Raw genomic sequence first — 70982 nt, forward strand, 5'->3', positions numbered from 1 at the left:
GCACAGGAACCGGATGATGTCATCCACAGCTGATACTACACTTCTGTGATGCTAACACTCGAGCCAACAGCTTAGCCCACAAGGAAGAAGATTATGTGAATAACCAGCGTGCGATCAATTGATGCCTATTTCTTTATCGCTAAACTGGGTGTTTCAGCAGGAGAAACACCCCTGACTTCAAGAAACGTACATTGTAGGTGCAGAAAACAAGCCAAAACACAAAGGAGATAGCAAATAGTAACAAGGGGTTAATAATAGAGGGCTTGATTTCCTTAGGGTCTTTGCCTTGGAATCGGAAGGAGTGTGTTTGCACCACAACTAAGATCCAGGTCAAACAGCCTTGGGAAATCAGAATGTACAAGGCATAAAGCACCAGAATGCTTAAAACTGGGAAAACCCCAAAGAGCAGAGCAGCCCTTGCCCAGCCCAACAGTGTCCTGTGGCCACACTGGTGCTTCGTCCCCAGTCTCCACTGCTGAGCTCTTTCACCCCACGGTGGTCACTTCCTTCACTTCTCTTGCTTTGGACACTGAAGCTTGTTAAAGTCCTGTAGAAGGTATAGGTCCTGGAAAGAACCAGATGCAACCCCATATCAGGCTGTTTCCATCAACACGTTGGCCATGACCAAATCAATCAGGGAAGCAGCTCAACAAGCCAGTCCCACAAGACACGAGCTCAGGATGTGGTATGCAAGGCTGCTTTTAAAAAAGTCACCAACGTATAAACATGAACACAATTCTTGTAAAGTGTACCTTCCAGTTAAAACTAGTAATGGCAATGAGAGAATATTAAACCTAAATCATCATAACAATCAAAGAAATACTGTCTTTTGTCTTCTAGGCACATTTGTTAGAGCATAAAAGGGCCCCTCTAAGGCATACTGTGAATTCTGCTTAAATAGCAAACCACAGAATAAAATTAACCACTGAGCATGAAACAGCCAGAAAATGTGGTATGGTGTCTTAACTCCGAACATATGTTTTCCATTAAATCCTGCAATAACCGAAACACTGAATGCTTCTCTTCCCTGAAAAATTTAAAAAACAACCTGCTCATCCAGCCTGGATTGTTAAGCAAAAGCTGGTCCAGTGCAGTTGCCAGTCCCTAGAGCCACCACAGCCACATCCAGTCTCCTGGCTTTGGACCCTGACAATCAGCAAGCTGTCGTAACAACCAGTGCTGTCCTCAGGTCAAGGAAAAGGCTGGAGCTGCTCCAAAACTCACCTGGAGTTTGCTTGGCCTGAACTCAGACCCTGCGATTACACACAAAGATTGCTGGTGGAGACAGACAAGGCCAAGGTACAGGTACCTAGGGACTGAGCCACGACAGAGTGTGTTGCCAGAACACATTCAATTTTTTTATATTGGAACCTCCCAACCATTTCAGATCGTGAAATAAAATGCAAAGGACAGCACATTCGGACATTAGTACTGCCACTGAAACTACTTGAAAACCACAGCAGGAGACTATATTGCTTTGGAAATTCCAAAGCTCAGCTACATGCTTGTTTCTAAAGCAGAAGGCGGCTTCTTCTGAGCGTGAATTCGTTCAGCAGAGGGAAGAGCCACTGCCCACATGCATACAGCTTTCACCACCACCCCACCCCACTTCCCATTGAGTGTCCTCCCTGAGACGAGGGACAAGAAGCAAGATTGGTAATGGGCAACACGGAGAAAACAAGGGAAAGACTTGAGGCTCTCAGGGAAATGGCCTAAACTTGCCTAATGACTTCATGCAATTAAATGGTGTTCAAACAAGAGGAGACAAAGATATGAATACAAACATTACCCAAGCAACCACACCGAGTCACAGAAGGCTACAAGGAACATAACCCATTTTAAAATGGCCAGTGATTCAAACATAACACTTGGATAGTAGGAAAAATTTAAAGATTTCTTTAATCTTACTTATTTTACCAAGGGAAAAGGAGACACCGAGTGAGCAAAATATTCCAAACACTGGTTCACACCCCTTCATGTCTACAATAGCCAGAATTGGGCCAGACTAATGGCAGGAGCCAGGATCTCCATTCAAGTCTCCCATATGGGTGGCAGGTGTCCAAGCACTTAGGGCATCATCTGCTGCCTCCCTGGACACTTAGCTGGAAGCATAAATTCAAAGCATAGGCAGGACTCCATCCCAAGCACTCCATGGTGGGTTGCAGGCCTCCCCAAAAGTAACTTCATCCACTGCAGCACAATGCCTACCCCAGCCCAAATGCTCATCAACAAAGAAATTATTGAATAAGCTATGTGCATCCAGACAGTGAGAGACAATGTGGCTATGAAAAAAAGAGACACATTAAATCTTTGTGCATTCATCCATCTGTGCTGTTTTGTTCAGTAAAAACAGCTAAACCCTGAGTCAGTGCATCTACTAAGCTTGTATCAACAATAAAACACCAGGAGAGAAGAGAAACTTTACATGCTTGTCTGCATTTATATGAGCATAGAAAAATGTACCCATCTTAAAAGGCTAGCAGTGGCTGCCTGGCAGGCCAAGTGAGGAACACATGAGAAAGGGAACAGCCTCTTGACTTTGTCCCTAATACATCTGCAATGGATTGGCTTGGTCTAGGGAGTGGACGTTGCCTTTATTATTTAAAAATGAAAAAAAAAGTGCAGCTTTGTGCAGATCCACTTGTCACAAAAAGCATCACAGTAAGTCAAATGTCCATACCTCACCAAACTAGATATTTGTATAATAAGTTAATAATTATTGAACAAACAAAAGGAAGAGGAGGAGGAGGAGAAAAGTTAGGAGGAGAGGAACTATTTTTCTCTGGAAACCCTTACTATGTGTCTAAGTACCGTGTGTCTCTGTACTTTATTTCGCTTGGCCCACAAATCCTAGGATGTAGGAATTGCTCTTCCTACTTCACTCATAGGAAAAATGAACTCAAACCATTTATTCAAAGTCAGATAGCAGGCAAGGGAAAGACGTAGAAGCGCAAGCACATTCTCCCCAGTTCTACAGTCCTTTCCACTTTGCCAAGCCAAGCTCCACATCTTCGCCCTGCCAGCTCCTGGAGGAGTCTTCCCTCTGTTGGCAGAAGGTCGGGGCCAACCAGATTTCCCCTTCGTCAGAGGTCAGGACGCAAAGCGGGGCACCCCTAGTCCCTGGCAGGCCTGTGCGAATGAAGCCAGATACTGAGTCAAGGACAAGGACGACAGTGACCCCCAGCATCCTCGATGGGATGGGGGCTGGGTCCTGACAGAGTGAAGCACCTTGAAGCAAGGAGGTCAATATTTCCCTGAAAACAACATCCTAATGTGCAGGAAGTACCCCGATATGCAGTGTCAGCAAGAGCTGCCCCACAATGTTAGCCCAATAAGGTGGTGAGATATTCTACAAAGGATATTGTGAAAGTACCTGTTGTTTGAGAAGCGTAATTACAGTTCCCAGGCATCCTCTCTAAACCTTGGAAAATCTCTAGCTCCTGACCCAGATGATTAACGCCCAGAGTTTGCTGAGCTGTGGAAGCTTTTTCTTAGCCATTACAAGCCCTGTCGACGAATGCCAACACCTTTAGGAACACACTACGTTGGGCTCTCCTCATTGCTTGCAGTTCTCTCTCTCTTCTCTCTCTCATTCTCTCACTGCATAAAATTACTTCACGTGAGGTTTTTTTTTTTTTTTTTAAAGATTTCCTACAACCAAAAACCAGATTGTGAAATCCCCCTGACAAGTTTTATGTAAATGAGGACTTTGTTGTGCCTTTCCAAGGTGAGGTAATCCTGCTCCCTCCACTGGGTGTTCCACACCCAAGTTTCCATGAAGCTCCAATGCCAGGGATGATGCTTTCTTCCATAGCCCCAGCGCCGTAATTCATGCCAGGGGTTCAAGAATGGGTGGTGGACTTCACTCCAACTGCTCGCTCCAAAGACAAATTCCTTCTGAAAGATTGTTCTGGACCTCCTGATCCAGGAGTTTGCAAAGCCAGGGTAAGAGCAGGTGTTAGATTCACAATGTTTTCTTTCCCTGGAGCCAAGTTTGTCTCCCTGCGCAACTCCCAGTTCTTTGATCCTGCTTCAGGCCTTTGGAGCTACTTAAAAGGGTTCTGTGTCTTCTCTTTTGTAGGTGAAAAGTCTAACTTCTCTAGCCACACCTTATCTGACAATGTCCATATCCTTCACTATCTGGCCCCATGTTCAGAGAGATGAGCGTCAGCAATTTAATGTCCCCCCAAAATACAGCACCCAGAATCAGACACTAGGATTGACAGCAGCAGGAGGACACCCTCCAGCTTTGCAAATCTTTGAAGAGTCCATCAACCAGCAGCCATGTCACACGCCTCACTCTGTTGACTAAGAAACCCTACCTTTCCTTTGATGTGGGGTTTTGTTTGTGAACTCACAAAAATTTCATTTTTAAATGCTGCTTGTTTTGCAAATTGTTACTTGTGCGGCTCGTCATTTCACTCTGAAAGACCTTTAAAGTATTTTGAATTCTCTCCCTCGATTCATGAAATCTATCTTGTGCTACTAAAAAAGGGTGGGAACCAACAATAACTAAAATATTTGTGGCATCACCCCAGCAGCCAAACACCTGCCAAGAATACCAAGATTGGCTTGGCAATGTCTCCTTAATATCATTTGCTTATCTTACTCTAAGAATGTGTTTAGTTGACTCACTTTTAGCAAAAAGTTTTAAGACATGCTTGTTTAAGGAAGAGGACACTTGAAAACAGAGAAGTAAATTCAGTTTAAAATAAAACAAAACCAAGACCATACAGAGAAGGATAACAAGAGCTGACACCAAGTTTATTTACCAGAAAACGTTCTCTTTCTGTGTGACATCTTTTGTTAAAGAGAAAAAGATGATAGGTAGATAGATAGATAATAGAAAAGAGATAAAGATGGAGTCAGACTTTTCAGATCCCGTGTTCCAAATGAGAGCCTGTGGCAGCCCTGATATGCAAAAATCTCTCCCAGGGAGCCCAGCACCATAGCCTAGTGGCTAAATCTTTGCCTTGCATCTGCTGGTACTCCACGTGGGTGCTCGTTCATGTCCTGGCTGCTCCACTGCCCATTCAGCTTCCTGCTTGTTGCCTGGGAAATCCATAGAGGATGACCCAAAGCCTTGGGACCATGTACTCATGTGGGAGACTTGGAAGAAGCTCCTGGTTCCTGGCTTCAGATCAGCTCAGCTCCGGCCACTGCAGCCACTTGGGGAGTGAACCAGCAGATGAAAAATCTTTTTCTCTGTCCCTCCTTCTCTCTGTAAATCTGCCTTTCAATATAAATAAATAAATCTTTTTAAAAATCCCTTCCAAAGTGAGTACATCATAACCAATTGTGCAGTTTTATGATTTCCCATGAATTCTCAGCAACCTTTCTCCAAAATACTGTATTCCCTAATAAAGCTTATTTTCTAAGGCTCTTAAGAAAAATCCAAGATCTTAGGCTTCTTCGATTAGTAACCAGGACAGGAAATGGTCCGTGAAATTCATGAAAAGCATCTGAAAGCAAAATTATTAATAGCACATATCAGGCCCTGTTTTGCAAAACACCATAGCTGCGAATTAAGCATGTGGCGAATGCCAGCCTGGGATCGCTGTTAGAGAGAGGTTGGCTCCTGTTCAGGATGAGCTCACTCCCTCTATCTTCAGGTAGCTGGTAAGACAGGGCTCTTGTCTAGGTCAGCTAGAATCCCTTGAAACGTCTAGATGCAAATATGTCCTTAGATTTTATTTACTTGAGAAGCAGAGAGCAAGAGAGCGAACTGCTGTCTGCCTGTTTGCCGCTCCCCCGACCTCCCCCCCAACTCCCGCTGTCACCAAATATTCCCAGTGGTGACCAGACCACAGCCAGGAGCCAGAACCTCTGTCTCTGTCTCCGCATGGGGCTGGCAGGGACTCAAGAATGTGAATCACCGTGGCGGCTTCCTCCCAGGCTCAGCACGTGTATGCTCCTCTTTAATCAGGAAGACTTACTGCACTTGAACAACAATGTTTCTCTGTTAAAATCACTATTGCCCCCTGAGAAGCACTGGGCTCAGTGCTTCGGAACGGTGAGGTGGGAACCATGAGAGCAGCAGGACCTTTGTCTTCTGTGGGCTCCACGCCAACCACTGGGAAACTGTTAGCAAACCAACTCTGGCGCAGCAAACTGCTCTGTCTGCATTCATCCGGTAGGGCCGAGCTTTGGTCTTAGGCTGTCTTTAAATCCACTCTGCAACCTTTGATATGTTACTCTTCTAAAAGTATCCACCTCTAGGCCTCTCATTTTCATTAACAATGAGCAAAAGAGTTGGTGATTTCTAATGTGCCTTGGAGTTCTAGAATCTCTGACTGTGCAATTAATTTTTTTTTTTTTTAAATCAAGAAAGCATCAGGCGAATTCAATACCTGGTTCTGGTTTCCGACTCCAACATCCTGCTACTGCAAGCCCTGGGAAGCAGTCATGAAAGTTCAAGAAACTGGGGCCCTTTCACCTATTGTAGAGGGGCACCTGCATTGAGTTCCTGGCTCCTGGCTTTGGCTCAGACCAGTCTCCAGCTGTTGGGGACGTTTAAGAATGAACTAACAGGTGGGAGCAGTCTCTCCCTGTAACAAATAAAATAGTAAATAAAGCTTAAAAAAGAAAACATGATATACTTCAACAAGATTAAGCCTTTAACAAACAAAATGTGTAGGGAGTGTTTTTACGCCAGCAGAGAGTCATACAAACACCCCCATTTGCATTTGGGAGCTTTTTAATTTTTGTGAATTTATCGATATTTATTTCTAGTTCATGAGAAATAACCTTGACATCTCCAGTGCAGACAGTAGACAATCCGTGGGAAGCACTCCCTTCCGGGAGTTGGAACCCAGCTGGAGACTCACGGCACAGTTCAGTGGCACCAAAACGTCACGGAGCACCAAAGCTGGCAGCACAGAGAAGCACCAGGGAAACACACAGCTGAGAGCTCTGCACAGGACAGGAGGCCAGTGAAAAACAAGAATACAGACTTTAAAGCTACGGGAACACAGCACTTCCCACGCACCAGCCAGCAAAGATCGAAAAGGCAACATCCGGGACTGATCAGGATGTAAAGCTACTGGCGCTCACGTCCAGGCATGATGGGAGTGCCAACCAGCACAGCTGTTCTAACACCACCTCCTGCAGAAAGGAAGAGCGCCACCCAGCAAGGCCGCCGAGAAATTCCTTCATTCAATCCATACTCATTGAATACACAGTGTATGCTCTGCACTGCTTTCTTTCTTTCATCTTTCATAAAGACATTTCTCCCTTAAAAGAATGCAACTTGGGATTCACCGAAACCCTGGTGAATTCAAGCTGAATTTATGCAGGTGCAGGAAAATATTTGTGGTCAGCATAACAAGGATTTCCAGGCGGCACCGAAAAAGCTGTCAAGTAGGGCACTTTGTTGTGGGCTAAGGAATTGGTTAGCACTCGCTAAGCTGAGCACTACAGGCAATGGGCTTGGGGCTGAAAGCACCTGGTCTAATGGAACTCAGCTGTATCCAATATTGAGAGTGTGGGCTAAAGCGTAAACAAGAACTAGGAGAGAGGTCAAGAGTGGAGGCAATAAAAGCAGGCCTCGAGAGAGGCTGGAGAGAGAGACATTTCCACCATCTCTGATATCCCTGTCGGTGTCTCATCCCCAGATCCTTCTTCGTGCCGTGTCACCAGCCTAGCCGGCCACAACAGCTCTTCAGTGTGAAGTCGTCAGTAGTAGTATTTATTTATTCTGAAGGTAATTCAACTATAGAATAAAGCCACTTTAGCATTGTCAAATTCAGTGTTTTGAGATCTTTCTCAGCAATTCTCCCTATTGCAACTCTTTAAAAAAAAAATTGCGTATTTGTACTGGAAAGGCAGATTTACAGAGAGAAGGAGAGACAGAGAGAAAGATCTTCTATCCGCCGACTCACTTCCCTAGCAGCGGTAATGGCCAGAGCTGAGCTGATCTGAAGCCAGGAACCAGGAGCTTCCACTGGGCCCCCCACGTGGGCACAGGGTCCCAAGGCTCCTGACCATTCTTTGCTGCTCTCCCAGGCCACAAGCAGAGAGCTGGAAGGGAAGTGGAACAGCTGGGACATGAACATGTGTCCACATGGGATCCCAGCACTGCAAGGTGAGGATTTAGCACTGCACCATCGCACTGGGCCCCGATTACAATTTTCACAATCTAGAGGTGATTCTCTTTTCTCAATTTTATTTGTATTTGAAAGGCAACGGTCGGAGCTGAGTTGATCTGAAGTCAAGAGCCAAGAGCTTCTGCCAGGTCTCCCCTGTGTATGTGGGGGCGCACAGACTTGGGCTGTGCTGCTCTATTGTTCAGACCATCAGCAAGGCAGCTGGGCTGTAAGTGGAGCAGCTGGGACACGAACCGGCTCCCATATAGGACGCCAGCGCTGCAGCCGGAGGATCTGGCCTCTGCAAGCAACTCTGTCACATGAAGCTCTTCATGCACTCATGTGCTCAGCTGTAAAGGTCGCAAAGAAGTAGCAGCTATGACCGTAATCCTCTTGTAATCTCAAATTAACAGGGGTTTTGTCTTCTGCACAGAGAGCTATGAGGTCTCAGGGAGTAACTAGCTGGTCGTATGTTCTCTCTGATCTATGACGGCTATACACAGGGCACAAAAAGACGCAAGCTCTAAAAAGTGACAGTAGCATCCTAGGAATTAACGGCAAGCATCTATACTCCTGAGCAATGATAGGATTTTCATTTCTATTTTAGTTTCCTTTGATTATATGTCATTTTTCCTCTGCTTGCTGTCATAGTATCTTTAAATATCAGAAAGTTAAGCTTCTTATTGTGAGGCAAATGAATATGCTATTACAACAACTTGGCAAAAAACAGTAAGGGGAGAGGAGATAGGAAGGATGGGGAGGAGTGAGCAAGGAACCTCTATGCTTCTAAATCCATATCATGAAAAAGGTGAAGTCTATTCATTTTATTTAATAAATTTTTAAAAATAGTAAACAAAAAGGGCCCAGCACAATGGCTCAATGGCTAAATCCTGATCTTGCAAGCACCAGGATCCCACATGGGCACCAGTTCATGTCCCAGCTGCTCCACTTTCCTTCTAGCTCCCTGCTTGTGGCCTTGGAAAGCAGCAGAGGATGGCCCAGGATCTTGGGACCCTGCACCCACGTGGGAGACCTGGAAGAGGTTCCTGGTTCCCGGCTTCGGATCGGCACAGCACTGGCCATTGTGGCTCACTTGGGGAGTGAATCATCGGATGGAAGATCTTCCTCTCTGTCTCTCCTCCTCTCTGTATATCTGACTTTGTAATAAAAAAAAAATAAATAAATCTTTAAAAAAATTAAAATGCATCACAAGAGTGGTGAAAACAGGAATGAAAAACCTTCTTGTATGAATAGATGCTAGTGCGTGACTCTTGTGGCACTAAAGGAATTACAATTAAAAACTAGAATTTCATTACTCATGATAGGTAGCAAAACAGTGTTGAAATGGACATTTACAATCTGAAGTGTTTAAAGCAATCCATCTCTTATGGATGATTAATTTAAACACAAGAACTTATTTGGAGAGACTCAAATAACTAGGAAGTGTGAAAACACAAGATTTACAGCAAAAATAATTAGATTTGACACTAAAAAACTGCAGATTGAAACAAGAAAGAGCCATTCCTAAGAAGGCGAGCAAAACAATCCCTAGCCATATTAGTAAATAAGCAAACCAGAAATACAAAATTCAGTGATAGAAATAAAGGATTTGGGATAGAGGCACACAGCCAACTCAATGATTCTGGTAATGATGTTTGATTCCAAAAGTGGAAATTTGCTATATTGTTTTTCTTAATATCTGTTACATATTTATATCCTTTTGCATCTACTCAGTAACACTTTTAAGTTCAATAATGTGACAAAGCTTGAATCATGAAGGTGAGGTTTGACTAGGCATAAAAAGAAACTGATATGAATGAAAGAAATATGAGAATTAATCATAATAACAAGGATCTGTTACGCCATATCTGGCAAAGCAAAGAATTCACACTGGAGAGTGACAGGTATGTGACTAGAGACCAAATACACAACCACATCTTGTAGAATCGGGAGAGCTTTTCTAATGAGATCAGTTAAAATCAAGAACTGCAGGGAGTTCTTGATGTCTTGGGCTATGAAGTAATCCATCCAGGGTTGCATAAGGAAACTGATACACACATGTAGGCAAGGTGCATTGGAGTACTGTGAATAGAAGCTGGAGAGAAAGCATGTAGGTTACTGCAGACTTTGAAGGATACATTATGTTTCTAGACTGAGATAATCCTTGAAAAAGTGGAAAGTCGAGAGATAGGACAAGTACAAAGCTACTCCTTGGGATACTCACAAGTTCAAGCCCCAACTCTGATTCCTATTCCGATTCCCTGTTCGTGCACACCCCAACAGTCAGCAAGTGGCAGCTAAAGTACTTGGGCTCCTGACACCTGTGTGGGAGACCCATACTGAGTTTCCTGTCCTGGCTTCAAACCTTCCCCAGCCCTGCAGTTGGGGTAAGTGACAGGGTGAAGCAGGGTGAACTCTTGGCTAGTAGCTTCCCGTCAATCACTATGTCTTTGGAGAAGCAGAAAGGGAAGGGGAATGGGAGGGAAAAGAAGAAGAAGAAAAAGAGAAAGAAGAAGGAGGAGGAGAAGGAGGAGGGGGAGAGGAAGGAAAGAAAGGAGAGGAAGAAGAGGAAGAAGAACAAGAACAAGAATCTGGGAGGCAAGATTTGGTTCATTATTAGACTTTAAAAGCTAAGACAGAGGCATGTGTGGTGGGGTATCAAGCTAGTATTCTGCCTGTAGCACCGGCAACCCATGTAAGTGCCAGTTCTAGTCTCAGTTGCTCCACTTTCTTTCCCAAAGATTTCTTTATTTTTTATTGGAAAGTCAGATTTTACAGCGAGAAGGAGAGACGGAGAGAAAAATCTTCCATCTGCTGGTTCACTCCCCAAGTAGCCACAATGGCCAGAGCTGAGCCCATCCAAAGCCAGGAGCCAGGAGCCCCTTCTAGGTCTCCCACACAGATTTAGGGTCCCAAGGCTTTTGGGCAATTCTCTACTACTTTCCCAGGACACAAGCAAGAAGCTGGAAAAGAAATCAGGCAGCCAGAACATAAACCAGCGCCCATATGGGATTCCAGTGCATGCAAGGCTCCAGCTGCTCCAGTTCTGATCCAGTTCTCTGCTAATGGCCTGGGAAAACTGCAGAGGATGGCGCAAGGCCTTGGGCTCCTATACCCACATGGGAGACCTGAAAGAAGCTCCTGGCTTTGAATCAGCCCATTTTTCACCATTGTGGCCATTTGAGAAGTGATCCATAGACGAAAGATCTCTCTTTCTCTCTTTCTCTCTCTCTCTCTCTCTCTCTCTCTCTCTCTCTGAAACTCTCTCAAGTACAATATATAAATCTTTAAATAAAAAGGGCTAAGACAGGGTAAAAAAACAATTCTAAAACTTCAACATAGAATAAAAATCAGAAAATTGGCGAAGAAAGCATTAGAAGGAAAGAACATATGGTGAGTTGTAAGCATACTGGGTTTGATGCAACAACAAATTTCAACTGGAAATATCCAGCAGAAAGCCAGAAACACAAAGGACAACTACCTGCAAACTACACTAAGATATATGTGCATAGCCTGAGAAACATATCTTGTATCTTTGAAAATATATACTACATGGCAAAATTCCTAACTGACAAAAATTCAAAATTTCAAAGGAAATCGTAAGTACTAGAAATTCAGAAGTAGATATGGTATGTTGAGACACAATTATCTTAACCCAAGAACCACAACACAGAGGGCATTTCCAGAAGTAAATCATATATACATACACACACCAGAATATCCACATGCCACGTTCACAAAAAAAAATTTGGTGCACACAGGTTGGTCTTACAAATGCTCTGCCTCTTTCAATACTCATCTCACTGCTTACAATAGATAAGTCAGACAAATATACTCTAGGAGAGGAAGGTGGAGCTGTGGCAGGTATTGTGCAGAGTCACACAAAGTTGAGGCTGGGTGGATTCTGTTTAGCGTGGTCTCTAAATCAACACTGGGGATCTCTCATGGAGAACAGAGCAGGTTTCCCTAATTCGAAAACAGTGCTGACTTCAATGACTGTATCTTTCAAGCTGTGAGTCACTAGTTTTGTGGGCACTTGCAGAAGTTTCAAACATGATTTTTGAGGGTAACCAAGCTTGTGGTTCCTGTATGTCAGCATACCCTCACATTTCATTTCTGGAGTCAGCAGTGATGGATGGCACCAAGCCGCCGATGAGTCGAGATATTTGCAAAAACAATTAAGAAGGAGCCAAAGCTGATGGATTAGTGTAATGAGTTCTTCTGAAGAGAACAGTGTGAAAAATATTTGTACAAGGTGCGGCCAAATGTAGAATCATTCATCAGCTCTTCTTGACCTGCCAAGAGTTTTGCTTTTTTGTTTTGTTTTGTTTTGCTTTGTTTTTTTCCTTAATCTAGGTTGGACTAAATTTCAGAAAGTTTATTAATTTCCAAATGAAATTGGTTGTACTTTTAAGCCAAAATCCACCCTAAAATCAACAAATTTTTAAAAAGTAGATGGAATGATGGTGATGATGGTGTAAGAAGCCAAAAAGAAACAAAAGTCAAACTGAAGTGCCAGAAACATTACAAGAAAATTTAAGAATTCAATAAATTTCAAAATTTCAGATTACATTTTGTAATTCTTTGTATCACCAGAGAGCACAATATTACAGACTGTAGTGCATAAGAAATCAGGAACTGTGTGAAATCCTAGGCCAGAAGATGAATTATGCACAGTTATATCTTGCTACCAGATTACTTTTCAGAGTTAGTTCAAAACTCAGTAATTGCAAACTATCCCAAGGTACCATCCAAAGGTAATATGGCTCAACTATCAAAGGAACCATATCAAGTCATGCAAATGAAAAATGGAAGGATAGACTGTCCCACTCACTCTCAAAAACTAAGACTGGGGATGTAGTGTTGGCTTCAGTGACCATCTTACAGCATGTGCCTCTAGTCCTGTGACACCTCAGCAAGGCTTCCAAGAAGATGATGATCTTTTAAAGTAAGAACTACAGACCTCAGTGTCTTTCCTAAGTATTCAGAGTAATTCAGTAGACAAAAAAAGACTATCTCCATGCAAAAAAGATATACAGTCGAGCTGTAATTAAGTTGCCTTAAACCAAATCATTGCCGGCATACCATAAGAACATCTTCAAGCAAACCCAGGCCCACACCCGAGAGGAAAGGCAATGGTTCCACCCTACCTGTGCAGCGTAATCCCAAGGAGAGCAACTCCTCTGCTAATTACGTCTCCACAAGATCAAAGCAAACTTGAACCTTGCAGTAGACATTTCCAGTGTTCAAAACCGATTTTAAAGAGACATTGAACCATATTCAATTTCATTTTAAGATGGACATAAAGTGAATTAAAGATTGTCTACTTTGACACTCATTTATTTGTTCAAAAGCCTTAGTGAGGCATAAGAAGTTGATAGAAAGATGACTTAAAAGCAGTGTCTAAAGAAATAGAACCTGTGCATTCTTTGTGGTGTAGCAAGTTAAGTCACAACTTGAAGTTCTAGCCATCCATATTGGCACCAGTTCAAGTCCCGGTTGCTCCACTGCCAATTCAGCTCTGTATTAAGGCCCTGATAAAGCAATGGAAGATGACCCAGGCACTTGAGCTATTGCCTTCCATGAGGGAAGCCCAGAAGCAGATTCTGGATTCAGATTGGCCCAGTGTTGAGAGGTGGGCATTTGGAAGGTAGCCCAGTGTTGGGAGGTGTGTGTGTGTGTGTGTGTGTGTGTGTGTCCCTGTCTCTCTATAACACTGAATTTCAAATAAGTAAACTAAATAATTTTTAAAGTGTACAGGGGCTGGCACGATAGCTCAAATAGCTAATCCTCAGTCTACAAGTGCACTGTTCCATCTAAGCACCAGTTCATGTCTTGGCTGCTCCACTTCCCGTCCAGCTCCCTGCTTCTCACTTTATCTCCCTTCTTACCCCAGATTTAAAAAAAAAAAATGAGAAAACAATGGTATTACCCACTTTCCTTAGCCCTTGATCCTTTGTGCCCTAATCAATTATGTAAAGATTATCAAAATTTAAGAAAAATAAAAAAGGATGGCCCAAAGCCTTGGGACCTTTTATTTTATTAATAAAAAATAAATAAATCTGTAAAGAAGGAGGAGGGAAGATGAAGAGACAAAGTAGTTTATAAATTAGGCACCATGCTTGGAGCAGAGATTAAAACATTACTTGGTTTGCCCATTTCTGATCCTGGACGGTGTGTGTTTTAATCCCAGCTCTGCTTCCAATCCAGCTTCCACCTAATGCACCCCAGGGGGCAGTAGGCAATGGCTCAAGTACTAGGACCTCTGGCACCCTTGTGGAAGACCCGGTCTGAGATCTTGACTCCTTGCTTTGGCTCGGCCCAGGCCTGGCCATTGCGGCCATTTGGGGAGTGAACCCAGAAATGTAACAGCTCTCTCTCTCTCTTCTTTCAAAATAAATATAAGTGAATACAGAGAGGAAATAATCAAGCCACAGAGGCAGTCTTTGTGACCCTGTGGGTAAGTCACTACTTGAGGAGGCCTATATCCCACATCAGAGTGCCTGGGTTCAAGTCCCACCTCTACTTCCAACCCAGAATGCCGTTAATGAGCACACTGGAATGCAAAAGATAATGGCTTATGTGTACCTGAGCCGCTGCCGTCCTCATAGGAAACCAAGATGGAGTTTCTGGCTCCTGGACTGACAGGAGCAGGGATGAAGGAGGCTGGCAGGGCCAGGACCAGACGAGGGTCCCAGAGAGAGAACCACCTGGTACAGCCTGCCCCAGACAGAGGGAACTGGTATTTAGGAAGACGGGGTCTTGCTGCCCAAACTGTAACCCTGGGTAAGAGAGGAGGGCCCAGTAGGCTCCGGATGCATACCGAATGTGGAAAGGTGAGGCCAAAGGCCAGTATCCCCCAGTATTCCCCAGGTGCTGGAACACAGGAGGAAGGCAAGTGTGAGAGCAGCAGCCGGTGGCCATAAGGACAAAAACAGACCTAAAATAAGAGCCTTGAGACTCCCCTGGCTCCTGGCTTGAGATCAGCTCAGCTCCAGCTACTGTAGCCATTTGTGGAGTAAACCAGGGGATGCCAGACTCCCTTTCTCTCTATAAGTCCAGCCTTTCAAATAAAAACAAATAAATCTTCAAAAAGAGTGAGAGGCTTCATTCTGTCTATTCAAAATAAGGGAAGAGATTTTCCTCTTTTCCTTCTTGGAGCATTCTTTATGTTTTTCATAAACAAAAGTTATTTTCATTGCTGGTGTTTAAGGTTTACAATAGGTTATGGAATACATATAGATAATAAGCGGTTGCTATGGCAAAGCAAATTAGTACATGTATCATCTCACACAGTTACAGAGTGGTCCACTCCTACTTACATGAGAAACATCCTGACCAACTGTGCCATTCAGTAGCCCAGAGTCCTCACACTGAGCTTAGCTCCTTGGACTTGTGCATCCTGTCCATGTGCTAACTGGTATCCTTCCACCTCCCCCTGCCCATTGCCTGCTCATCACTACCCCCTGGTGTCCACTTTTTAATTCTCTATCCCAGTAGGCTCAGTATGCAGCCAGAGCCTACTGGGCTCTCCTCTCTTTCCCAAGGTTACAGTTTGGGAAGCAAGGCCCTGTCCTCCTAAATACTAGTTCCCTCCATCTGGAGCAGGCTGTACCGGGGAGTCCTCTCCCTGGGACCTTCCTCTGGCCCTGGCCCTGGTATTTGATTTCACATATAGTGATAAAATGCACTATTTTAATTCTGGGTCTGCTTTCTCTGACATAGCATAATGTCATCCAGGTCCATCCATGCTGTAGCACATGGCAGGTGCTCCTTCTGTAACAGTGCACCCATTTCTATGATCATATCTCACGTTTCTTTCATTCATTTGTCCACTCTGACAGGTAGGTATGTTCCCTGGCTGTTGTAACTCCATGTGACAGTGAACACAGGAATGCAGACATCTTCACAAGATGCTGACTTCATCTCCCTCGGGTCAATACACAAAAGAAAGAAAGTTTTCTAAGTCACACAGTAACTTTTTGGTTTAACTATTTACTTACTTAGAGAGGAAGCTGCCATCAGCTGGTTCACCTCAACAGTCGGGGCTGGGTCGGATCAAAACCTGCAGCCAGGACCTCAATCCAAGCCTCCCACGCAGCTGGCAGGAACACAGCAACCTGAGCCACCACTGCTCCCTCCCAGGATGCACATCTTCAGGAAGCCAGAAATTGAATCCCAGTGCTCTGAGAGGGGATGCTGGCATCTCAGTCATTAGGCTCAAAAGCCTGTCCTGGTGGTTTTGTTTTTAATTTCTGTAGGAACCCTCCACACTGTTTTCCCTGATGGCTGCCCATCCCCATTCGCGGTGTTCCAGTCTTCCCTTTGCTCATTGTCAACACTTGCTGTCTCTTACTGTTTGGAAAAGAACCATCCTAAAAGCTGAGGTGACATTGTCCTGGCACTATCAAGTGGTGCTGAGCACTTTTCCCAACATGTGTTGATCATTTTTTTGTCTGTTTAGATCCTTTTCCCATTTCTTAATTTGGAGTATGGCTTATTTGGTTTTCTGCTACCGAGTGGGAAGAGTTTATGTGCTAGGTATTAGCCCTTATCAGATCCATGCTTTGTGAATCTTGCTTTGCAGACAGTAGGTTGCCTTTTCATGTTTTTGGATTTTTTTGCTGGGCAGAAGCTTCTGAGCTTGATGTGGTCTCACCCTCTTTCTGCTTTTGCAGCCTGGGCTTTTGGCATGGTATCCAAAGCCATCATTGCCAAGGCAAATGTCCAGGAGCTCTTCCTCCTCTATGTCTTCTTGGAGGCTTGCGGTTTCAGGTCTTATCCATTCTGCATTGATTTTTGCTCCTGGATAAGACAAAGATCTGATTTCATTCTCTTTCGCATGCAAATTCAGCTTTCTCAGTACTATTTATTGAAGAGAGCACCGAGGACAGAGTGCCCCTACAAAGCTTACACCATGTCAAGTGGGGTCACTACAGAGATGTATCCAGGTTGTCCAGAGAAAGTTATTAATCGTCTGTACCAGGACACTTGGGCCATGGCCACAGACACTCTAGCTCATCACTGCCACCCTGCAACTTCCCTATATATTCCCAGAAATGAATCCATAGTCTTCTTCTCCATCACCTCTCTTCAAAGTCAGTGCCCTCCCTCTGACGTGCTAGAACCAGGCAGAGCTCTGCCCCACCTCCATGACGCCATCATCTCATTGCATGCCCTCGGAAGGTGGGGAGCCTTGTGTAACTACTAGCCTGTGTCTTCTCATCTCTACAGGCTACAAAATGGCAGGGGGTTGCGAAGGTCAGATAGGACAACAGGGGCCCAGGTGCCTTTATTTATTTAAATATTTATTTATTTATTTATAAAAAAGGCAGATTTACAGAGAGAAGGGGAGACAGAAAGAGCTTCCATCTACTGGTTCACTCCCCAAGTAGCCACAACAGCCTGAGCTAGGCTGATCCAAGGCCAGGAGCCTGGAGCTTCTTCTGGGTCTCCTGCACAGGTGCAAGGTTCCAAGACTTTGGGCTATCCTCCACTGCTTTCCTAGGCCATTAGCAGGGAGATGGATTTGGAAGTAGAGCAGCCAGAAGTCGAAATGCAATTTGGGATGCTGGTAACGCAAGTGGAGGCTTGACCTTATGTATCGCAATGCCAACCCCTATTTCAGTTTTTCAAAGCACTGTAAGCGTTAACTGGATACGCTCAGGCTCTGTCACGATAGCCTCCTCTGCGCTACAACTTCAGAATCACATCAAGCTCTGCTGAGCAGCGGTCAGCCTGCCAGGAGCATCTGAGACAAATACAGTCACTCAGTGCTGCAATTAATGACAATGGCCCACTTAGTCAGACGATAACTTTTTCTAATTACTATCACAATAGTCAAGATTTATGGCATGATCTAATGACCTACCTCCATCTTTCTTTTTAAAAAACCCAAATGGTGAAAATAGCTGTGGGGCCCGGCAGCGTGGCCTAGCGGCTAAAAAATCCTCGCCTTGAAAGCCCCGGGATCCCATATGGGCGCCGGTTCTAACCCCGGCAGCTCCACTTCCCATCCAGCTCCCTGCTTGTGGCCTGGGAAAGCAGTCGAGGACGGCCCAATGCATTGGGACCCTGCACCCGCGTGGGAGACCCGGAAGAGGTTCCAGGTTGCTGGCATCAGATCGGCGCGCACCGGCCCGTTGCGGCTCACTTGGAGAGTGAATCATCGGGAAGATCTTCCTCTCTGTCTCTCCTGCTCTGTGTATATCTGGCTGTAATAAAATGAATAAATCTTAAAAAAAAAAAAAGAAAATAGCTGTGAAAGAAATTCTCACAATTATCTTGGGAGGAGTGAAACATAATTTTCTCTACTTTATGCCCCATTTTCTTTTTACAAAACGAATTAGCTTTTTTTTTCGTTTTACCTAAAGAGCTCCCTTTTACAGGAAACTATTGTCAGAAATGCTGGATTTTTTTTTTTCCTTTTCCTTCCTGGAGCATCTGCCCCTTCTTATTTCCGCGACAATAGGAGCAAGGAGTTTACCATCTGTTTCAAGAATGGAGTCAAAGCACAGAAATTTCCCCAGGGCCTCTGAAAACGGAGCGCTGCCTCTTTAAGGCTCCTCGGCTCCCGCTCCGGACGCCGCTGAGGACGACGCCGAGGACGCAGGCAGGGCTGGCTCTGCCGCAGCGACTCAGCCCCTCGGCGAGGTTCAGTTAGCCCCAGGTGGAGGATGGGAAAAGAATGGAACTGTCCCAGCTCCTCAATGAGATCAGGGCAAACTATGAAAAGCTCCTCACCAGCAATCAGATAGAGACCCTGCTGGCCACCAGGATCCAGGTAATGACCTCCCACAGACAGGCACCCTGCAACCTCAGGAGACAGGCAGTGCCCGCCCCATTGCTGCCCCGGCCCCTCGGTGGTACAGTATTTCCTTTTCAGTGCAGCGCCTACTGGGGAAGGGATTCCGGCCTCACCGTGTGTGGCCAGGGGACAGCGGGGAGCTACTGTGCCGGTTCTGTTTGATGGTCCGGAAGGAGGTGCTGAGTGGTGCATTTGATTTGTATTTAAGTGATGAGGTTGTTATCATACATAAAACCTGGGGTCAGCCCAGAGCAAAATGGTGCCCACTGGAACCTCTTTTAAGATGTTCCCCAGCAAGGGAGCATCTCGGGTACCCTTCAGGGGGTGATAGGATGTGGTTATTTATAGGAATGATTTCAATGACATCTTTCAAATGGCAAGACAGGAAGCATGATGAGCATGCACAGTTTCCTGGAGATAAAGCTAAGGAACATTTCGAAGGGTTTTTTTGGTTTGTTTTTAAATCATCTTTCTGAAGAGTTCAGCTTTATCCTAGATGATTAGAAATAGAAGCCAACCAAGTGTGTGGATGTGGCATTCAGAAACGGTAACAGAAATTGGTGACGACCCTCCCTCCGTTTACAGACTTTTCCTTTTGTGTTAGTATTTACTTCTAATGACAAGCTTGCAATATTGAAGTATTTTTAAAGCCAAGGAAAGCCAGTTTACATAAGAACTAAATTCTAGCATACAGATTTTTACAGTGACAAACATCACCATTAGCAATTAATTGAGGTCTCAAGCCTTTGGAAACAAATTCACAAATATTTTAGAAGCAAAGATTCTGAAATTGAAGGTGTTATTATGGGTCTACTTGTTACATTTGAGTTAAATTTTATTTTAAGCACCCAAACCTAGCAAAAAGTTTACTTAAGAACTTTGTCAAATAAATGTGTGTATATATGTATCTACATATATGTGTATGTGTGTATGTATATACATATATATTTATTGCTAGGAAATTACAGATCTTTATTCCATTAGCAGTTCCTTTTTCAGAATTTTATAACTTTTGGCTCTGGGTAACACTTCAGTCCTCATAAAGAATTCTAGATTAAGCAAAGTCACTGGGACGTCTTATTTAGGTATCGGAATGGTTGACTCATCTTTTACAAAGAGAAGGACACATAACAGATGACAATTTCTGAAAATGAGAAACCACATAAGCACTTTATTTTGCAATAGAAGAAATACAAGTTTAGTTTATAAATCACAATGCTGAAATGAAAAATGCAAATGAAAAAGTAAGGCTATAGTCAGGTTTGTTTAGAATGTTTTGTAACAAGAGACTACATTAGAGATCTTTTATGCAAAATACAGAATGTCATTTGGCATAAATTCATGAAAGTCTATCAGATTATTAGTTTCAGTTACCGACTGCCCTCCTAACAGATACCCTACAGTGAACTAAAATAACCCTCTGTATTCTCTCCCATGATTCAGCAGGTTGACCAGGCTCTCCCGCTACCTGTGACGCTGGTTGAAGCAGTCACCTTAGGCCATGACTGGGCTGAAATAGCCAAGGGGGCTCACTCGTGTTTGGCCCTGGATAGGGGAACTGCTGGAAGACTGGCTTGGATGGGAGAGATAGCTGGGCCTGTTTCTCTCTCACTCCAGGGCTGCTCCCATCTGCCCTGTTTCCCCAGCAGGGTATCCCAGCTGCTGCTGCTGCTTTTTCTCCTTCTTTTTCTCCTCCCCCATCTTCTTTCTTCTTCTTCTTCTCCTTCTTTTCCTTTAATATTTATTTATCTTTATTTATTTGAAAGGTAGAGAGAAGGAGAGAAGAAGGAAAGAGAGACAGAGATATCTTCCATTTGCTGGTTCATTCCACAAATGGCCACAACAGCCAGAACAGTGCCTATCAGAAGCCAGGAGCCATGTGCTTCTTCCAGGTCTCCCGTGTGTGTACAGAGGCCCAAGGACTTGGGCCATCCTCCGCTGCTCTCCCATGCCATCAGCAGACATCTGGACTGAAATTGGAGCAGCTGGAATTCAAACTGGTGCCCATATGGGATACCCATGCCACAGGCAGAAGTTTAGACTACTATACCATGGCACCATCCCCAATATCCCAACTTCTTTACATATTGTCCCAGTGCCCTCAAAAGCATAGAAGAAGTTATCAGGACTTCCTGAGACCCAGGCACAGCCCTGGCACAGTATCATTTCAGCCACATGCTAACCTGTTACAGCAAGATCCAGGTGAGTCCGGGGTGACCCCAGAGGGGAACCACACAGGGACATGCGCTTGGGCAGCTGTGATTCACGGGGGGGTGAGGTGGTGACATCCTGGAAGTCAAGCTACCACACAGGCCTAAGTGCTAATCTCATTCTCAAATCTAAAAGCTCAGTAGATACCAGCATATTCATGTCACAGTGTTTCAAAATCTTTGCATTCTCTTTTGTAACTTCCTTCGCACCTGTTGCTTGCTGCATAACTTTGCCAAGCTGAAGCTAAGAACAAGTTACAAGAAATCCAAAAGACATGTATAAATTTTCTTCTTTTTTTTAAGATTCATTTATTGATTTGAGAGAATTGCAGAGGAGAGAGGGAAAGACAGAGAGATCTTCCATCTGTTGGTTCTCTCCCCACGTGACCGCCATTGCCAGATAAAGGCCTGACCAAAGGCAGAAGCCAGGAGCTTCTCCCAGGTCTCCCAGGTGGGTATAAAGGCCCAAGTTAATGAATTTTTTTTCCTATAATATCTTGTCCCTAATTTTACTCATAGATTTTCATTGGTTCTAGTTTCCTTCTAGAAAAAAATATTGTATGATCAAATTAAATTTATAACTTTTTAATGTCTTTTTATAAGCACATTGAGAAGTTACATTATTTTTGCTCCAAAATACTGATCAGCTGTATGTATTGGTCCAGCTATTCTTGGGGCAAAATGTCAAAAATTTTGGCTGCGAGTACATTCTTTTAATTCCTGCATCAGCATTAAAACATTTAGCGGTGGGGACCCAGCACTGTGACACAGCACACGAGTCCTCTGTGTGCAGCACCAGCATCCCATATGAGTGCTGGTTCAAGCCCTGGCTGCTCCACTTCCAAGCCCGCTCCTTGCTTGTGGCCTGGGAAAGCAGTGGAGGATGGCCCAAGTCCTTGGGCCCCTGTACCCATTTGAGAGATCCAGAAGAAGCTCCTGGCTTCAAACTGGCCAGCTCAGGGCAGCACAGTCATTTGGGGAATGAACCAATGTATGGACAATCTCTCTCTCTCTCTCTCCTCTTCCTATAAAACCTGTTTCAAATAAAAAAGAAATAAATCTTATTAAAAACACACTTAATGATCACTTTAAAATATTCTCATTTCTTAAGATGAAGCCATTTTTTTTTGTTACTACCCCAGATATACAATAGTAATGTGCTTTCTAAAATGGCAAATCAACAGTGGATTGTCTTAATACAGTCAATTTTAGAACTTTAATGTCTGTGATCACTTCATTCTCTAATTAGCACAGGCATACTTCGGAAAAACAGCAGCTTCAGTTTCAGACCGCTTTAAGAAGCTGTAATAATGCAATTCCCAGCACTATTTGCACCCTGTCCACACACCTGCCCACAGACTGGCTCAACCTGACACATGTAGCTATTTACCTGCTCCTGTAAAGCAGCCTACAGGAACCCGAGGGGGCAGGGAGGGTAGATGCTGTGGCACAGTGCTCCTGCTGCCATCCCGCATCCCACGTCAGGGCACCTGAGGTTGAATCCCACCTTCACTTCTGATGTAGCTTCATGGTCACACACACCTGGCATGCAGTAGAGGATGACTCAGGTGTTTAGATTACTGCCAGCCACATGAGACACCTGGACTGTTTCTGGCTCCCAGGTTTACTCCAGTGCAGGTATCTGGGCAGTGACTCAACAGATAGAAGGCTGATTTCTGTCTCTAGGTCTATCTGTCCCTCTCTCTCTGTCCTTCTGCCTTTCAACTAAATAAAATATATATATTTTTAAAAGTGACCTTTAAAAAAATTAGGGAGTAAATATCCAATCTTTCCTCCTTAACAAACCACAAATAATGGAAACCTGAGAAGCAGAGATCATAAATTCCAGTCCTACAAATGGTTTCTTTTCATTAAAATAGATACTTTTCCATATTTCACACATTGTCCTTGCTGGGGAGGACTGTGAAATCATCTTACATGGGGGAGCCGAGTTGAGAACCCAGCTGACTTCCTCCCACCTTCAACCATCAGTGACCAAGCCTCAGAATACTCACTTTCCTCTACTCTTTGTAATTGCTCTGAAACATCTCATTTTCAAGAGCACTCTTGCTTTTGCGTGTCATTGCTATTGGCTCTCTTACAGTTAGAAGAAGACCTAAACAAGAAAATGGACAAAGATGAAGAGGCTTTGAGGGCAGCTCAAGCAGAACTCAAGGAAGCCCGACGCCAGTGGCACCACCTGCAGGTGGAAATCGAGTCTCTCCATGCCGTGGTAAGTGTCCTCTCCCAGCAGCTGGCCCTGCACCCTCCAGGTGTTGCTGGGCAACAGGAAAGGGATGGTGTCCATTCACCCACCAATCACTATGAGAGTCTGACAGCCAAGGCTGCTGGGTCCCATCCCTGTTTCCCGTCCAGTGCCTCCAGGGCCTGTGACCAACACACAGGGTTTGGCTGGCATGTCCCAGGGCTTCCCTGATCATCTAAGGTGGAAAAAGAGTTTGTTCGGGATTTCAATGCTTAACAGAGGGAGGGTCCTTCACTAAAGTCACTGAGAGTTCCCATAAAAAAGTTATAAGTACTTCCCTAAAATACCTCTTATAAGCAGCCTTCTCTGGCTCTGATAGCTAATCTACTATATTTTCGATTTAAAAAAAAAAAAAAAAACAGAATGATAGTAAGTTAATCGTACTGTAGAGGAATTAATACCGGGTTCCTTTAAAATATCAGTAATTATAATGTTTATGGGCAAATGATGGTTTTCCATTCAGTTATTGTTCATAGTCATTTCCTATATTCCCAATTGTTATTTTTGCCTTTTGCTTGCTAAACTTCTTATTTGATGAAGCAGTAAGCCTTCTACTATAATGTAAATTTAAAATATATGATTTCAAATACTAAACACACAAGAAAGGAGAGAAGGAGGTAAGATGGAAGGGAGATGGGAGGAGAGGTGGAGGAAGAAAATATAATTAGATTCTTAGAATTGTGTCTATGAACTATAAAAATCTGTTAAAAACTAAAGATTTCTTTAAATAAAATGAAAAAATTTATAACAAACTTTCGAGCCAAGTACATACAGATTTTTTTAATGGATCATAAGTAAAGCTATTGGGAAACATTTCTTGCCTAAGTGAGATCCATTATTGTGGTATTTCTAAAAATGCACTTATTTGAGAGGCAGATGTAGACAAATCTTCCATTGGTGGTCCATTCCCAAATGTCCACAACAGCAGAGGGCTGGCCAGGCCAAAGCAAGAGCCTAAGAACCCAAACCAGTTCTCCCAAGTGGGTGGTGGGAGCCCAACCACGTGAGCCAACACTGCTGTCTCCCAGGAACTGCTCCAGCAGGAAGCTGGAGTCAAAAGCCAGAACCAGGGATCAAACCCAGGCACTCAACTGCTAGACAACAAGAAAACTAGCACACAACAGAATGGAGGGAGACACTGCAGGTCAGATTTCAGGCCCTGAGTCACCGATGAGGTTCCCTACCAAACAGGAGCGGGGCCTTGAGAACTCCCTGCAGGCCAGCGAGCAGCACCACCAGACGCAGCTGCAGGACCTGGAGGCTGTGATCGGAGGCCTGGAAAAAGAGCTGCAGGAGGTCCGGCGCGGTGTGGAGAGGCAGCTGCAGGCGCACGAGCTGCTTCTCAACACCAAAATGAGGCTGGAACAGGAGATCGCCACCTACCGTCGCCTCCTGGAAGGGGAGGAAATCAGGTACCTACTTAGTGACTAGGGCGGAGGGACTCGGAGCCCGCATCGCCGCGGTGTCCTGGCCCAGCACCTGTCAGCGTGGGTGGGTGTATGCAGCCCCTCTCAGGGTGTGTGTGTGTACAGCCCCTCTCAGGGAGTGTGGTGTGGGGGGGGGGAGTGGGTATGGGTGTGTGTGTGTGTGTGTGTGCAGCCCCTCTGGGAGTGTGGGGTGTGTGTGTGTGTGTGTGTGTGCAGCCCCGCAGCCCCTCTGGGAGTGTGGTGTGTGTGTGTGTGTGTGTGTGTGTGTGTGCAGCCCCTCTCTGGGAGTGTGGTGTGTGTGGGGGGGTGGGTATGGGTGTGTATGTGGGGGGAGTGGGTATGGGGGTGTGTGTGTGTTTGTGTGTGCAGCCCCTCTCAGGGTATGCGTGGTGTGTGTGTTGCCAAGGACGTGGCAGACACTCTCTCCACCCTGCTAAGATTGGGACCACATGGCCAAAGTCAGCCAGAACTATGCACAAACAGTGCTTGATCGCTACCAGATTGGACCTTGCTTGACTTTCTCACTTTCTCGAAGGACTATCCTGGGACCCCTCATGCCAGCACAAGCTCTCTCTATTATATAGCAGATAGCACAATGATTATTATCACAGGAATGTATCACACTGGAAAGTGATACTGTTTGGAGTCATGGTTTGACTTCCAAATGTTCTGATAAGAAAAGGTATTCGTTCACACAGTACCCAAATCACTGACCAGGTCTTCTCAAGGCACCTACCAAGGCTCCTGGTTTCCATAACAAGAAACCTTTGCTTTCCCTTGAATCCTGAATCCATTACAAAACTAGAGGAAGTGACACAAGCCTGCAGAAAGTCCTCACATACACTAACACCTCCAAAATTTAAAAACAAGCGAAAAAGAGAAAGTATGCTCCCTCAGTGCGTGACCTCGAGCTAGCTTACCTCCCTGTGCCTGCACAGTCTCATCTGGAAAATGGGAACAGTAATTACTCCTCCCTCGTAGGGTTGCTGTGAGGATGGGATGAGCTTCTAGTGTTGACAAAGTGCTTAAAGCAACATCTGGCATTTGAGCTCAGGGAACTTTAAAAGTGTGGAAAGTGACATCAAAAGATGTTTTAGTTCAAAAACTTGTGAAATCCATGCACACTCATAAGTCCTTTGTAACCATATAGTTACAGTTAGATATAGCGTATATGGAAGCATATATAACTAAATAAAATATATGGTTGTGAAGCTTTTTTAATTCCTAAGCATTTATGATGCACATAACAATGTTTAAAACAATCATCTGTAAATTTTAACTTCTAATCAAGCAATATGTTGATGAATTAGTCTTTAATATTCTTATATTAACAAACTTAAATGTTTTATAATGCTCTGTTAAACTTATGCAGGAAGCCACCAAATTACAAGCAAGTAACTCGTGTGTCTACTACCCTAGACTGAGAAGTAAAATATTTCCAGTGTCACTGAAACTCCAGAAACACCTAGACCACTTCCCACAATCCAGTCTTTGACCTACTTGTCTTTGACCTACTTGACCTGACTCCTGAATTTGATGCTCATTCTTCGATTCTTTGATAGTCAGCAATAGGTACCTGTAAGCAATGGATGAAGTTTTGTGTTCTTTTAACCTTTGTACAAGTAGCTGCCACTTCTTTTATCACTCCATGTTATCTGGGGAGATTCTTCCACAAAGAAACACTTTAGCACTGTTTCTTTGCATTGTCATACAATCTATCTGTGCTCGTTTGTTTCAATTATTTGTCCACTGAAATGTTACTCCTATAACATTCTCTCTGATTTCAGATATTATGGTTGTATCCAAGGTGAGAAAAAAGACCAAAAACCTGGCACAAGCAGAGTGGGGTTTGTTTTACCTTCAGGTGAGTGACTGAAGTAACACTTGACCAAAAGAGAGAGAGAGAGAAACAAATAAAATTAAAAAGAAAAAAAAAACTTACCCAAAAAGTTCAATGCTATTTCTGGGATTTTAAGCAAAATAAGTGCTTTAAAATAGAAAGACCTAGCAGTATCTGAATAAAAGTTTGACATACAACTTTTCTGGGAGCAGTACATCAATGATTTAACATATTATTAATAACATTTCACAGCCATCATAAATGAAATCTCTTTCTCAACAAAACTCCCACCAAAGTATGAGAATGAAAATGTGGACAGCGTGACCAGACAGGCGGTGCTGGATGGAAATGTCGTGAAGGACAGCACTGAAGCGCACGGCACCATTCAGTAAGTGAAACAACCGGGACCCGCAAGTCACCAAAAACCCACAAAATGAAGTGAACCACAATCAGATAATTTCCAAATTTTGCTTTTATAGGAGTTTTATTCTGACAACATAAACACATAGATAGGCAAAATGCAAATCGAAGCATAAACAATCCTCAGTTCACCAGTTTTCTAAAAATCCTAACCAAAATGTGAGAATGCGATAGGAATCCTATAGCATTCCTTAGAAACTATAATCACGCAGTTCCTGAAGTATGTAAGCTACAAATCCGGTAAATTTTTCAGTTTCTTTTTCGTAACTCTGCCATGCATGCATCCAATCTATTTTTTTTTTAATTGATTTGTCATATTGAAAAACCTGTTTTCTCATTTCAGGACCGAGAAGGTAGACGAAATGATCAAAGAATGGGAAGGCTCTTTCTTTAAAGATAACCCTCGGTTAAGGAAAAAATCCGTTTCTCTTCGATTTGATCTTCACTTAGCAGCCACGGATGAAGGTTGCTTCCAGACTCAGCAGGATAACCTGCCGGACATCGAGGTCAGGCTCATCATGAGGAGATCCTGCAGCATCCCCTCCATCAAGCCTCCGTCCGCAACCACTTAACCCCAAGACCACAGGGGCTCACTTCAAACGTGACATTCACATGGACCAAGGTGGGCATTGCTGAACTCCTTCTGTCCCAAATGGTAAGCCACTAAATACATGTGGGTGATGTTACCCCATGTGTGGGTCTCTTCAGAGAAAAAAAATATATACAGTAAGGGACATTCTCTGAATCCATTTATGGATTTTTTTTTCTTGAGAGGGGAAGCCTAAAAATAAAACCAGATATCACTTCATTTTCCATTTTTATTTATTCTCTAAATAGTTTTTTTTCCCTTTGAAATTTTATCAGGGACTTTAGTAGGATGCTACCTTAATTACATCCTTTAACCACACTCAGTAGTTGACTGACCTGAGGAAAAGAATGGTTGGGATAGGATTGTATTATGTTAAGATTCACAATGAGTTATCACAATCCACGACTGATGCAAGTTTAAAAATGTGTTCTACCTGAAAAACGAAAAAGGGGGGCAACTGGACACCCACCTTTAGAAGAGGGACTATTCCCTCACTCAGGCTTCTTCCTTAAATGAGGAGAAATAGAGTTCTTTCCCCTGAGCAATACTGAGCAAGCTACCGAACCCATGACATGATGATCCAACAAGATGAAATTCAACTGTATCTCACAGATTTTTGTAATCGGTATCTGATTTCCAGAATGACTGCTTTATTCAGAGAACCTTGGGAAAGAAACAGAGGGGAAGGTGGGAGGAAAAGGAGGAAGGAAGGATAAAGGAAATCAGGCCAGCTGCACCTGCGCACACACACAACTCCAACATGAGAATAAACTGAACCCCTAGTTACGACAGCCACAGGGTCCCCGATCTCCTAGCATCCCTGTTCTTCCATGTGTAAAGTCACATGAGACTAGGTTATTTCCTAAGAGCTTCAGATAAAGTACTATGTGAAGTATTATATAAATATTCCTTACACTCATGTATGTGATTAAGATAACAGTATTGTTATCTTAACTAAAAGTATGTGCCAGATTGGTTTTCAGTTGTTCTAACTGTAATGAATATGGATGGAAAATATATTTGTGAGTAAATGGAGGTACTGTTGCAGTTTTTAAAACAATAATTTAAGACCTTAAAAGATACCTGTTTAAAAAAAAAAAACAGGTATTTGTAGACTACTGAATTTTTTTCTAAGCAGAAGAAAAAATGCTTGAGCATAACTCACCAAACTTTTTTCCCGCTTAAGTATCACGTAAGGGCTACTGCTGTTGGCATTAGTGTACAGCTTGTACAGCCTTTAAAATCTCCCTCTCTCCCTCTGATATATCTATATCTCTATCAGATATGTCAGGAAAATAACATGTTTTAAACAGCGGCAAACTATGTTAAATCATGTTTAACAGAGATACAAAGTTTTAGATTTTCTTTCAATTACTTCAGATTCCTTTTGGCGTGACTTATTCTATTTTGTGAAAAGGGATGATTTTGTTTTGTCAAACAGCATGTTAAGTGCTTATTCTTGCATAAGCATCTGACCCTAAAATACATTCTATACATAAGTACGTCTTCGTAAATATCAGTTAGAGGTTACTGACCTTACTGAAGCATTAGAAATGCAGTTGTATTGCTATTGTACTAAAGCAAGTGTACTCCTCATTGATGACCACAAGGAGCAATGTGTCTAGTGCAACCCGCTGCAGTGCTGGGCATCATGAATGTATGTATGCACCTGCTTGTTACAGTAATTCCACTAGTGGCTACTGTGTGTCTAACATGTACATCTTAAAATACAGTACTTGAATTTATATCAAAGTTTTATTTGCTTTGGGGCATTTAAAATTAGGATATGAATTTATCACAGTAAATGATACTGCTACAATTTTAAAGATTGAAACATGAACCGAAAACTACATTGTATTCGAGTTTGATATGTAGATGTTTCAGTTCTTATACCTCTGCATAGCTAAGCAAAACAAAGAATTAATTGTTCCAATATGGTTGGCTCTCTTGGGGAATAAAGAAAATTATAATAATGGTAGACAGGTAATAGTTTTTAATTTGTTTTACAAAAGAAACATTCATTAAGAGTGGTATGTTAATATTTTGTTCTAATTTTAAAAATCAACATAATCCCATAATTCGAGGAAAAGCATAGCAATGGTGTCCATTAAAGGAAGCCATTAGTTCAGAGTGCCACTTCATGCTCTGGGCTCAGCACGCTTATACATAATCGCTAATCCACATAATCTTACAAAATGAATAGCATTATTTTTTGTTTTCTTTCAAGATAAAAAGTAATGTCCTTCAGTCTCTCTAAATTATTTCCAATGCATGCTTCCCAAATCAAACATAAAACCAATGACTCATTCCAATTGCTAATAACCAGATCCAAGGCCTGGCTCTGTCACAGATTAACCATAACCACACAGAATCACTTTAAATTGACTGAACTAATCTTTTACACTTGAAAACAAAAGGAAAGGTGATGATTGCTAATGATTCCTAACTATGCCTATCTTAAAAATCATTTGAAATAATATACATATACTCAAATACAGAGTACTATTTGAAAGAAAACTGAGAATGAAAAATTTGTAAGAATTATAGTTGACAAGGATAAAGAGTTTAAAATACAACAGGTGATAAAATGTTTAATTCTTCAGTTTGTGGTCCTCCGAAATTATTCTTTACCAGTAAGTTATCCAATGTGACTTGTTCTACTCTGGTAGTTTTTAAAGTACAAAAATGTCCTCTTAATAAATACTACTTAAGGCACTAAGTTTTGTGATAATTTATTTTTTGGTAATATACAACTAATAATAAATGTAAGCATTTTTCATTGGTTCACTAAAAAGTTTTATCATTTGTCTTTTCATTTGTTTTTAATAATACAGGCTACGTTAAACATTCTTAAATATCATAAGTTTTTTAAAAATCACCTAAATTTGAAAATTTTACATGAAAATTTACTATGGTCTAGGTCAAAATCAAACTTTGGATAACTAATAGGCATATTTACATTATTCAAATTGTCAGCACATGAGATCAAACGAAAGCCTGTTCACAGAGAATTCTAAGCTGGTCAGTTAAAGGCAGCCTACACTTGGATTACCAATGTTCATAGACATCACTACAAATAAAAGTTGTGAAATAACTACCAGGCTTTCCAGGTTTCCATCACACACTTACTGTAGACCACATTGGCAAGATTTTTCTGTAGAAGTTCAGATGGCAAATATTTCAGGCAATTAGGGTGTGCAACTCTGCCTAGGTAGCTGCAGGTAATCATGGGTGACATATAAGTGAGAGGGTGTGGCTACATCCAGATAGAACCTATTTACAAGAACAGGAGGTGGCCCAGGCTGGCCCCGCCCCTGATACTCTCACTGGGTAACAGATTTAGTATTCTCCCAGTTCATGCCGTATTCATGCACATTCATCCCTCCCCAGACCCTGGGTCAGAACTCATCTCACAAATCCACAAGGTCATTTGGAGTGCAACCCAGAAGATGGCAAGAAGCAAACCATTCCATAAGACCAAGTCCTCCAGGATTTCTCAGATTCTACAGAACACTCTGAACCACAGGGCTCCAGCACTGCACAACCACTTCTGGCAATAAAAGCTGAATACCCTCCCCCCAAGCCCCGCCGCAAGAAATGGGGAGAACATTTGCCTAATTTCAAAATGCAAAAAAAAAAAATCACCATTTCACTTATAATCAGACTTTTAGACCTATTTGGCTTTGGTGGAGCTCTAGTCTCCCTTTCCCTGTCAAAAATGGGAGAAATCCATATACAAACCCACATCCATGGAGCCCACAGTGGTGCAGCACATTAAGCCTACATTTGGACATCAGCATCCCAGTGGTTTTTTCCAAGTCCAAGCTCTGTTTTTGATCCAGCTTCCTGCTAATGTGCACCCTGGCAGGTGCTGGTCCAAGCACTTCATCCTGAACACTTCCCTGGGAGACCAAGATAGCGTTCCTGGCCCAGATCTGGCTTGACAAAACCTGACTGCTGCAGCCATTTGGGAAATGAACCAACAGATTGAAGTGCTTTCTCTCTCTTTTAAATATTAAGTAAACTTTTTCAAAAAAAAAACTTCAAAGATACTACAAACACAAGCCATGACTCAATGATTTATTCAAAATCTGAATCACAGGCCTGTGAAAATCTAATGCCACTACTAACTCTCCATGTGCAAAGAAAAGCACATAAAAATTGTAAATAATCTGAAAAGGGACTACAGACTTCCTAGAGCCAATTCCTGGAATAGTAGGTATCTAAGAACTTCAGGTTTTTCCTTTTTCTCTGTCTTCTCCATGTTGCTTCTCCTTTTCCATAGTTTTCTTTCTGCCCCTAATTCTGTCCCACTTACCATTTTCTTCCCAATGTACCAAGACAACAACCCCAAGAAACCTGGGTTTGAAACCTAGTTTAATCTCTTATTAGCCTTAGCTTCTCTCTTTCTCTTTCTTTCTCTCTTTCTCCTGCTAAGATTTATCTACTTATTTGAAATTCAGAGTCAGCGAGAGGGAGTGAGACAAAGATATGTTCCATCCATTGGTCCACTCCCCAAATGGCCACAATGACTGGGGATGGGCCAGGCTGAAACTCCATATAGGTCTCCCAAGTGGGCAACAGGGACCCAAGCACATGAACCATCTTTCATGGCCTTTCCTGGCACACCAGCAGGAAACTGGATCAGAAGTGGAGCAACAGAGACTTGAACCAATGCTTACATGGGATGCCAGCAGGACATGCTGCAGCTTAACCTGCTGTGTTACCAGGCAGGCCCCTGGCTTCCGTCCTGAGAGGAGAACCCCAAGCATGTGTAAGTAGTAGTGTCAAGGACATAAACAGCTCACATGAATTCTCTGGATCTCATTCCCAGAAAGAAAATCCAAATCCTATGGCCCACGACTCTCTGGGGTTTACCACTTGGTGGATGTGAAAGGCAATGGTAACCATAGTTACCTTACTTTAAACAGCTGTATAAATACTGCTATCGCTATTGTCTAGGAATAACCATGATTCCCCAAGTCTGTCTCCTGGGCTCCAAAAACACCCTTGGACAGGAATATTGTTCGATCTGGCTTTTCTTTCTTTTTTTTTTTTTTAGATTTTTTAAATTTATTTTTATTGGAAAGGTGGATATACAGAGAGGAGGAGAGACAGAGAGGAAGATCTTCTGCCTTTCGTCTGATGGTTCACTCCCCAAGCAGCCGCAATGGCTGAAGCTGAGCCAATCCATAGCCAGGAGCCAGGAGCTTCTTCCGGGTCTCCAACACGGGTGCAGGGTCCCAAAGCTTTGGGCCATCCTCGACTGCATTCCCAGGCTACAGACAGGGAGCTGGATGGGAAGTGGGGCCACCGGGATTAGAACCAGCGCCCACATGGGATCCCAGTGCGTTCAAGGCAAGGACTTTAACCACTAGGTTATCGTGCCGATCCCCGATCTGGCATTTTAAGGAGAAAAAAACTTAGTGTAGGTAAGAGTTTCGTGTGCTTGGTACTTCATCCTTCAGTTTAAAAATCTTCAGGATCAGCTAGTCTCTCCTGCCTACTTGACTCCTTTCTTAATGTATAACATTTGTAGGACTTGAAGACCTAAGCCAGGCACGAGTCATACACATATTGATTGTGTAAATAATGGGCACACAAAGGAACCTGCACTGCTGATGATGTTCAAAGTCCCTGCCTCTGGAAGCATTCATGCTGTGCAGACAGCAAACCACATATGAAGGCAAAATGAATGGGGTGCTGGATGGGACCAAGTGCTACACAAACAACATGGCCGGGAACAGAGAGTTGGTCCAAGAACGGGCTGGCACTTTAAGTGGGTCTGAGAGACCTTGTAAAAAGGTGACCTTCGCGTAAAGCCCAGGTGAGCCAGGGCACCAATATCACAGCTCCCCTTCAAGCCCTCCCCCCGCCTGCCCCCTGCATACCACCACCCTTTGCCCCCTGCAGCAAGTATGGTTCCCAGCAGGCAAGACTGCAGCGTTTCCTCAAAGGCCTCCTGCATCTAGAGATGCCACAACCGAGCATCTTCCAACTGCCCTGGTCCAGTCCTCCCCAGGAAACCCCAAAGGCAGGGGTGAAACCAGGTCCAAACAGCCAAAGCTGGAGTCCCGACTAGGCCCTTCCAGCAATTTCCATCCGTCTTTTAATGCTTTCCTGTGCAAACGCGACATCATCTGTAACACCTCTTAGACTGTCCCTTAGCCCCTACAGACTTCTTTGGTCTCCCCTACCCTACTCCCCGGAGCCAATATTCTCTTGAGCCTCTTTCACACTGGCGGGGCAGATGGTGGTTCCAGTTGTCCCTGCTGGGTCACTGGCTAGCAATTCGGCTCACCAACTGGGCGAGGCCCTAACACCTCGGCTACCTGCTCCAGGAAACAAACATCCTCATTATTTGGTAGATCGGAGCCCTAGCCGGAGTAGACCAGAAAGCTGCCTCGTATTTTGTGCATCCGGTCAAGGGTCAAGGCCTTTTAGCAGGCACTGGCTACTGGCAAGACTGACCAGTGCAGGCCACGGAACCTTCATTCCCAATGCCTCCTACCACCACTGGAGGTGACACACACAGATGGACAGACGGGCTTAGGTCCCCTGGACTAGTAAGAGGCAGGTGGAGCACTGATGGGGCGGGGACACACTGCAGGGCCTCACAAGGACACGGCTGAGCCAGATCCCAAAGGGCAAAGGAGACGAAGTGGTACCAGGGGAGCGCAGAGGCGAAGGCGGCTCAGGGGAGGCAGGGACCCGCGAGCACCCTCGGCTCGGAAACCTGAGGCTGCTACGCCCGCAAAGCACCACCGAGACCCCAGAAGCGCCGCAAGCCGAGGTCCTACTGCTCACACCGACGCCGAGACAGCCGGAAGCGCCGGCGGGGACGGCCGCGGTCGGAGCCCGAGTCCGCCCGGCCTCACCCTGGAGCGACTCCTGCGTCCCCCGGCCCCACGCGCGGAAGCCGAGGCCACGGTTGCCTGCACCCCGGGCAGGACTCGCTTCCTCCCGCCCCCGGCCCCTCACGGCCGCCGGAACCCGGCCTAGCTCACGATCCGGCCGCCTCCGCCTTCTTCGCCGTGACGAATCGGCGTCCGATGGGCTAAAGGTCCTGATTGATGGAGCTTTGCGGAACGTACCAGGCCTGAAAAAAAAATCCTGGACGGTGCTAAATATCGCCGCGGACTCGGAAGCAGGTTTATTTATTTTTTTTTTTTCCAAAGCGAGTCGGTGGAGCCCAGAAAGAAATTACGACAAGTGTGGAAAGTGCGAGTGCGGAAGCTCCGAAGCGAGGGGCGGGGCGTGCGCGGGACAAAGGGAAGCGAAGCCGGAGCTGCGGGCGCTTTTTCTGCCCGCGGGTGAGTGTTTCCGAGTGGGTCCGACCTGGTCGGGAGGGTGGCGAGTCGCGGTGCCTGTGTCTGGCGGGACCCCGAGTTGCCGGGGATTGCTGGGGGTCAGGCTTGGCTGCGGGGCCGCAGCCGGGGGCCTGTGAGGCCTCCTTGAGGCCTAGCGGAGCGTGCGTAGGGAGGGAGAGCTAACTGGGGGGACCCATCTGCGGGCCAAGCTGGTCCCTTCCGCTCACCCCGAAATTGGCCCCATGCACACCTCCCTACAACCCCCGCTTTGGGGTGGTGGCTTGGAAGAGGCGCCCTCCCCCCCCCCCCGACAGACGTGAAGGAAGCGACCTCCGAGGTGGCCCGGGGCCCTCACCCCCGGAAGGGGAACCCAGGGTTCGGGCAGCGCCCCACAATGTGGGGTGGCTTGAAGAGGCAGAACGCGGAGCTCCTGGGCCCGGGTTTGAAACCCGACTCTGCCTCTTTGGCTTTGGTCGAGTTATTTGAACTCTGGCAGCTTCCCTTTTAGGATATGTAAAATGGGACAGCACCAAGAGCTCGCAGACTGCAGGAATGGGGTCAGTGGTGGACAGGTGGCCGAGCCCAGGCTTCGAACCTAGATGCTAGCGTGGGAGAACAGGGGCTTTGAAAGTGTTTATAATGAAGCAGAGAGCTGGTGGCTGATTCCATCAGGGTTCCACACCGCCAAGCCTAACTGGTTGCTGACAGTTCCCCGACTCCCAGCAGCAGCAGGAAGAAAATTGGCGACAAAGTCAGAGATTTTTTGGCCTGGACTTTATAAAGCCACGCATGGCTCTTCATCCTTTTTGGCAGGACAGTTGCCCAGTGTGCAAAGTAAGAGCAGAAAATCATGTTTGTTTTACATCATGTTAGGTGAAAGTACCCTGAAGTCTTGGAAGTTTGTCTTCTAAAACGTGCCTGGTTTTTGGGGGTCCCTTTGTCCCTACTATGGGTGATGTATATTGATGACAGGAACCAATGTGAGTCTGGGTGTGTTGTCAGTCCAGTCAGACTGTGACGAAATTTATCAAGAATGGCACTGGAATCGGAATGGTGTGATAAATTAGATAATGCCTGTTCCCAGCCAGCCGTATTGGCAGGTTTAAAAAAAAGTAACAGTATCACAGATTTATGTAAATTAGATGGGAGTAGACAAGAGAACAACTAATTCTGCCCAGGTCAAAAGAGTTCATGGAGGAGATTTGAAATGGGACTTGAAAGTTGAATAAGAGTTTTGCAGGTAGTCTCCCAAAGCTCATGTCCAGCCGTTCTGAAGTTGTTTACTACTTTAAATGAATGTGAAACCTTTATGAAGCTAGCTACCTTTTGCACTGCCTTCAGGAATAAAATGCTGCCCTGTGGGAACACAAGTCGTTAGCCCAAAAGCAAGGCAGAACCGCGGTGAGGAAGCTGGCAGCATCTGGCGGGCCTTGTCGGTGTGGAAGCAATGCTACTCCACCTTCTGCCATCATAGTCGGCTCACAGCTGCATGAAATCAGCACCGTGGTGACCATGCAGAGGTGGCTCGTTAGCAGGATAAAACCCAAAAGTACATTTAATATTTAAATATCCCCAGTCACTTATCTTAGTCATTTAATTCTAAGCAGAGGACCTACAAGAACTAACATGCAAAAGGCTTGAGTTCTAAGAAATAATGTAGTTTTACTCAAACATGCCAGTTCAGCTACCCTTTTCTTTAGGGGAAACATTTCTCTCATGCTTGCTGAGTTTTGATTCTCTTTTTTTTTTTTTTTTTCCTTTTTTTCCTTTTTTTATTTTAGTGTCTCAGTCAGATTCATTCTTAAGGAACTGAGAACTTAATCTTCCAAAATGTCAAGTAAGTTTCAATTTTTATATTTGTCGATCTATGTTAATAAGAGACTTAATGCCCTAGCAAGTGGGAATTCCAAAATACTCTCATTTTTTTTTTCTTCGAAACAGGACCATTGGTAGTTTTGTTGCATAGTATTATATCTCAGTTGTTTACAAGAAGTTATTTATTTTCTTTCAAACAGAAAGACCATCTTATGCCCCACCTCCCACCCCAGCTCCTGCAACAGTAAGTTTTAATTTTCTTGTTAATGTAATAGCCGAGTCTGGCCTTGATACAAACACCCAGATGTCTTCCAGTGACAGGCACTCAGTCATCACAGCAGCAGGATGAAAAATTCAGCTAAAAAAAAAAAAAAAACAGATTTCCTATGAAATAAAATAACTCTCTGACCTCTGACCTTGAACCAGCCCCAACACTTAAAGAAACATACTGTGAAATTCCTACCTCCTAGCTTAAGTTTTACTTGCTTTATTTATTCACTTATTTTTCTTAATGGCAATTAGGTGACAGGTTTGACACTTCTTTCCGAATCTTCTCTAGAAAGAGTTTTTAAGTTGATACTGAATGAATGCTCATTCTGGCTTTTTTCTTTTTTTGTTTTTTGTTTTTTTTAAAAAACCTAACCTTCAATTGGTTACATTTTCCTCTCCTTTCTTGTCTCTATACCTAGAATTTCTATACTGAATCAAACAATAAAGCTTCTAGTCCTACAGACTCTCTCATTGTAAGCCTTTATTTTCAAGCTGTTCCGATTGAGGATCTCATTATCTGTGGGTCAGATTTTGCCATTGGATTTTACTCCACTCCGTAGTTTGTGATTGTCCTGGGGATTGTTTTATTTCAAAAGTTCTACATAATCTTCATGAACTAGCTTTTTCACCCAGCAAGCTCTGACCCAGCTTGGTCAGCATGGAAAATAATCATCCACCCCACAAAATAGACTTTACCAACGCTGTTTAGGCCTGCATGAAGTGACTTCCTTGTTGACTTTTTTTTTTAGGGGACAGAGATGTTGTTTGTTTTTGAAGAAACATTGTTGACATGATCAGATGTTAGCCCTTCCTTCATACCCTTTATCTGAAGTTCAAGCTACTCTGCTTCTCACTGCCTGTCAGGTTCTCTTGTGATTTTGTTTTCTCCACTAGTTTTTTTTTTTTTTTTTAACACTCAGACACAGGCGTTTCAGTTACGTTTATCAACAGTTTGTCTCTCCTTAGTGAGGTGCTTTCCAAAGGAGATCTGTATCCTATCTTCTCAGTTCAGCGTAAGGCTCCCTGGAGTGAATTCCAGGAGCCGGGAGAGTCCTGCTCTTGCTTCGTTTTCTTTCCTAAACCAAAGAACACTTCTAATGACCATCTGCATGGCACTCTGCTAGTGGCTATACAGGTGAAAGTTGAACAATTGAGATTCTGACATCAAAGAATGAATCTTGTGCTTCAGCATTGGAAATGGTACAGTTATGCTGTAGTTTCCATGATTTTTTTTTAATTCCTTTATTTTCTACCATTATTGCTTAATAATGTGGAACAGCGATTCTCATCACGCAGCCCAGGATGGTGGTGTTTTCACGTGAACACTGCTTCTAGCACTGTGTAGTATCTTGAGGACAAACTTGATTTTTTGAGATGAAAATATTTCAGAAACCAAATGTCTCCTTAAGACTCCTTGCAGGTAGAAAGGAATTTCTTTAAGCCTCTCTGCTAATATTGCTTTACCATTATAATTTCACATTGACACACAACATGTAGAAAACTAGGAATAAGAACATCCAAAAAGAATGAATGCTATATGAATTCTTTTCCTTGCTTTTTCCCTCATTACTGCTGTCACCATCATCACCCCCACTGCTTTTACCGTCCACCCAATTATACCACTCCACGTAATAGACTTCTTTATGCCTTTGATACTTCATCTGTGTTTTTGCCCGCTTAAATATGCTTAGTTTGCGTCTTCTCTTAACTGTGTAGACTAGAGATTGATCCGTTGTATCAAATGTGAGAATTGCTTGATTGTCTTTGAAACACTAAGGATATGTTCAGTGGCATGTTTGGGGAGATCGTATTTTATTTCCTAATAGCTGTAGCTTAGTTGGGAGGAATTACATATGTTTTGTTACACAATTCAGGACTGATATTGCTCATTGCATATAAAATTGAGATTAATGTCAATTGTTTTTAATTGAGTTTCATTGGGTAAAACACTTTTGGATCTCTACTTGCTACATTGTTTTTATGCCTTGATTTTCATGAACATTGAATGTTGTTGTATTAACCTTGAGGTCTCTGCTATACTGGAGACCATCTTTGATTACATCAACATAAAGTTCAGAGAAAGACATGAACTCTTGCCACAGTGAGCAGCTGTGTTTTAAAAAGGGTGAGCGCTATCAGGGAACCTAGATGAAAAGTTCAAGTCTGTCAGCCAAAAGGAAATAGTTCACAATAACACTAAATGCAGAAAATGTTCATGGTTGATTTATGGAAGATGAAGCAAAGAAGATATGGAAGAGAAAGCTTATGAAATAATGGGTTAAAAGATGAGCTAGTACCCCAGAATGAAATCCATGCATTTCTTACAAGTCTTTGTTTTGAAATCATGTATGTGACATCCATTGAATCCAACATGTTTTTCCCCCCCGATTGACAACTCCTGGCTTCCTGATTCAAGTCTCTTCACATTTCACACTTTATATAAAACGATTTAAAACTGTCTGAAAGCAGATCCATTTCTTGTTTTTACTTGTTCTGGTAGATGGATACATTGGTGGCATCCACATAGTGTCAAATAAACCGTGTTCTGTTTTGCATGTAGTGTTTATCACACTTGAGACCTTACTCAGACATCGTATGTCACCAAGTTGTTAACATCACATTGTTGAGCATGACATAGCCCTAGAAGTTGGAAACACTGAAGTCTGTTGCTTGTCTCAAAGCACACTCAAAGTAGACACCCCAAAACCCCGCCAAAAGGACAAAATAAACACAGACCGGTCTCCTAGTGAAAGATTTAATCTCCTCAGTGAAAGAAAAGGACAATGACAACACATCATTGCTTGTTTTAAATTCAGGTTGCTTTTGCATGCCATATGCAGATCATTTTTCATTTCTGTGTTTCCCTCGTTTGAGCTCATTTCTCATTCGTGTTTTTGTCTCATTTGTTTCCATCAGCAAATGCCCAGCACACCAGGGTTTGTGGGATACAATCCATACAGTCATCTCGCCTACAACAACTACAGGCTGGGAGGGAACCCGGGCACCAACAGCCGGGTCACGGTAGGAGAATCAACTATTACAGCATCCGGCAGACAACTGGAGTTGACCAGAAATGCCTTCAGTTAGGTCCTTTTGAATCAAAAGCACAGCCATTAAAAAAAAAAACCTAACCTGGCTTTTCAACATTCATTGTACGGCCTTACACTGGAAAAAAAAAAGGAGATCTGGATATGTATATGAAAGAAAAGAAAAATTCATTCTGTTTGATGGTCGGTAGGGTTACATCTTGGGCTCTTAATGCTTACGCTGTATGTAGACAAACTGGGAATTTCATATGGTTGAAATAGCCTTGGTGAAATGATGCGTGTCTTTCATTTTTCTCAGGTAATTAGCTTTACTCTGAAGGACTCAGTTTCTTAGTATAAGCCAGGCTTTCAGACCTGGCTATTGAGGACTAGAAAGCTTTTGGCTGACCTACCAAGCTGAATTGCTACACATAATTATTTGTCTTTTGGATTTAATATAATGGACCATGTGAGATTCATTTCTGTAATTCAAAAGAGAAGACTTTCATGTCGCCTCAAAGAATTGCTGAGTGGAATTTGAGTGAATTGTCTCAAGTGTCAGACCACGTGACTATACAGGGAAGTGCAGGAGTGTACGGGAGTGTGCTTTCTCCAGCTTAGGGTACTTATGTGATACATTTAAAATGTAAAATTGAATGAAGAGACTGAGTTTTTAATCTTGAAATTAAGTACTAAAAAGAATGTAAAAGTGACTTGTTGAAAAATAAATGAATACAAATAAATCCAAAAGTCAAATATATACCTGAATGTGATGTTTGTAAGAATTTATACAACCCAGAATGGCTGTAAACTTTTAATACCTGGCTTTCAACTTCTGTGTTTACAAATAATAGTTAAGTGCCTTCAGTTAATATCACAACAGCCCTCTCACTCTGCAAGCAGCCAAGCTAAAGCCAGAAACTTGTAACTATCAAATATTATGTCTGTCTTGGTAAGCATATTGCTTAGCTTGATAGGGTTTGGTTATCTAAATATTTTCATTGTTTCTGCATAATTTGTACTTCATATCAAGTTTTATGTGCCATGGATATTTCATGATATCTGAGAGTAATTCTGACGAGTGTGTGTATGTATGCATTTCACAATGCATACCATCTTTGTGTGCATCAGTACATGTTTTCCTTGACCTAAATGTGTTGTTTCACAAATGTAAGGGGAGACAAGGTTATCAAATGACAAAGAACATTTTACTTTGACCAACAAGCAAAATCTGTTTTAGATCATTCATGTTAATGTAATAACCAGAGAATGGTTAAATTCTATACAGTCAGCTCTTGATTATCTATGTTAATGGAATAGAAATGTTCACTATAATATTAGAAAATTTACCTTTCGGTCTGTCAGAATTGTTGATTTAGCTGTAAGTGGTGGGGGTTTCATGTAAGTAGACTAAGATCATGCAGTGGAGACAGGAGGGAGAGGTAGAGCCTGGCCCTGGGCCTGGCCATCCTCTTCCTCCTGTTCCCTGTGAGAAATAGAGGAGTCCAGCTTATGGAATGGGCACTAGTTTCAGGGTAGATAAGTATAGGAGAGCTGCTGGCGGGGTGTGTGTGTGGTATGTGTGTGTTTGTCCTGTCAGCTGATCTTGACAGAAAAGCATCTTAGGATGACCCCAGTTACACCTTATTTTGGGGGGGGCAGGCTGCTGTTGGATGTTGTCTGCAGGTGGCCTTCATGGGTAACCTGAGGCGTGAGTCTGTGGCGCCCTGTGGGGAAGTTCATGTGGGCTGTACACAACACTGGCTTTCCCTGGAGACTTCAGCACAGTTGTCTCAAACCAGGAGCTTTCCGTAGCAGGCAGAGACCTTCCTGGTGATAACTGTGAGCTGGAATTCATTTCAAGTCAGTTTTCCATTCAGATGATAAACAGCATTTTCCGTAAGTACAGATGTAAAAAGATTGAGGCAAAACATCATAAATAGCATATTTCTCTACTTCCTAGGATTTCTATGCTAGCAGAGAACCCGTAAGTGAGACCTTAGCAGAGAGACAGCTAAATGTTCGGAAAGAGCGCCAGTACCTAGACGGCCAAGACAAATTCTATTCAACTGTAGACTTTATTCACAAGAAATACCCTAGAACCTTATTCCTAAGGAAACAATATTCTCACAAGCTTAATTGTTTTTCCCCTTACCTGAGTCAGAAACAGAAATTTCTAGAGAGAAAGTTGCTGCTAGAGGTGGGTTTCCTGATGGCAACAGAGAAAGATTCAAAAAGGAAACTGGAACTCCAAAAGCGTAAGCCCTGGGCCACTTAGAACCAGCCCCAGCTCTCACCTCTCCAGCAGGACACTGGTGGTGGTTTCCAATTAGCTATTTACAAGAAAAGGTTAAACTGTTCAGTGGAAACTGTCTCCTGTAAGAAAGCTGAAGAAGTGTCTTCAGATACTGCAAAAAGCTGTCTGGGATGTTAAATAAATTGGCTATGTGCAACTGTGTGAATCTGTTGAGGTTCTTGGGGCAGCCAGTTGTTGGGTTCTGTGTGATTGTAAACTGATCAGTGTCATGAGAACATGATCTCAATGTGTAGATGACTCGTGTACCTTCCTTTGTGAACAGGCAGCCAAGGGGTTTAACTTTTAGCTCGTTCTTAAACTTGTAAGTATAGGCGTTGTAGTGTTCTTTATGCATGAGCCCCACGTGATCTATAACTCACCCCAGAAAGGTTTATGTGGCAAGCAGCTGGGAGATGCCTTCTGTGGAGAAGCCAGCTTGAGTATGCATCTGTCTGCATCCATGACATGAGCATTAGCCTTGGAGGAAGCGCTCCTCCTCTTCCCCTTGAAAGAACTCTTGCAAACCCTGAAAGAGGTCTCGCCCTATGGGTGGGTGCTCACACAGCCCTGCTGAGCAGTTCCAGTCTCCCAGAACTCACCTCACTGCATGGACCACTACTGCCTGAACTCAGAGTCGGGCTGCATGGACAGCAGCATGAGGTGTGCTGATACGCAGGAAGAACGCGGCCTCAAGGGGGAGTGCTAACAGCTCAGGTGTGAGTGCCAAGAGGTGTTACTGTGGAGCATCTGGGACAGAGCCAGGCTCCAGTGGACGAGGCGGCTTGTCTTGGTGGCAGTGGCAAGAGGCGGTGAGAGCTGTGGTTCTGAAAGGGGTCCCAGTGTCCTCAGGGTTTCATCACAGCACCCACAGAGGGGCAGAAAACAGATGTTCCCTGGAGTTTTCTTGGAAGGACCAACCCCGTCTTTTGGTAATTAAAGAAAGCCAGCACTTTTTCTCCCCAGCCTGGCATGTAGAGCCAGTACCCAGGGTCTCCCCAAAATTTAGACTACTAGGCACTAATTTGTTTAAATCTGGATCCTTAACCAGATGTGGTCGTGTGTGTTAAGACCAAGAAGTTCGGAAATAGGCCCCCTTGGGAGGCCAGGCCCAGCTCACCAGAGACAGTCTGGCACACCCTTGCCTAACCTACTGCCATGGCCATCTTTCTCCGTTCCCTTCCTTCATAAATTTTTTCTCATTTTTTAACTTTTTAAACAATAACTCCCCTCCATCTCCTTCTCTGCTATTTCCTCCTGTGCATCGTATCCTCCCTTCTCGTGTTTTGTTTTTGTTCTTCTGTGTTTTTTTTTTCTGCCAAACCAGAAATCATTTAATGGAATGGCGCTTCTTGACACAGGAGTGCAGAAATAGCACAACCCAGCCCCAGGCTGGGAGACTTGCCTGCTGTGGGCTGTGTGGTCGGGACTAAGGACAGAGACGGGTGGTCGCAGCTCGTACTTTCTTATCTCCTGTCTAAGAAAACTGCTAGATCACAGACATAGAATCTTAAGAGAAATGAAACCTGTGGTCACAGCAAGGGAAATAAGATGTTTTCTTTTTTCTTTTTTTTTCCCCCCTTCCTTGTTGGTATTTGAACTTGTAGTGTAGTCTTTGTGTTGCTATTGTTTGTATGGCATGCACTGCTGGGGGGTAGCACCTGGAGACCCAGGGTCCCCTAGGCAGTGTGTGTGTGTGCTGAGTGTTAAGGGTTCAGAGCCTGCTGCAGATAATCAAGTGTTGACTGTATGTATCATGGTCATTGAGCAAAATAGAAGGGTGCCAGGTAATGTCCTCAATGTGAGATGTTTGATACATAACCGTATTTTTCCATGTATGGATTATTATGTAATACATCATTTGTTCTTACAGCAGGTTGTCAAAACAGTGGCACTCAATTGCCAAGTAAAACCTTAAAAATTATGTGCTTAAAGTTACTTCTCTTTGATGTGAACATTTCTGAATTTGCAGTGCTAGGTGTTTTCAGTGGAGAGAATATAGGAATCTTTATCGATGGACGAGTAGAAGAAAGGCGGATTAGAATTTTTTCAGGGACTCTCAGCTTGCCGGTGAACTCCCTGCAGTCGAATAATGAATGTGTTTTAACTCTTTTGTAGGCGTCCTCTGGTATTACGATTCCAAAACCCCCAAAGCCACCAGATAAGCCACTGATGCCCTACATGAGGTACAGCAGAAAGGTAGGCACCCGGGACTGGGGCCGGAGGAGGGCGGCCAGCGCCGTCGCTTTGCCTGGGTGCAGCTGCAGCCAGACCGAGCTGGCATGTGTGCGCAGAGTCAGGGGCAAGGGTAAAAACATAGCTGTTGAGGCTTACTGTGATTTTGAAATTTCAGAACTCAAACCCTAGAGGAGCGTGATGAAGTAATTTTTAAGGTCCTTACAATAGAATCTCTGTAGATAGAAAAATAATGTTTTCTTCAGAGAATATTACTTTAATGGCATGAGAAAATGTTAAGAGATGGAAGAAATGCAGTACTAAATGTATTAATACTTTATTTTTTAAATAAAAATAGCAACCACTTGTTACTTTTTTTTTTAAAGATTTATTTATTTTTATTACAAAATCAGATATACAGAGAGAGGAGGAGAGACAGAGAGGAAGATCTTCCCGATGATTCACTCCCCAAGTGAGCCACCACGGCCGGTGCTGCGCCGATCCGAAGCCAGGAACCAGGAACCTCCTCCAGGTTTCCCACACGGGCACAGGGTCCCAAAGCTTTGGGCCATCCTCGACTGCTTTCCCAGGCCACAACCAGAGAGCTGGATGGGAAGTGGAGCTGCCGGGATTAGAACCGGTGCCCATATGGGATCCCGGGGCATTCAAGGACAGGACTTTAACCACTAGGCCGCGCCGCCGGGCCCACCACTTGTTACTTTAAGTGAGGAGAAAAGCCTGGAAGACGGTGGTTATTTAAGCAATAATAAGCTTATTGTCACCTTTACTTTCTTTATATTTCCTCAAGTTTTCAAATTAGTTTTTTCTTAAAGATCTAATTTTATTTGAAAGGTGGATTTCACAGAAAAGGTTCTTCCATCTGCTGGTTCAGTCCCCCAAATGGCTGCGATAGCTTAACCTAAATTGAGCCAATCCAAAGCCAGGAGCTCCTCTGGGTCTCCCACGTGTATGCAGGGCTGCTCCCAAGGACCTGGACCATCCTCTGTTGCTTTCCCAGGCCACAGACAGGGAGCTGGATGGGAAGTGGAGCAGCTGGGGTACAAACTGGCACCCATTTGGGATAACAGTGCTTGCCTGTTAAACCACCACACTGCCCCCAGTTTTCTAATGTTTTGATGATGAGCCTGCATTACTCTCCAATTAAAAAAAAAATATATATATATATATATAGTCAGTTTTCCTTATTAAAGAGTATTTTAGCTGCTAGTTAGGAATTTAAGAATTTGAGACCATACGTAACCTGTTTTTTTATTAATATTTATATTCTGAAAATTAAATTCCCCTTTTTAAAGACACATGAACTTTTAGAAACATCAGCTATGTTGCTGAGTTCTTTTATCTTAAGTGTCTGCAGTGACTGGAGATATTCTTGGCCTATGAAATTACAGAATTTGGGGCTAGGCACAATGGTTCCACTGGCTAATCCTGTACCTGCAAGTGTCAGCTTCACATATGAGCACGGGTTCTTATCCTGGCTGCTTCTCTTCCCATCCAGCTCCCTGCTTATGTACTGAGAAAGCAGAGGAGGATGATCCAAAGCCTTGGGACCCTGCACCCACGTTGGAGACCCGGAAGAAGCTCCTGGCTCCTGGCTTCAGATGGGCTCAGCTGTTGCGGTCTTTGGGAGATGAGCTAGCAGACGCAGACTCTTTCTCTCTGTCTCTCCTTCTCTCTGTAAATCTGCCCTTCCAATAAAAACAAATAACTTTTTTTGGGCCCGGCAGCGTGGCCTTGCGGCTAAAGTCCTCGCCTTGAACGCCCCGGGATCCCATGTGGGCGCCAGTTCTGGTCCCGGCAGCTCCACTTCCCATCCGGCTCCCTGCTTGTGGCCTGGGAAAGCAGTTGAGGACGGCCCAATGCATTGGGACCCTGCACCCGCGTGGGAGACCCGGGGGAGGTTCCTGGTTCCTGGCATTGGATCGGCGCGCACCGGACAGTTGCGGCTCACTTGGGGAGTGAATCATCGGGCGGAGGATCTTCCTCTCTGTCTTTCCTCCTCTGTGTATATCTGGGTGTGGTGAAATGACTAAATCTTTAAAAAAAAAAAAAAAAAAAAAATAACTTTTTTTTAATGAAAGAATCTGTAAATGAAATTGACATCTACCTTAAAATAATCCAACGGGGGTGAGCATTCGGCCTGGCTGGGATGCTCACATCCCACACTAAGGAGACTGGGTTCCAGTCCCATCTCTGCGTTTGATGCCAGCTTCCTGCAAATGCTCCCTGTTGGAGACAACAGGTGGTGACTGCCACCTCAGGGAGACCCCATCTGGGTTCCCGGCCCCAGCAGGCCTTTGGGGAGCAAAGCTGCAGGTAGAAGGTCTCTGTCCCTGTTTCTCAAATAAGTAGAATTCATTTTTTAAGAAAATTTTGGTGGAATAAAAATGAAGCATGATTAACCAAGTTTTGATAATTGTTGAAGCAGGCTAAAGCATACATAGGAGTTTGATACTTTCCCTGCTGCTTTTGTTTATGTTTGAAAGTGTCCACGTTTAAAAATATTAAGAGAGCCATGAATTTAGGCACAAATATTGAAATTTGCTGTTTACTTTTTAAGGTCTGGGACCAAGTAAAGGCTTCCAACCCTGACCTAAAGTTGTGGGAGATTGGAAAGATTATTGGTGGCATGTGGCGAGATCTCACCGATGAAGAGAAACAAGAGTATTTAAACGAGTACGAAGCAGAGAAGGTAAGGTGGGCGAGTTCAGAGTTGTAGATGTAATTTATGAACGTTGGCCTGTTATTTATGTTAAAAGAAAAAAAAAATTAGCCTCAGATCCTGGAAGACAGCGGAGGCAGCCCTGTGATCCGGTGAGCCTGAACAAAGTTACCTAATGTTTGTAAGCCTCACATCCTTCATCTATAAAAGCACCCTGCTTTCATCAGCTCCTTTGACATTCAGGCAAGACAGCACAGGCATAGAGTGTAACCTGCAGAGTTGTTAAGTCCGGGGACCATTTACATTTCAGATCGAGTACAATGAGTCCATGAAGGCCTATCACAATTCCCCCGCATACCTTGCTTACATCAACGCCAAAAGTCGTGCCGAGGCCGCCCTGGAGGAGGAAAGCCGACAGAGACAGTCTCGCATGGAGAAAGGGGAGCCCTACATGAGCATCCAGCCCGCGGAAGACCCCGACGGTAAAGAAAGGGAGGCTGTATCTGTACTTTCTCTGGGAATTAAAATAGAAATCTCCCAACTTTTTATTTCTTGATCTAAACAAAAGACAAAGCATTATTTAAGTGCCACTTCAGTATCTTGATTATTTTGGGTAAGACCTGTGTAAGTTTTCCACAAGAAAATAGCCATTTCAGTGCAGAAGATAGCAAAACCCACTGCGTTGTTTATCAAAATGCTTTTCCTCAGAATGTGTAAAATGTTTTATGAGTCACTGTCTGTCAGTCAACTATCTTTAAAATCTAAGTACCTTATACTTACTTATGTCCTGCTTTCTTGTTGATGCCCTACATCTGAGTTAAAGGCTCCAAAGGGAGAGCGTTACTGAATAGGTAGAAGCATGAAATTCTCTTTCCAGTTGCTCAGAAGCCCAGTGGGACTGGGCATCATGAGCTCTTTCTTTTTTTTCTAAGATTTATTTTTATTACAAAGTCAGATATACAGAGAGGAGGAGAGACAGAGAGGAAGATCTTCCGTCCGATGATTCACTCCCCAAGTGAGCCACCACGGCCGGTGCTGCGCCGATCCGATGCCAGGAACCAGGAACCTCTTCCGGGTCTCCCACGTGGGTGCAGGGTCCCAAAGTTTTGGGCCGTCCTCAACTGCTTTCCCAGGCCACAAGCAGGGAGCTGGATGGGAAGTGGAGCTGCTGGGATTAGAACCGGTGCCCATATGGGATCCCGGGGCATTCAAGGCAAGGACTTTAGCTGCTAGGCCATGCTGCCGGGCCCCATGATGAGCTCTTGAGGGCACAGCTGTGCAGACTTCACACCCAGACAGCAGCCAAGTTTCCACCTGCTCTCCTGTGCCTTTAGCTGGGCAGGCTCCTCCACTGTATAGTGCTGGAGACAGCCGCATGCCCAGAGTGCTGGAGTCACACTGGAATGCTTGCTCTCTGTGTGCTGCTGTTACATGGGAAAGGTTGGAGGCACCAGGAGAATGCCACAGAAACATCAAGGAGATCACTTATTTTTTTGAGAAGTTTTTTTGTTGTTGTTTGTTTGTTTGTTTGTTTGTTTTTTTAATTTGAAAGGCAGATACTCAAAGAGACAGCATTTTCCATCCTCTGGTTCACTTCCCAAACAATGGTCACAATGACTGGAGCTGAGCCAGGAGCCAGGAATTTGCACTGAGTCTCCCACTTGTGAAGGGCTCCAAGCCCTTGGGCCATCCCCTGCTGCTTTCCCAGGTCATAAGCAAGGAGCTGGGTCAGAATCAAAGCAGCTCAAGCGTGAACGTGCACCCATGTGGAGGATTAGCATGTTGGGCCACCCAGAGGATCCCCAAAAAATAATTTTTTAAAGTAGCAGTAACAGAGAAGTTTGTAACAATTTTAAAAAGGAGACCCTTGAGGGAGGAAGCAGTAATACCACCAAAATACCTGAATAAATTGATACATTGAAAATGAGGAGACGTAAGATTTTCATTGAAGAATGATCTGGGCTATCGGCAGAGGTTCTTATGAATCAAGACAAGCAAGCTGAGTATGAGGCATAGTCCTCTGTTACTCCTGCAAAATGCTAACCGCGAGAGAAGCATGCAGGGCGAGGAACTGGAAGGTCCAGTCTGCCAGACGGGGTAGGGAGGCAGCAAAGGCTGGAAACATACCAACTCTCAGTGGAAGATAGTTTGGGGCCTGGTTTGTACCTTAGTGAAGGCACTGCCCACAGTGCTGGCATGGACATCAGTTCAAATTCCAGCTACTCTGCTTCCTATCCAGCTCCTTGCTTACGGCCTGGGAAACCAGCAAAGGATGACACAAGCGCTTGGGCCACTGCACCCAACTGGGAGACCAGGAAGAAGCTCCAGACTCCTGGATTTCAGCCTTGTCCAACCCTGGCCATTGTGATTTAGAGAGTAAACCAGTGGATGGAAGAACACTCTCTACCCCTCTCCCTGTAACTCTGCGTTGCAATAAATAATTAAATAAATCTTTTTAAAAAAAAATAGTTCCGTCAAGTGGGAGGTAGCAGCATGGACATGAGGACTGCAGAGATTCATTCAGGAGCTGTCTCAAACTTTCCATGTTGAGGCGTAGGGCAGGCCCTGAAAGCTGTTAGGAAGGAAGGACAGGTAATAATAATGACACTGGTATGTTAGTATTAGTATTAGTATTAGTATTAGTATTAGTATTATTGGGACACTCTCTTGCAAGACATTGGGCAGAGGAAGACTTGTCAGAGACCTCTGAGTCACACGGGATGGCAGGCAGCCCAGGCCTCTTGGATGACATTGTGGAGACTGCAAGTGAGTGAATAGCTGCTGAGTGGGTGATAACTAGCAAAGGCAAGCCCTCCCCCCACCAAAAGCAGAAAACTGGAGGACAAGGAAGGGCAGGTCCAGATGTCTGACTTCATTTCCCCTGCCGCTGCTCAGCCTGGGACCTTGCAGGTGAAAGACAAAAGCAAAGAAATATCAACAAAAGGATTGCCCAGGTAAAGGCAGCACACATGTGCTATGTATAACTTACATGTGGAAAGCTGGTTTTCATTTCGTTTTGTAAAAACTCTGGCTCTTACCCTGCTAATACATGATCTGAAGAAATTATTCAAAGTGAACAGAAAGATTTGGGGTTTTTTTATTGTTTTTGTTTTTTAGTTTTTTTAAGCTCTAAAGTTAATGAGGATGAATTTTAGGAAGGTATGCCTGGTAAGGGAGTGCTGGGCTCTGCTTGCGCAGCAGGGTTTCCTGAAGTGTGGGGGCACACAGAGGAGCAGGGAGCTGAGAGGCTTTTGTGGCAGTATGTGTTGCTGAAGAGAAAGCGCTGCCTGATCCAAGCGAACAAATAACATAGAAAACGGAAGAACAAGCAGAGGCTGAAGCTAGGGACCCACCCGCGTGCAACATTCAGAATAAGTCCAGAAACCAGACCAATGCCCTGGGGCTGCACATCTGGGTGTTGCCCTTACACCCCCACAGCTGGGTGAGCTGTGCGGAAAGAGAAAAGGGAAATTTAGAGTCACATATTAATTTTTCCTACAAAATGCTCCAACAAAATACAAATGCTATCTGGGAAACTGATTATTGTTAGAAACAGTGTTTCCTCAGCAGGGCTAAGGGGATTTTACAAATGGGCATTTTCATCACCTTTATATTATGGAGCTACAAGGTCAAAGACAGTACTCAGTCCATAGATTATCCAGGAGTTGTTAAATGCCTTATTTCCAAGAGAGTGAGACAGAATTCCAGTTCCTGGTACCCCACACAGCCTTTGCCTCCATCCCTGGGCTGAGGGATGACTGCTTAGCTCTCACTGTGCTGCAGCCAAATGCTTCTCAGACACCATCAATCAGGGGCTTTGTGAGACAAGCCAGTGCCGTGGCCAGGGAGCATGTTTGGTCCTTTGCAGTTTCTGTTGGGTAGATGCCCGAGCACTCCCAGAGCGTCAGGCCCACATGGTGGGCCACTGAGAGCCAGGCTTCCTTAGGAGTTCAATATTCACATTGTTTAATGGCTGCTGGGGACCTAATTTCCAGAATGTCTCGTTCCTTCCAGATTATGATGATGGCTTTTCAATGAAGCATACAGCCACTGCCCGTTTCCAAAGAAACCACCGCCTCATTAGTGAGATCCTGAGTGAGAGTGTGGTGCCAGACGTGCGGTCCGTCGTTACAACAGCTAGAATGCAGGTGCTGAAACGACAGGTCCAGTCCCTCATGGTTCATCAGGTAAGCTCACAGTGCATCGTTACGGTAGAACAGCCCTGTGCCGCAGTCCCAGGACCCGTGGCCCTTCCATCTGTGCATGAATGTACGTGTGTAATCCTACAGTATGAGCATACATCCTGATTCCAGAAAGAGGCTAAGGGAGTTGACCTTTCTTGAGTTTGATTAAGTTTGTATTTTTCATAAAGTGATAGCAGAGAGCCTTGGAGAATACTTCTGCCAAGTAATATGCATAAACTTTAGGACTTTTGAGATTCCCTTTAATGCTTTACTTAGTATTCTTTTCCCACAAAATTGCCGAGGTTCCTCTATGATGCGTTTTATATCTTCAAAGTCTTTGCTGGACTTGTGTAATAAATACTTTAAGGTGAAAATGCCCTTCTTGTTCCACGTTGGAAAGCGTGGGCCATCAGAAAGTGAGGCGCGTGTTCTGACCTCTGCCCTCAAGAGTGATTCCAAGGCCTGCCGTGTGTCTTGCAGCGAAAGCTGGAAGCTGAACTTCTTCAAATAGAGGAGCGACACCAGGAGAAGAAGAGGAAATTCCTGGAAAGCACAGATTCCTTCAACAATGAACTCAAAAGGGTATCGATTTTAATATGTTACTTTGTCGCTGAGTTTTTTCCTTTTTCCAAAATATTGTTCTTATTGAAGTTTATTCACTTTAAAGCAGTTCATTTTACTATAGAGTCTTAAGCATTTCACCCTATAAAAATTAATTCCATTTTCTGGCATGACTGTACTAAGTGTGAAGTATCATACAGTAACACTATTTTGCCAGACTTCTGAGTGCTAGAGCCCTCTTAACGTTTTAACAGCTATGCAGTTATGAATTATTGTCATGTTATGAAAATTTGTCCATCAAAATGCCTTCATGAGTTAAAGCTCACAGTTTATATTTTGTATTAAGACAAGTAAACCCAGTTTTATAACCTGAAAGGAAATGCAAGCACAATGTGCAACGCAACAGCCTCGGCCTTGCCTCACTGTGCGTGCTGTGTCATGTCACTGGGCTGTGTACGTGAGAATTACAGCTCTGGGCCCCGGTGCTTGGGCCCCTGCCACCCATGAAGTTTCTAGTTCCGGCAGGCCCAGCCCTGGCTGGTGGGCCATTTGTGGAGTGAACCAGAGATGGAAGGATCTCTATTTCTCACTCTCTGCCTCTCCTCCTCTCTTTCTGGCACTCTGCCTTTCAAATAAATTTTTAAAGTACATGGGAAAATTCATTGTTTTATTTCATTTTTTCCATGAACTTTGCAAAAGTACCCTTGTGTGATTTTGTAGGCAAGAAGACCCACTTTTGAAATGATTTCTCTAGAAACTGAAAAGACATTACTGAAAGTTTTCTTTTTTTTTTTTTTTTCTAACTACTAGTTGTGCGGTTTGAAGGTAGAAGTGGATATGGAGAAAATTGCAGCTGAAATTGCACAGGCAGAGGAGCAGGCCCGCAAGCGGCAGGAGGAGAGGGAGAAGGAGGCGGCAGAGCAGGCCGAGCGCACCCAGAGCAGCGTCGTTCCTGAGGAAGAGCAAGTGGCCAACAAGGCCGAGGATAAGAAAGACGACGAGAACATTCCAATGGAGACAGGTGAGCCAGCAGCACCACCACGGAAAAGCCGAGACCTGCCGCAGCTGCCCCTGCTTGTGAATGCCTATCACACGCTCTGTATGACCTAGTCAGTCCCTCACACAGTACCCTCTCTTGGTGGCTTCACCGGAAGGTTGAGCAGCTGTCCTCAGTCTGGGAGCCAAGGGCTCTCCTATGCCCAGGCTGGTTTCCGTCATTCTCTGGCTCGAGAATGTGAAGTGGCATGGTACCAGCGATTAAGGGTACCCGCTCTGGAATCAAGCCCGAATCTGGAGCTACATCGCTGCTTGCTAGCTCTACCTCTCTGGTAAATGATTTCACTGCAGTCTCCTCCCTTGATGTGCTCTAGTACCTGCCACTCAGACACCTGCTCCTGGAGTTCATGTGGAGCCATGAGTTTAGCCCTTACTGTTAACCTGATTAACTGCTAACAGCAACACTATTCTTTAGATAGTCTTTGGTGTCTAGACCACCTTTGGCAAAGTAGAACCTGCAGGCCAATACCCCATCACTTTGCCAGTGAAGTTTTACTGGGACACAGTCATGCTGTTTTTCTGTGGCTTCTTAGGGTCCACAGTGGTGCATGTGAGGTAGTTCTGGCAGAGCCTCCCCGGCTCACAAAGCCTCACACTTTTACAGGTAGGCCTCCCAGTCCTAGAAAACCATACTTCCGGTATACTGATTGTCCTGATTAAAAGCATCCCTCATGATGAAAAACATGGAAAACTTCAGTCAGGTACTAATCAGATGGGTCATTACTTGAAGTTCTGTGATCAGCTCCCCTTTTGTCAGTTGTAACCCTGCCTGAGCAGGGCTGAGCTGAGAGAAGGCGCGGGGAGCAGCCAGACGCACACTGCACTCTCTGCCAGCACAAGGGATAGTGGCTGTACTTGGCACTCAGATGATGGACAGTGGGATGTAGATGTTCTCATGAGATTGTTCCAAGTGGCTTCATTGAGCAGATTAAATATTTTGGGTTTCTGTTTTTGTTTTGTGTTTGTTTGTTTTAATATTTCTTCGTCTTTATTCACTTGAAGGGTAAAGAGAGTCCGTTCTGTCTCTGGGACAGACAGGAGCCAGGGACTCCGTCTGCCTCTCCCACAGAAGCGTCTCAGGCACTCATGTGAGCCGTGAGCTGCTGCTGCCAGGTTGTGCACTAGCAAGGGGGACAGAGGCAGGACCGGGTGACCCCAGGCCCTGGCATGCAGAGTACAGGCATCCCAAGCAGTGGCTCAGCCTGATACGCCACAGCACCTGCTCTAGGTAGACCTTGGACGGTTGAATGTCAAGTTTTATCTAACCCTCTGTTCTGTAGGACACTTTGTAAATCTTAACAGATCTGGAACATGAGCACATTTTTTTGTGGCGAAAGCATGAGGTGAGGCTCAAAGTCAGTTCTCTGCGCTTTTTACAGCTGGAGAGGAACTTCGTCCCCTCACTCTGTTCTCTTCTGTAAATGAGGCATCTGTCGTCTGGCCTCCAAGAGTTTACTCAGATTCTGCCCTCTGAGCTCAAGAAAGAAAATTGAGGAAAATTATTTGGGACTCTTAGATCAAGCCTTGTGCTATTAATTTCTTGCAGAAAACAGTCCCACATGACTTTGAACAAAGTGTCTGAAATTGCAGCCTCGTATTCTTTCCACACTTGCTCATTCCTCATTCAGTGCAAAGCCGTGTAGAATGGCTCTGTCCGCTGGAAATAGAGGAGTTACACCTGCACTTTGAAACCCTGTGTACATTTCATACTTAGAGCATATCTCTCTCTAGCACCTGAATTTTCTTCAGAAGTATTTTAGTCTGTAGATAAATGTCATAAGATTATGGCTAGGAAGTGAATTGTCACAGCCGAGATCATTGTAAGCATGCTGAAAAATTCCCCCCTAGCACTGGCTCATTGCAGTGGCTCGTAGCCGCCGTGTGGACAGCACGGCTGTCTACTGTCAGCCTAGCTAGAGCAGAGCTTTGTCCTGGAACTGACAGTGACCGATGTGTGATTACAGAGGAGACACAACTGGAAGAAACGACAGAGAGCCAGCAGAATGGCGAAGAAGGCACGTCCACTCCTGAGGACAAGGAGAGCGGGCAGGAGGGGGTCGACAGCATGGCCGAGGAAGGAACCAGTGACAGTAACACCGGCTCGGAGAGCAACAGTGCCACCGTGGAGGAGCCGCCGGCAGACCCCATCCCAGAGGAGGACAAGAAAGAATAGATGTTGCCTTGTTTTATGTGTTCAGAATACTTTTTTAAATGAAAAAAAAGGTTTTTTGGTTTTAATGGTGTTATGTGGTTTGTGTATTTTTCCTTATCCTTGTCACACCACCAAAGGCTTTTGGACCATTTAGCATCATGAGCCTCATGGCACAGTCAGCCTTTCTTAACCACTGTGAAGGTGGCTCTTTTCTTTGGATCTCGCTTCCAGCCCTCAATTGCTGAAAGCCTCCAAATCTAGATACAACTAAGACATTCACCTCCTTTAGGAAATTATCCTTCGATGCTGCAGAATCTACTCTTTCAAATGCCTTCCTACAGCTCACTTGGGTGCTTACCAAAGCCATAGCTTTAAACCCCTCCCCACCCACCCACTTCCCCCCCAATCCCTGTCAGCAGCCTCCAAAAGTTCCTTCCCTTCTTGAAGGTGTAATCATGGATCAGTATGTGTCTGTTTGCTTACCTGTTTCTATATTTAATCAGTGTTTATTGCCCAGTCTGGTGTTGAGTGTAGTGTGCAGCTCACAACACTTGGATCATGTTGATCCAGGAGAAGTCCCCAGGGTTAGAGCAGCTCTTAGCTCATGAACTAGTCATTCGAGGGAACATAGCATATACACATAATCTGTACTACTTTTTGATACGACTGGTACTGGATATGTTGTGGTAAATTTGTCCTTATTGTATAGGGGGAAAATATTACCTTTTTTTTTTTTTACCAGGTTTTCCAAAGACAATACATTACAAAGCTTCAGGGGTTGAGTATTGTAGCAAACTAGAGAAGTTTAAAATTATGTCAGCCCATCCCAAAAGAAAAACAGCTCAGAATCAAGTTTATCAACTTGAAAATTGTCTAAACCTCAAGGCTCAGGATTCCATAGCTTAGAGCCTGACTTTGTGTGAAATGTGATGTCGTGGAGACTAGAAGCAAGGTAGTTTGCGGCACATCTACTTAGGGAAAATAGAATAGATTTTTACTGAAGAGTGGAATATCTGATGACATATGTTTCCCAAAGGTCCAAATGTAATAAAAACATGAAAAAGGGTTTGAAGTGTTTTTAATGCACAAAATGTTTATATGTAAGTCTAGCATGCAATATTGAATCTGCAACATCGTAATGACAATATGAAATGCCCACTCAGTAGCTTACTAAGGGCCCTTATCTCACCCAAGTATGTAGATACCTGTGGTAGTAAGTTCATTCAACCAAGACACATGGGAAAACATTTCCTTCTTTTATGGTCATGTCCACATGAAGAGGTTGGTCTGGCCCAAAAAGTAAAGAGGATCAATATTTGAGGAATATTAAAAATCAGTGGCTTTATGTTATCTTTGGGGGAAAAAAACAGTGGCTAAAAGCTTAGCCGCTGTACCTGCATTTCAGTTCACAATTGAGCTCCACTCAGCATGGTAAAGTTGGACTTCACGCAGCCACCAAGAGGAGGGAAGGAAGCTTGATGTTGGGAGAAAATGGCCATAATGGCTGGGACCCTGTTCCAAGTCAAGGGACTGATGTGTTAGGCACCTCATGTTTGGCAATGTAGGACCAAGAGCTTCAGCGTCTCATCCCATGCGAATTGAACAGAGCCTGACCCACCAGGCAAGGAGGACATAAGGAAAATAGAGTCCGAATTGTGTCTGGACTGGTTCCTGTAGGCTCTTTCAGGGTGGTTGCATGCTCATCCTCTGCAGTGGGTCTGGACCATTGGTAGGTGGTAGGTTCAAGGTCTGATCTGTGACACTGGGTGGCGCTGGAAGTTGAAGTGGAGTTGGAATTGGAACAGCCACCTCTTGCAACACTGGAGGTTGAGCTCCCACCTCTGTAGATGGCTCTGTAAGCTGCATAGGGGTCTCCTGAGTGGTTGGAGCCTGGTCAACCTCTGTATTGAGTTCTGGAGTTGGGGTATCTCCCAGGTCCCATTGTGCAACTGTGACTTCGGGCAGGACTGCATGGTGAGTCTGGACCTGGTCTGGATGTGAAATCTCTCTCTTAGAGTCCGGAGGGGTTGTGGTCTTCAGGGCTGTGGAATGTTCAGCCTCCACACTGGGTCCTGGAGTTATGGTCAGCTCCAGCTTCAAAGGCTGAAATGTGATCCTGGGTGACAGGAGATACGGAGCCTGTTCCTGAGCTGGTTTGGGGACTGTTACCTCCTCATGTACCTGCAATGGAGGTACAACTTCTTGAGGTGACTCTGGAGTTTGGGTTAGGGGCTCTGAAGAAAGGACATCCTCCATAGTAGGAGGTGGAGTCAGGTGATATACTCAGGGTTGGGTTTTGGAACCCACAGTCATTTCCGGATGCTGAGCTGAGACTTTCAGCCATGGTGGAGATGGGAGGGTGACGTGAAGGGTCTCCAGGGGTTCAGCTGGAGATTCCCGTCCTGTTGGAAACGGCTCTGTCTCCTTGGGGGAAGCTGCAGTCTCATCCACGGCCTCTGGCTCAGCTGCAGAAGGTAAGGCTGGGTAAGGCTCAACCTCTGAAGGTGAAGTGAAGGTGACCTCAAGATGGGCGGGTCTCTCCATAGTTGTGGGCAATGTAAGATGGTGACCTCTTGAAAGGACTGTCAGGTCAAGTGGTGAAAGTGTCATTGAGGGCTGAGGGAGCGTCTTGCTCAGATCCCGATCCCAGCCACCATGTGCTCATGGTGAGCTGGGCCGGGGCCCACCTGGTTCAGGGGCTGCTTCCTTTCTGGTGAGTACACCGAGGGGGGGAGTCTCTGGGACTGGGTGGGTCCGGTGCCCACCCACCGCCCTCATTGGGCAGTCGATGGGATTGGGGTGGGGCGCAACCTTGGGCCTGCGGGTTTAAACACCAGAGCTGGGGCTTCCTGCTGGGCTGGAGACAATCTGATTTCCTCAGATAGGGTCCCTCTTCGTGAGGTACTTCTGGCGAAGGCATAGACTCAACCTCTTCCAAAGCTTCTGGAGGCATAGCTGGAGCCTCAGGCTGAGCTTTAGCGTTGTGCTTTCTTGCCAAGTCATCTTCCATAATTTTTTCCATTGTTCTAGAATTCTGCAAATGTGCAGGTTTAGCAGCCAGACTGGGCAAGTCTGTGTTGTTGCCAGTGATGGCGAGCTGAAGGTAAAAATGTTTCTCCTGGTGCTCTGGAGACTGAACTGCGTCTTCCTCAGGCTGGCTTTTGGAAGATTCACCAAGTCCAATGGACTCGGAAGGCTGAGCAGACTGTTCCTGCTGGCCTGGAGAAAGTTCTGCCTCCACTGAAGGCTCAGCATCCTGAGTTGGGTGCTCCAGCTGGGTGGGAGGAGATGTGACCTCCACATAAGGACGTGGAGTCTGAGCTGGGGTCACCTGCTGGCCTAGAGAAGGTTCCTCCTCCACTGAAGGTTCAGCATACTGAGCAGACTCCTCTTGCTTACTGGGAAAAGGCTCTGTATCCTCAGAAGGGCCTGGAGTCTGAGTCTTGTTCTGCCCTAGGTGCCACACAGCTTCTTCAGCAGCACATCCCTGCGGCACTGGAGAAGGTGTAGTCTTCTTGAGAGTCTGTGGGCCCTGGGTTAGGCCTTCTTTCAGAAGCAGCAGATGGTCGGTCCACCATGTACCTCTTCAGGGAAGAGGCGGCCCTGGCACTGTGCTCCTCTGTGAGTGGGGGCTCTGGGTGGAAGGAGTTGGCCACCAGGTGCCAGGGCCTCTGGGCCACATGAAGCTCCTCCTGCTCCCTGGCACCTGTGCTTCCCAGCTGGCCTTGCACGGTGCCCTCCACAAGGGGGCGCGCTTTCTCTCTCCTCCTGATTGTCTTCTGCTGCTGCATTTCACTTAGGCCTTTTAGCCCTTTGATGACGTTTTTCACTCTCTTTGTGAGAGTAGTTAGACTGTAGGAGGCAGGTAGGGTATAAAACTTACACTTTCATTTCTTATCATCTTGGCTGGGACTGCTTATGAATATCACACACACAAATATTAGAAGGGAAGTATTTTTATGACCAATGGAGGCAGCCGCAGCAACAAGGCTCACTCAGTGAGCACCTCCTCAAGGGCTTCACTTTCTCCGGCAGTTGACTCAGCGGCCGCCATCTCGCCTGGGCCTGCGCTCACCGTGCTGTGGGGAACAGAACAGGCCACTTGTCCTCTCTGCCTGCCCTGTTGGCTCCCGTTAGGGAAGGTGGTGAAGGCACCCTGTCATTTACCTTGCCCGTTGGACAAAGATTGCAGGTTCAAAGTAGAGGTTTTGAATCACCTCTTTTTTTGCTTGTAGCGTGGCGGGGTTTGTAGTCACCCCTCAGCCAGTGCAGCCACCTCAACCAGAAGCCCACCTAGGGAAATGCAGTAGGTTCAGCACCCCTAAGGATGGGGAGGGGAATGTATATTTTGCCGCTACTGCCACCATTCCTTCCTCCAGCAACACACTGTGACCCCTCAGTTTACCTGCTTATTATTGTTTCTCGAGTGATTCTTCAAAGTCGTCGCTGGGGGAAAACACATGCCCAAGACAATCAGAGACTGGTGTCACTCTCCATAGCCCACACATCTCTGGTGTGCCCGGGACAAAATGTGTCCTTGTCCCACATGTACCACAAAGCAAAATCACCACAGACCCGGGATCTAGGCTTCTGGGAGTTCTCCGTGGGTGCCTGAAGGTGCCCCAGTGCTAAGGACCAACTCTGACATCGCTTTGTGTGAGGTTGTCAGCCCCAACCCTCCCGCTACTGCCTTTTCCTTAGCCCTTTGGCCTCTTGAAGACTTTTTTCACTTTCTGGAATTTTTGATAACTTCTGAAATTCAACAAAAAATGAATGAGGTCAAAGATATAAAAAAAGCTGCCATGCTGATGCAGCCTCCGCTAGATATCAGAGGGAAACGACGATTCTTCCTAAGGAAGTTAGAAAGGACCCGATCACAGCAGATCAGCCTGGCGCCCACCCCAAGCACAAGGCAAAGATTACAATTGATCTACTGATTAATCATCTTGTGCGCTTGCAAAAAGCAACTTTACGTAGGGTAGTAACGCTGACTCTACGTCTTCTAGATTGCTGCCTGAGAAATAACGCAGCACGTAATTTAGTGCACTGATAAAGTCACCTTTTTCATTCAAGTCTAGCTGCTCATTTGTAGAGTCTAGAATGTCAAGTGTATGTTTTTCTGAATTATCCGTCTCTGAAGTAATAATTAATTCGGTGCTAGTGTTCCTCTTCCGGGCTTGCAGTATCTTCAGGAATTCTGCTTTGGGATTCTCTGTCGATGGTTCTGGTACTGTCAGAAAGGAAGAGAATGCTTTCGTTAACAGGAAACGGAGTGTCAGTGTACAGTCATAGATCCCCAGCAGTTTAGGCTCAGAGTCACCACCATTTGGTTACCACATAGGAAGAAAAATTAACCCAAGCTGAAGTCTATGAAATGGCAGCAACAGAAAAGAAGAAAAAAGTGATTTTTTAAAAAGAGTGTCCGCAGAGGAGTCCCAAGTATGAAAAAGCAGTCACTGTTTAGGATTGTTCCTTGGCTCCCCAGTGGTCAACTGCCCAGCACCCAGTAAACGCCCAAGGCTGGGAGACGGTCTCCGTGCAGCTGCCCAGTGTGGAAGCGCCCGCCTCACGGGCACATGCTGCACTGTCCTGCCTCAGACACCCAGGGAGCACAAGGCTTCCTCTCCAGCAACCTTGTCTTCTGGCTGCTGTCAACAGGTGACCATGGCCAAATGCATTCACATGAGGGGAGCGAAGGCACAGATGCTAAAACAGGAGCCTGCTCCTCATTGGATGTGTCCTTTTCCACCGAGGCAATGGTTACTTGGTCCCTGCTCAATGTTTCCTAGCCCTTATCACATCCACCCTGGTTCTTTCAATCTGGGCAGGTCTGGGATGTAGGTGGAGTGATGTGTAGGTTGCCAGGTGGTATGCATGCACAGATTGTTCTGTGAGCTCTCTGGGGTGGTAGCAGTGTCTGGGTAAATGTTGCTCAGTGCCCTAAAATGCAAAAGGGAAAGACGCTGGAGCCCTGGAGTGGTAGCCTAGTGGCTAAAGTCCTCACCCAGTATGTACCGGGATCCCACATGGGCACCAGCTCATATCCCAGGGGTTCCACTTCTCCTTTCGCTCCCTGCTTGTTGCCTGGGAAAGTAATCAGGGATAGTCCAAACCCTTGGGACCCTGTACCCATGTGGGAGACTAGAAGACACTCATGGCTCCTGGCTTCAGATCAACTCAGTTCTGGCCATGGCTTCCACTTGGGGAGCGATCCAGTGGGTAGAAGTTTTTCTTTCTCTCTGCCTCCCTTTCTCGCGGTAAATCTGAGTTTCCAATAAAAATAAATAAATCTTAAAAAAAAAAAAAGGGAGGGGGGAAGAAGCCGCTTTTGCAAATGCCAGTTTTGCTTTCATTTCTAGTATTTCCAGCTTGACTTGGGGATGTCTTCAAGCTTCCAAGTGCAGGAAGGTCAAGTGTGCTGTTGTGTGGCTGGGCTTCTGTCCCAGACCCTGCCGTGACAGTGAGAGCAGGAGGTGAGCATCACGAGAAAGAAGGAACATGAGTGCGTGGAGAGTCCACGGTGGGCAGAAGACCGGGTGTCTGGCTTCACCCCTTCATGCCTCCGTCTTGTGTCTCCTCTCTGTGAAAGCTGGCTGCTATTTGTACCAGCCCTGACTGTTGAGGGCAATTGAGGAATGAACCAGTAGATGCAAGATCTGTCTCTGCTGCTCTGCTTCTCAATGAACAAATATTAAAAATTATGTTACATGTCAGAGTTATTAGTATATTACATACAAAGTACAATCCTTCCTTTAGTTCAGGGCATTAACTAGATGTTAGATGCAGGGGCTGTATAAACCTTACCCCAAGAGACTCAGTGTTGTGGCACAGTGCATTAAGCCGTTGCTTGTGAAGCCAGCATTCTTTTCGGAACACAGGTTCACGTCCCAGCTGCTCCATTTCCAATCCAGATTCTGGTACTGTACTTGGAAAAGTAGTGGATGATGGCACAAAACATTTGTCCATGACACCATTTGGGAGATCTAGATAGAGCTCCTGGCTCCTGGCTTCTATTTGGACCAGCCCTAGCGACTGTGGCCTTTAGGGGAGTGAACCAGTGAATGGAAGCTCTATATCACTTTGCCTTTTACAAAAATAAGTCTTTTTTTTAAAGATTTTATTATTATTATTATTATTGGAAAGCCAGATATAAAGAGAGGAGGAGAGACAGAGAGGAAGATCTTCCATCCGATGTTTCACTCCCCAAGTGAGCCGCAACGGGCGCGCCGATCCGAAGCCGGGACCCAGGAACCTCTTCCGGGTCTCCCACGCGGGTGCAGGGTCCCAAATCTTTGCGTCGTCCTCGACTGTTTTCCCAGACCACAAGCAGGGAGCTGGATGGGAAGTGGAGCTGCCGGGATTAGAACCGGAACCATATGGGATCCCGGGGCGTTCAAGGAGAGGACTTTAGCCACTAGGCCATGCCGCCGGGCCCTACAAAAATAAGTCTTAAAACAAGCAAACTAAAAAATCTATACCCTTGAGCAGTCAGTCCATGCAGCCCTTGCTGGAAGACTGAGCCGGCTAAAGGCTCTGCCCCAACTCCAGAGGGGCAGAGGCTTAGGATGGGGAAGGGGCTTGGATTGCATGGCTCGGGCCTTAGGCCCGCTTGTGTGGTGGGCACTGGATCCATGAGCCCCAGGGGTGGGGGAATCTGGCTTGGCCCAAGTCATCTGGCTCAAGTCCATGAACCCATCTAGGAGAACTGGTCCTCCTCAGTGTAGAGGATGGAGTGTTGGATGGCAGACCATGGTACCCATGGAGGACATGGTAGCTCATTAGGGCCTGCAGAGGACATCTGGTACCATAGAAGAGAATGGAGAACAGAACATATGGACAACTACCCCAGCCAAATGATGACAGCAAATATCTGGGCGAATGGAGACTATAAGGTTGATTGTGTCAGCCATTGGAAGGGTTTTCTCATCCATAGATCGGCAAGATTGACAGGATTTCTGAACTATTGCATCCACCTGGATAGAGCCTTCAGAGCATGTGCCACATTGTGACCTTGGGTTGATATCAGGTGGCCCTTCCCCATCCTTGGGTACTGAGGTGGTAGGGAGGCTCGTTATGGCCTATCCTCTTATCTCTCCCCTCTCCCCAGAAATGGGAACAAGAAATAGAAAGCTTGGAAACAATGATCACACCCACTTCTCCCTAATCCTAGATCCTTCCCACCCTGACTGACTATGTAAACATCATCTAAAATAAAATAATAATAATTAATAATAATAATAATAAATGGCAAGATCAGGATTTAAAAAAGAAAACCAGCTCAGCTCCGACCATTGTGGCCACTTGGAGAATGAACTCTTGGATGGAAGATCTTTCTGTTTCTCTCTGTGGATCAGACTTTCCGATAAAAATAAACCTTAAAAACAAGCAAACAAAAAAGGCATCACAACAACTTGACCCCACAGGACAGCAGGAGGCAGAGTGTTTGCAAGAAACGCAAGAAATACAACAGCTCAGGGGGCCACAGGATAGCAGCAATTCCAAGTGAACTTGATGACTCACTAAGCAGAACCAAGGCATCACAAATCATGCAGGCCACAGTTCGGGACACACCTTCCTTCGTAGGCACCCAAAGCACCTTGCCTACTCACATCTGTCCTGGAGTCAGCAATCTGTTCAGTGACCTGAGCACTCACTAGGGGACAGGAAGGAATTTTGGGACTCCTATTGGAACTGGTTTTGTTGGCACCTGGGTGGCCCAGACACAATATACCATGGAATGGGATTGGTTTCCCTTCTGGCCTTCAAATCACTATTTCCTGACCCCAAGAACCAAACCAGAAAGATAATAATTTGAAGAACTTTACAGGTGGAAGTACCGAGAGAACTTGGGAAATGCTACCAAAGGGTATTTTAAACATTATTGGTGAAGTTTGGCAGGCGGGAAGTTGTTTCTGTTGTGTAGGAAACACCACAGGGTCTCCTTCCACCTGTCAGTTGATTCTCTGTCACAACAGCTATCCAGAATGAACATAGCAAGCTTCCCTGAGCGTGTTCTCTAATTTCCTTTGATGTGTTACAACAGCCCTGGATGAGCAGGGGCACTACCACTGCTTCCCGGAGGGGAAGGCTGGGGCTCAGCAGAAGCAGGCCTCAGGCAACAGAATCCTACATTCTAACCCTGTCCCTTTCACTGCATCATTCTGTCTTGGGCCTTTGGCTTGAAAAGCTGCAGGATCTTCCAAGGGGCTCAGAAGCTCGATGTTACCACCAAGATGGAAGACCAGTAAAAAATGGGCTTACTGAGAGATGACTAGCCCTGATCAGCCAAGCCTAGGTCCTCCAAGGTCCCCAGGTTTCAGAGCTCTCCTTTTATAAATGTTCCAGCACACAGTCACAACATTAGGCCTTGTCTTTGTTGTTTGTCTTCATTATAATGCTTTTCTCTCTGCATACAGCAAGTCCAATTTACAACTTTCAAACACCAAGGAAGAGAAAAAAAAATAGCTGAGATAAGATCTACATTCAAAGAAGAGATGGACACCCCTGGCTTCACAGTTCTTAAAACACTGATCCATCAGGAAATAGCAACCTCTTGGTGGAGAACTGTCAACCAACTCCCAAAGCCCTTTCCTCCACTGCCTAGTGCTGAACCCAGCGGTTCCCAAAAGCAGCCTGGTGCTTAAGGCTTTCCTGCTACTGTATCCATCATGGAGTCACGCTTGAAAACCACACGGGGGCCCGGCGGCGTGGCCTAGCGGCTAAAGTCCTCGCCTTGAAAGCCCCGGGATCCCATATGGGCGCCGGTTCTAATCCCGGCAGCTCCACTTCCCATCCAGCTCCCTGCTTGTGGCCTGGGAAAGCAGTTGAGGACGGCCCAATGCATTGGGACACTGCACCCGCCTGGGAGACCCGGAAGAGGTTCCAGGTTCCCGGCTTCGGATTGGCGCGCATCGGCCCGTTGCAGCTCACTTGGGGAGTGAATCATCGGACGGAAGATCTTCCTCTCTGTCTCTCCTCTGTATATATCTGGCTGTAATAAAATGAATAAATCTTTAAAAAAAAAAAAAAAAAGAAAACCACACGGCCCAAACTCAGTGAGCCAATACCTCCAAAAAGAGGAAGCAATTCAACATCCTCTGTGCTCACCCAGACCTCAGCACTGGCACTTTTCACAAGAACTGGGTCCCTGCATTCAGCCGCGGCTTGGAGAACCACTGGGAGTGGGACCTTCACGAAGTCCAAGACGACACAGGGGCAAGTGCCCACTCTGTGGCCATTGGGGTTCAGTCAGCAGAAGAGACATTTCTTTCTCTAAATCTACCTTTCAAATAAACAAATCTTAAAAAAATAGTGAAAAATTTAAACCAAAATTTATCTTCTGTCACTTTTTTTTTTTTTAAAAAGGAGCATGTATCATTTATTGAACTTGAAAGGCTCATTTCCAGGGAGCCTCTTCAGTACTCATTTTTTTTTAAAGATTTATTTTTTTATTTTTATTACAAAGTCAGATATACTGAGAGTAGGAGAGCCAGAGAGGAAGTGGAGCTGCCGGGATTAGAACCAGCAGCCATATGGGGTCAAGGCAAGGACCTTAGCCACCAGGCCACGCTGCTGAGCCCGGTCACTTTTTTTTTTTAAAAGATGTATTTATTTAACTGGTAAGGCAAATAGACAAGAGAAACATCTTCTATCTGTTGGTTCACTCCCCAAGTGGCCACAACAGCCAGAGCTGAGCCAATCCAAAGTGGGAGTCAGGGGATTCTTCCGGGTCTCCCACGCAGGTGCAGGGTCTCAAGGCTGTGGACCAGCCTCTACTGCTTTCTCAGGCCACAGGCAGGGAGCTAGATGGGAAGCGAAGTGGGGTTGCCAGCACATGAACAGGGACATGAATGGATGGAAGATCTTCCTCTCTGTCTCTCCTCCTCTCTGTATATTTGCCTTACCAATAAAAATAAATATATAAATACAGGCAACCGGACTTAGTAGAGTTACAAATTTTTTTTAAAGCTTTCCATAGGTTAGCAACCTTTTTTTTTTTTTTTTTTAAGATTTGTTTATTTATTTTAGGGCCCGGCAGCGTGGCCTAGCGGCTAAAGTCCTCACCTTGAAAGCCCCGGAATCCCATATGGGAGCCGGTTCTAATCCCGGCAGCTCCACTTCCCATCCAGCTCCCTGCTTGTGGCCTGGGAAAGCAGTTGAGGACGGCCCAATGCATTGGGACCCTGCACCCGCGTGGGAGACCTGGAAGAGGTTCCTGGTTCCCGGCTTCGGATCAGCGTGCACCGGCCCGTTGCGGCTCACTTGGGGAGTGAATCATTGGACGGAAGATCTTCCTCTCTGTCTCTCCTCCTCTGTGTATATCTGGCTGTAATAAAATGAATAAATCTTTAAAAAAAAAAGATTTATTTTTATTGGAAAGGCAGATATACAGAGAGGAGGAGAGACAGAGAGGCAGATCTTCCGTCCGATGATTCACTCCCCAAGTGACTGCAATGACCAGTGCTGTGCCAATCTGAAGCCAGGAGCCAGGAGCTACGAACTTCCTCCGGGTCTCCCACATGGGTGCAGGGTCCCAAGGCTTTGGGTTGTCCTAGACTGCTTTCCCTGGCCATAAGCGGGAAGCTGGATGGGAAGTGAAGTTGCCAGGATTAGAACCGGCACCCATATGGGATACTGTTGTGTTCAAGGCGAGGACTTTAGCCACTAGGCCACCACGCCAGGCCTAAGTTACAATTTTGAAGTGTAAATGTCCTAGGGCCATGTTATTTTCAGCACATCACATGCTATGTGTGCTACCCTGAGCACAATCAGTAAATGGCAAACCTCCAGTGGGGAGTGATCATGCCACACTTCAATGAAGTCCTTGCGAAGCTGAAACAGGATCATTTCCTAGATCATCATCGAATTTTCAGGAAACACTTCAATCCAGATGGGCTTCATTTTTTTTTTAATTTTATTTTTACTGGAAAGTCAGATATATAGAGAGGAGGAGAGACAGAGGAAGATTTTCCATCTAATGATTCACACCCCAAGTGGCCTCTACGGCCAGAGTCATGCCGAACCAAGCCAGGAGCCAGGAGCCTCTTGGTCTCCCATGTGGGTGCAGGGTCCCAAGGCTTTGGGCCGTCCTTGACTACTTTCCCAGGCCACTGCGCCAGGCCCATCATTTTTGAGTAACGAGAAAAAGTCTAAAACTTCTATTCCTTACTAATGCTACTGATCAAAATAATCAACTAAGAAAGAGTAACACTATCAAATAGCAGTTTATAAACAGTTTAGACAAGGCTAACTAAATCATGCCATTATAATCTATTTTGTACAATTTAGATGAAAAGTCATGAATAACTGCCATACGTTCCATCTGTTCCAGTGCATCTATTTAATGCTCAGAAGGTGTTTCTGTACAGTGTATTTTGTCACTGCCTGGAATCCCACATCCCGTAAAGTTCCAGCTATTCCGCACTTGCGATTCAAATTCTTGGTGGTGCAACTCAAAGGCAGCACCAAAGTGGCTCAGTACTTGGTTCCTGCCATCAAAGTGGGAAACCTGGGTGGAGTTCCTGGCTCCCATCTCAGCCTGGTCCAGATCGGGATGTTGTGGTCACATCTGGGGAGTGAACCAGTAGACAGATAATCTGCAGCTCTCTCGAGTTCCTGCTTCTTTCACTCTACCTTTCAAATAAACAAACTGACCTTTATTTATTTTTTTAAAAGACTTATCTATTTTTATTACAAAGTCAGATATACAGAAAGGAGAGACAGAGAGGAAGATCTTCCGTCCGATGTTTCACTCCCCAAGTGAGCCGAAATGGCCGGTGCTATGCCAATCCGAAGCCAGGAGCCAGAAACCTCTTCCAGGTCTCCCACATGGGTGCAGGGTCCCAAATCTTTGGGACATCTTCGACTGCTTTCCCAGGCCACAAGCAGGGAGCTGGATGGGAATTGGAGCTGCCAGGATTAGAAGCAGCTCCCATATGGGATCCCGGGGCGTTCAAGGTGAGGCCTTTAGCCACTAGGCCACACTGCCAGGCCCCAAACTGATCTTTAGTTCAGAAAACTTAGTTTTATTCATTGCTAAAACAGCCCTTGATATTCAATAAAACATCAGTCCTTTTAGAAAAATGCAAAAAGTACAAAGCTTTTTGAAATGCTAAGGCTATTTTAGAAAAAGAAGAGTCTAAAAGCACTTCTTGCAAAACACAGATCCTTTAGTAAACTGAGGGAATTTCTGAGGCTGCATCACAGCACTAGAAAGTGATGGCTGGATGACACCACCCCAGGAGAAAATCACAAGCAAGCTGGTTCCAGCAGCGGCAGTAAGGAGGCCGCTTTTCAGGAGCCATGTCCCCAGTGTTAGAACCGACAGGACCCTGTGTGGAGCGGGAGGAAAGCTAGAGGTCTGGGCTACAAACTATGATATTTAGAGGTGTTTGGAAGGTGGCACATAGGAAAAGACGAAGCGAAAATCACTGCGAAACGGAGAGTGAGCAAAGAGACAGCCACTGTTAGTTTGAAATGCAGGTCCCAATATAGTCAGGCACTTTAAAATTTCAAAGACAAGCTAAATACTGAATTATGCAAAATCTCCCAATTAAAAAAAAAGCTAGGGCCCGGCGGCGTAGCCTAGCAGCTAAAGTCCTCGCCTTGAAAGCCCCGGGATCCCATATGGGAGCCGGTTCTAATCCCGGCAGCTCCACTTCCCATCCAGCTCCCTGCTTGTGGCCTGGGAAAGCAGTTGAGGACGGCCCAATGCATTGGGACCTTGTACCCGCCTGGGAGACCCAGAAGAGGTTCCAGGTTCCCGGCTTCGGATCGGCGCGCATCGGCCCGTTGCGGCTCACTTGGGGAGTGAATCATCGGACGGAAGATCTTCCTCTCTGTCTCTCCTCCTCTGTGTATATCTGGCTGTAATAAAAAAAAAAAAATGAATAAAATCTTTAAAAAAAAAAGCTGGAAACTAAGTGATATTAAAGAGGGGAAAAGACTTCACTGTCACCACCAGGCAAAATAGCAAAATATATCTCTTAAACATCTGTGTTAATCCTGATTTATGTAATAGAAGGACCCTTAGAAGCACAAAGAGGAAAAGATTTGCAGAATCTGGTGTAGTGACAAGATGCCAAGCAAGAAAACAGCAGAGAGAGAGGGAGAGGGGGAGAGAGACTGATTCTTTTTTTTTTTTAATTAATTTATCTATTTTTTTTAATTCATTAATTACATTTTATTATGTGACACAGTTTCATAGGTACTTGGATTCTCCCCACCCCTCCCCAAACCCTCCCACCATGGTGGATTCCTCCACCTTGTTGCATAAACACAATTCAAGTTCAGTTGAGATTCCCCCATTGCAAGAATATTCTTACTTAGTTGATTAGGGAACAAAGTGTCAAGGGCTACAGGGTGAAAGTGGGTAATACCATTGTTTCCACATCAATATCATTTTATCCTGTATCTGGGGTCAGGGAAAAAAAACAAAGGGAAAAGCCCCACTCAACCTCCCACCCATCCCAGATCCCCAACGGGAGGCGCGCTCTGAGGGTCCTGCTCATACAGTTTTGATAGTTCATCAGTGGGAGACTGATTCTTAAGTGTGGTGCTACAAATTTGCTGCGGGTGGAGGGAAGGCAGAATATTCTTTGGAATTGAATTTTAAGCACTTTGAAAATCTAAGGACAACAGTTTTCATTGCCATGAGCTTTAAAAATATACCCAAAGCCTTACAAAGACCAGAAGGTAGGAATGGAAACATTTTAGTTTCAAGCTTGGCAAGTTAAGTTGCAACAAAGCCAAGAGGGTAGATAATCAGCGCTTATGCTTATCCAGCACTGAGGCCCATCAGAACTAATCTATACACACAGAAATCGTAGACTGGGTGACTCTGTAGAGGAATGGCAAGGTTCGCTGTTGGAGATTTAAAAATGTATTTAAATTGCCCATTTGAAAACCAGGGTTAGATTACTCCAAAGAGGGCCCGGCGGCGTGGCCTAGTAGCTAAAGTCCTCTCCTTGAACACCCCGGGATCCCATATTGGTGCCGGTTCTAGTCCCAGCAGCTCCATTTCCCATCCAGGTCTCCCACGCGGGCGCAGGGAAGCAATCGAGGACGGCCCAGTGCTTTGGGTCCCTGCGCCCGCATGGGAGACCTGGAGGAGGTTCCAGGTTCCCGGTTTTGGATGGGCTCAGCACCGGTCATTGTGGTCACCTGGGGAGTTAATCATCGGACGGAAGATCTTCCTCTCTGTCTCTCCTCTGTGTATATCTGACTTTGTAATAAAAATAAATGAACCTTTAAAAAAAAAATTACTCCAAAGAGTCAAAATGTCTCATTACCGTTTTCATTTTTGAAGATTGAGCAAAGTCTTAATACTTTTGTTAATGACTTCCTAAAATCTTAGTAAATTTTTGAAAAATGCCAGTGGATAGGGAGCACAAAATCACTATGAATCTGTTTAATAAAGGTAAGGGTATGCTCAGAACCCTGCCTACATTAGAAGTTTACCACTAACATGACATTATTTCTCTGAGAAATTTTAATGGTGAAAATTTGAAAATGTATGTAAACTGGGGATTACTATCACAGGTCAGAATACTTACCTATTATCTCAGATTCATATAAATCCTGTGTGCCTTCCTGGAAGACAAGACAGGGTGTCTTTATTATGTCTTTAGCACAAGAATTTGGAGAAGTGGAAGGGCCACTGGTATGATAAATTTATGTCCGTAAAGAAGAACAAAAAATATGCCCAACCTCCAGCTAGAGCAGGCTGTGTAAGGACTGTGAAATCATGTGGTCTGGCAAAGCAACTGCAATGAGACTTGAAATTCAATACATCCAGAGCACGATAGGTTTGGATTTT

The 70982-nt window shown here is 44.9% G+C and overlaps 2 protein-coding genes and 1 long non-coding RNA gene across 4 annotated transcripts; 2 read left to right on the top strand and 1 right to left on the bottom strand.

Moving 5' to 3' along the window:
* Positions 1-18488: 18488 nt before the first annotated feature.
* On the top strand, positions 18489-27626 carry KRT222 (keratin 222). Its single transcript, XM_012930933.3, has 6 exons — positions 18489-18867; positions 23206-23334; positions 24559-24779; positions 26582-26658; positions 26887-27022; positions 27398-27626. Exons 1-6 carry the CDS (start codon positions 18772-18774, stop codon positions 27624-27626), a joined length of 888 nt encoding a protein of 295 aa, XP_012786387.2. The 5' UTR covers positions 18489-18771.
* Positions 27627-28168: 542 nt separating this feature from the next.
* Positions 28169-34562, bottom strand: LOC131482402 (uncharacterized). Its single transcript, XR_009246960.1, has 3 exons — positions 34155-34562; positions 30742-30858; positions 28169-28306 (listed from the first exon to the last, which is right to left on the bottom strand). It is a non-coding gene; the product is annotated as an uncharacterized LOC131482402 (long non-coding RNA).
* A 244-nt stretch (positions 34563-34806) lies between these two features.
* On the top strand, positions 34807-55251 carry SMARCE1 (SWI/SNF related, matrix associated, actin dependent regulator of chromatin, subfamily e, member 1). Of its 2 annotated transcripts, XM_058675266.1 has the most exons (11): positions 34819-34956; positions 36735-36790; positions 36969-37012; positions 39955-40059; positions 44476-44556; positions 47111-47242; positions 47523-47694; positions 51227-51399; positions 51877-51978; positions 52768-52978; positions 54978-55251. In XM_058675266.1, exons 2-11 carry the CDS (start codon positions 36784-36786, stop codon positions 55184-55186), a joined length of 1236 nt encoding a protein of 411 aa, XP_058531249.1. In that variant the 5' UTR covers positions 34819-34956; positions 36735-36783; the 3' UTR covers positions 55187-55251. The 2 variants fall into 2 exon arrangements, with proteins under 2 accessions (XP_058531250.1, XP_058531249.1); XM_058675267.1 differs by lacking the exon at positions 36735-36790 and having other exon boundaries at positions 34807-34956.
* Positions 55252-70982: the final 15731 nt, after the last annotated feature.

The sequence above is a fragment of the Ochotona princeps genome, chromosome 17, assembly GCF_030435755.1.
Source record: "Ochotona princeps isolate mOchPri1 chromosome 17, mOchPri1.hap1, whole genome shotgun sequence".
Taxonomy (NCBI): Eukaryota; Metazoa; Chordata; class Mammalia; order Lagomorpha; family Ochotonidae; genus Ochotona; species Ochotona princeps.

Excerpts from the sequence above, each read along its gene's own strand:
- KRT222 (XM_012930933.3), top strand. The coding sequence starts at position 18,772 with ATGGAACTGTCCCAGCTCCTCAATGAGATCAGGGCAAACTATGAAAAG. Across the intron at positions 24,780-26,581 it reads CTGGAAGGGGAGGAAATCAG|ATATTATGGTTGTATCCAAG; the intron begins GTACCTACTTAG and ends CTCTGATTTCAG. Across the intron at positions 27,023-27,397 it reads GAAGCGCACGGCACCATTCA|GACCGAGAAGGTAGACGAAA; the intron begins GTAAGTGAAACA and ends TTCTCATTTCAG.
- SMARCE1 (XM_058675266.1), top strand. Across the intron at positions 37,013-39,954 it reads CCACCCCAGCTCCTGCAACA|CAAATGCCCAGCACACCAGG; the intron begins GTAAGTTTTAAT and ends TGTTTCCATCAG. Across the intron at positions 47,243-47,522 it reads ACGAGTACGAAGCAGAGAAG|ATCGAGTACAATGAGTCCAT; the intron begins GTAAGGTGGGCG and ends TTTACATTTCAG.